General features: G+C 38.6%; 1 long non-coding RNA gene across 3 annotated transcripts; it reads right to left on the reverse strand.

Annotated features, from left to right (window-relative positions):
- Positions 1–3,965: 3,965 nt before the first annotated feature.
- LOC148022664 (uncharacterized) lies at positions 3,966–29,382 on the reverse strand. Of its 3 annotated transcripts, XR_015693519.1 has the most exons (4): positions 26,799–29,371; positions 23,297–23,350; positions 20,757–20,838; positions 14,896–19,000 (listed from the first exon to the last, which is right to left on the reverse strand). It is a non-coding gene; the product is annotated as an uncharacterized LOC148022664 (long non-coding RNA). The 3 variants fall into 3 exon arrangements; XR_015693518.1 differs by lacking the exons at positions 14,896–19,000; positions 23,297–23,350 and adding an exon at positions 3,966–4,132 and having other exon boundaries at positions 25,872–29,382; XR_015693517.1 differs by lacking the exon at positions 23,297–23,350 and having other exon boundaries at positions 25,872–29,382.
- Positions 29,383–72,089: the final 42,707 nt, after the last annotated feature.

Raw genomic sequence — 72,089 nt, forward strand, 5'->3', positions numbered from 1 at the left:
ACACACGTTGAAGAAGCTTGGCAATCAGCTGGATGGAATCCCAATGGATTTCTTCTGATCAAGCCTGTGTCCAAAGGGAAAAAAAAATGACCACGGATTGTTGATGAAGAAAATGAAGTGCTATTGAATCTTTTTGACGATGTTGATGCAGAAGAATAGACTATGATAACTCTCTTCCATACACGAATTTATCCTGTCGGGGCTGAAGCTGAAGCCATTGACAGGGTAATGGCCAATAACAATGGCTTCGGTATGGCTCGCCACAGTCCCTGTTTCCATTTACAGTGTTTCCACTGAAATGCACAAAAGCCTCATGCTCCAGGCATGCAATAAGGTCCGAAACTGATATTTCTGAAGCTGTTGCAGAAGGTTATTTCAAATTTTTGAGGTCAAAGAGGGCTGTCTTCTCAGGCGTAGGCGGAGCAGGTGCTGGCAGTCGTCATCCTAACTCGCCGTTTGTGGACTCCTTGGAGCAGGTCTACATTTTCTCTCTGGCCTCCCATGGCTACCTGAGAGCTCAAGGAGCTCTTGAATTCCTCATTATACTTTAGCATGGATTGCAGGCGCAGAATGCGGCAGGTTATACTGAAGTCCTATATGATGAAATAGTGGCCTATGAGCCATAAGGAGGCTCTAAAGAAAGCTTGGAGCAAGAAGACTCAAGCTTTCAGGTCCATTTTGATAGTAGAACTCATGGGACAAAGAGAGAATGGAGATTTTGGCTATGGAGGTTGAAAGAAGCTTGGGTAGGAGAGAGAAAGAAAGTCCGTTAACAAATGTAAACCCTACCTCCCAAAAGTAACCCAACCAAACTCATTTCCAAACCACAATTACCTGCATTTATTCCATCTCCCTTCATTTTTGGGACCACAATGGATCATGAGCTGTCAAATTCTTGGTAGGAACCCGCCATTGTCCACTGGATACTCTCATGGTCCACCATCTTTAGCATGGTTTGATGCAGTCACCATAGTTCTAACCATGATTTCCCTGTACTAGTTACCCCAGCTAACTAGGCACAAACAAACATGGTTCCAAACCAAGCCAAACATATTGTAACCAAAATTTTCATGACTGTGACCTCCCCAGCAAGATCTTAAATCATGAAAATGATGTGTTGCACAAGGATCAAAGACATGAGCTCTGATACCACTTGTCAGAGAGAGAACTAGGGAGAGAGAAAGAGGAGAGAGAATACTGCAGAAGAGAGAGAAAGACTGTAGGAAGAGAGAGAAGAAGAGTGACGAGGAGAGAGAAAGACTAGATTTAGAGAGAGAAAGAGAGGAAAGAAGGGGAAGCTATAGAAGCTGTGAGCAAGATGGGAGAGAAAGACTGTAATTGTATTATTGTGTCAAAAAGATATGTAAAATTACATATCCTCTCCTTTTATACCAATGTCAGTGTGACATGGCATAATATCAATGTTATTTACACTAATTCTTTATTCTCAGCTTCTTACATTGATGTATTTGAGTTCCATATGTGAATCTTACAGTAAGAACCCTATTTATGATGTAATGCCTTGAGCTACTGAAAATGAATTAAATAAAATATATTTCATTTCTCTTCAACCTATGAAAATTTTTAGTTCCAAAAGAAAAATTTAAGTTGAAATATGAGTTTCTTCCTAGCGTTTGTTTTTTGGGAAACCTCTCAGCTAACCGAGCACTGGATTTGTCGAGAATCCATCCACCCGCTTCCCTATATGGAAGTTCTTGGTTATCTAATTACCTACCACATTACGTGAAACATATAAAAATAGCTTCATTAATTAAAAATAATCCTTTTATGCACAATTGTTTGTTTGCATAATTTACTCAATCAGAATAAAACAAATTCATTGATTATGTCCCATAATGTATGTTCTCCCACCCATATAGGAGAAAAATTACAATTTCACATGATGCCTCACCCGGCGCATCTGCACGTCACCAAGATCGAATCCACCTATAGCTAGCATTTTTAGGTGTCCCAAGTAGAACTTGGGTCATACAAGGAACCAAGTAGTTCTAGGTGCATAAAGTATTTACTAGCCATAGCCCCCCTAGCACCCTATCCACCTCCTACTTAATACGATCCTTGTTGGGAGACCTCTCACCATCGGAGCCGATCCATGCTTCCATGGCAGTAAAACATCCCCTCTTGGTATGAGGGATTCAATACCTATCCTTGGGGGAGGTATAGCGCTCCTCAATTTTTATATGTTCCAATACTTAATTCAATCAGGATTTAATCTAGAAAATCACAAACAAGATTGATGTCTTCAAGCAATTATGACTTCAATCAATCATGCAACTTTCAAGTGATGATTAATCTAGTAGCAATTGACACTTGCATTTCTCATTATGAACTCTTACCCTTGGAATTTAACTAAGGCTATCTAGATTTTTGGGGTCTCTAACTTCCTAGTTTAAGGTTTATTCTTGTAACCAAGTTTCTTGGCCTTAAGTCGGTTTATTTAACTTAGAGTTATTTCTTCTTCTTTTTTAATCTTCTATCAGAGCTTCTTGATTAAAACTATATCCTTGGCTAGTTTCTTCAGGGTCTCATTCTTAGTAAATTCATCTTGAATTCACTAGTCTTCTTTTCTATGGGGTTAACATTAAAATTCCTCATTATTTCTCTTGAGTTCTAGGTTTTCATAGTTCCCCTAATAGTTTCTAGCCTATAAGATGTTCTAATAATTTATCAAATAAATACTCTAAGATTGTAGTATTTCTCAAGAGACTTATCTTATTTCTATTGAATTCGGATAGAGATTTTTAGAAAAAAAACTTGTGGTATCGCGATTGGTAAAGGGTTGTTATCCATGCTCATGACTCTGTTAGTGACTCCCCTGCTCACAACTCCAACTGTTTCTTCCACATTAGTAGCGTCATTCGTGATTTCTGCTTCTGAATTCTTTTTCTTCGAGGCCATGACAAAAATATGATTCGTAGAAGAAGAAGAACACGACAATAATACCGATTGGCAACGATGTAAGACTCTCGATGATGATGATGATGGTTATTGTAGTATTCAATGATGTCGCGGATGGTTCTTCTTGCCTCGTGGAGAGTAATACTTCTCTCTCTCTAGTAGATAGAATAGGAACGAGAGTAGAGGTATAACTTCTAACTGGATTGATAGAATAGGATAAAGTTCTTCAGTGTCTTCTCTTCTTGGATTAGAGTAGAAGAGAATGAGAGACCTTCTGTGTATCCCCTTCCTTGGGTTGAATGGAATGATGTCTCTTCATCTCACAAAATAGAGTCTCCTCCTTCTCGATCAGCGTCTCGTCCTCGTCAAGATTGATCTTGTTCCCCTTCTTGGTCATCCCCAAGCCCTCAATTTATAGTTTTGTAGGGGAGGTAAAAGAGAGGATGCTTGTTTTTTAGCATTTTTGGATGACATCATCGATGGCAAAGAGAGAATGCTTTCTTTTAGTGCTCTTGATGACATCATTAATGATGTTAGAGAGGGAGCTCCATTTTTGTAGTGAGAAGAAAAAAATTTACAAATCTATGCATAACGTGTGGCGCGTCATTGGGCGGCTGTCACTCTAAGGCTTACGACCAAGGGCACGACCAAGGCATAGACCTTGGCATCTTGGCCTTAGCATACTTGGCAACACGCTATGAAGGCTTCATTGGCGACGTTGACTATGCGCGAGAAGCTCCCACTAGCTTGTAGGAAAATCTTCCCGGGGGGTCACCCATCGTGGGAGTGTTGTCACCCAAGTGCACTTAACTACCAAAGTGACTATCCACTAGGCTAGTTCTTTTTGTTGTTCTATACTACAAACATAGTTTTAATAAGCTAGTCTTGGGAGGGTCTCCCAAGTCTTTCTTCCATGAACTAGCATATAATATCTAATTAATAATAATAACTTTCTTCATAATGAGAGTCAATTTCATAATAAGATCAATTTTTCTTTGGAATGTATATGCACATTAAAATAAACTAAGTAATGGGGACATTACAGCTTCACAATGGAAGCATCGGGTGGACAGAGCTAACTTTGTATCAGTTCATTTGAAATTAAAGCAATTTTTGTTCTTCTCATATTTTTTGTGTATTCTCTGTACTCCTTGCTTAGATTCTGTTGCACCACGTAATTTCCACATGTGGACCTTGCAAGATCCTCAACTACCTAGAGAACAATGCATATAAGTTATAACTTTCCAAGAACTTAAAGATCTACAATGTTTTCCATGTTAGTCTATTAAAGGCTTATGTGCCCAATTTTAATCTTGTATTAGATGATCAAAAATTTATAATGCTAAGCCAAGAAGTCCTTAAGCTTCAACTAGAGAGAATCCTTTATGTAAAAAATAGAGTCCTTAGCAACCCACCTATACTTTCTTCAAACTTATTCGCATACTTTGACAAATCTTGATTCAAGGCTACAATCCTAAAACACTAAAGAAGAAAAAAGTAAGGATCGTATCGACAAGATGACCCCTAAGTGGAGAAGCATTGAAGTTGGATGCGAAGTAGCATGCACAATTGACGCCCCCATTATGCAACCCCAAGCCTGAGTTGTTTCTTATTATTTCAAAGCAATTTCGTTAAAATAATGATAGAAAAAAAAAAACTAGTTAAGTAACATCAATAAAATCCAACTAATAGATAGACCGGGATCATTATGGGTACGCGAGATGTCGAGTATAAGGACAAAACACTACAAATCCTTATGGACGAAATTCAATTAGAATTGCCCTCCCATGATGGCACCTAGTTCTTGAATAGAAATGCTTTAAAAAATCAAATGTTTTCATATTAGTAATGAATTATGGATTTAGAGAATACATTATGAGATATTTAATATATAATCTAGCCACCTTCATAAAAGGAATCAGGGAATATATTAACTCAACTTCACTAGGGTAGAGTTAACAAGTACCTCTCTAGGGTTAAAAACATAAGGATTGATCATTCAAGAATAAATCATCAATGCTCGAATAGATACATCACTATCTCCTACAAGTGACTTAACCTAGCAAGAAACCCAAAAATCAAGGTTGAAACTACATGATCTATATTTGTGAACTCATGATCTATATGGGGACTTACGCATGAGTATTTGTCATACTACGTGTTGCATCAAAAAGGATGTTTGAAATGCTTGATTTCTAACAAGAATACTTAGAAACGTATGGTTGGGCATACTAGACCTCCCCCAAGGATAGTTGTAAGTTTACTTCAAATTATAAACAAAAAAAATTTAGTTAACAAATAAATTTTGACAAAAAAGGAATGTTAGAATGAGATAAGAAATATTAATTTGAGCTATTAAATTAGAAAAGAAATTATATAAAAAATTAACACTAGGTTTCCTTCCTAAAACAAATATTAGAGTAGAAAATGATGTAAATTTTAGGAAATATTCAAGGGTAGTTGCATTTAATCAAAGTGCATCAAATAGATCAACACTACATTTTGAAAAATCAATTAGGAAATCTACACAAAAATCCATTTTAGCAAGAAAGAGAGAACAAAGAAATGCATCAAAAAATATTTAGGCATCCTAAGTCATGTGGAAATAGAGAAAGAATGATCAATCTAGTTGAAAAAAATTATTATTTTATTATTAAATTAGGCTAATTGAATTAGAAAAGTCTTCTCTTTGATAGTATAAGTTACACTCGTTATTCAACATTAGTAATTAAAATAAAATTATTGATTTACATACTTTGTCCATTGAAAAACTTTAGAATAATTAGAATGGACCCAAATAGACCCACATAAACCCACTTAGGAAAGGAAGTAACTCCAAGGTTTTTGACTTAATTTTCACAAGCTAAGACAAGAACTAGTCATACCTCAAACATAGAAACCTAGTTGATCAACCAAGGCTCGCAATAATATAAATCATTCAACCTTCAACAAGGAGTTTAGACCAAAAGAGATTGTGAGCAAGACCTAAACAAACTAGGTAAATTAAATATATTCCAGGAGAGATTCAACAGGGGAAAACTATTTAGCATGAGATTTCGAAAACCCTACAAAAATTCCAAGGAGAAGAAAAAACAAGTTGGAAAATGGCCACTAGGTTAAATCGTACTTTTGATTGCCATCTTGTTTGTGATTGTAATCATGCTTGCAAAGGATTGCTTGTGATTTCAATGGTGCTTGCAAAAGATTTCTTGATACACTTGAAAAGATATGATTGTACAAGTTTAGAATCTTAATTGAACCTAATTTATAATAGGATAAAAGAGTCATGCTAAACCTCCCCCGAGGCAAGCTACGAAACCCTTCACCAAGGGGGTTGGTTTTCACCACCTTGGAAAGCTCAAACCAACTCCGATCATGAGAGGTCACTCCATAGATAACCCTTGGGTAGGAGGAGGTGAGGGTGCTAGGGGGGCTCTGGCTAGTAAACCCCTTATACTACTAAGAATCACCCAACCCATATGACTCAATATGAACTTCTTGAAAGCCCTGTTACTAAGTTAAGAGCAGAACCTTGGTGGAAATAAGTCCTTCGATTCATTCTTCCATATGGTTGGAATGTGAAATTTTGTATAAAACTCTTTAAGAATAAATAAAAGCTACTTTTCGAATGATTGTTTTCTTTGCTTGTGTGTCATGACCTAAGTTACATGAGCAAACACTATGATCTAAAAAGCTAATTAAAAGTTGGTTTTACATGTTCAAATATAAATGTGGTAGGATGGTCTCAATAAGCCAAATCTTTTTCACAATTTCACAATTTAGGGAATTATGTTAGATACAACATTGACTGAGTAAAAGTTACATAGAACCTTACTCCGTATTTTTCAAGGGAATTGGAGTGACACTTTGCCCTAGGGAAAAGGGATTGATGTACTTATACTCCTCCTTGTTTCTCACTCTCCTTGAACCAAGTGCGACACAAGTCAACTTCAGTTTTTTGGCACTGGTTCAAGTGATTTAGCAAAGCTATTTCTCAGAGACTAATGCTAGTTAAACTAATAGGTGACCTTAGCTTACTTTAGAAACTTGGAAATTCAGATCGATCCTTGTGGGAACTGTTGAAACCTTCTATTATGAACTAGACTCAAGAAAGCCTAAGCAAACAAATCTCATGTTATTCGTACAAGTACTGAGTGGCGTCACTTAGGAAAACATATTGATGGACTACTATAGTGTGCTACTGAGGGCATCTCAATTAGGCCTGTAACACATGGTATCAAAGTGTAAATGGAGTTAGGATTTTGTGGTAAAAATTAATGAACTAATTGTTAACCTAAGCTAGGGATTCAAGAAGATTTCTTGTACTAATGAGAATGTAATTTTAATAGAGTATGGAAGCTTGGGATCATTTTCTAGTATTGCGAGCCATGTTCATATCGATGATGCAATCCTTTGACTATGAATGGAGGAGAGATGTGGTGTGTATCCTAGACCCATTGTATGATCCATCCCCATTGTACCGAGAAAGAAGATGGGTTTGGGATAGGTGTTACTACTACATAGACACCGATCGTTTTCACTACATCAAGACAAACTTAAAAACAATCTAATGAATGGAGAATTTGAAGGTCATAATTGCTTTCATATTCACTCCATCAAGAAGAAATCCCACTTTGTACACCCAAAATCAACATGCCATTGGTCTAGACCACTATGTTTATGATGAAGTGACAAGAGTAATTTTGATGATAAAGTGTCATTATAAGGTCATGTAAACCACCATGGATTCTATATGGAGGTTTCTCCAAACCCTTCTCTGTAATACAGGCTTTTGGATATCCACCACAAACCCCCATGCTATTTTCCTATTGATCCAGCTAATTATTATCATTAGGATTCTACCTTGAGGTTTTAAGCCTTTGGGCTATAAATTAAAAAAACCAATCTCTTATTGTTATCCATCTATACAACAAGGCAACTTTTGTACTTAGAATTATTATTTGATGTAATAAAAAGTTCAGTTAGCATTATTACATCCATGAATAATGAATAAAAGTATGGAAATTTTTTTCAAGATTGTGTATTTTTATACTAGACTTATGCTATAAATTTAAAACCATAGATTCAATGATTAAAAACCTTAAGAGAGAGAGACAAAAGTGTAGTGTACAATATCTACATCTAATCTTATAAATGTTATCAATCCTAGGGTATCATACCTTCCATGCCTATGCTTACCCCAACTGAAGTATAAGAGAAGAAACTCCTTCTCAAGAAAATCAAGCCGCCTAGCTTTGATGATAAAGGAAAGAATGTTGAATCCGAAGTAAAAATTTGGATTGATTCCATGGAGGACTACTTTGCTGCTACAAGAGCTACTCCTCCTAATCAAGTAATGATAGCTAAGTTAAAGTTGACAAATGAAGTGGCTTTGGTAGAAACAATGATGCAAGGACCAAGGGGTTTCCAAAGCAACCATCAACTGGGAGAAGCTAAAGGAAGTTGTATGCAGTGGGCAATACCATCTGCCAACATACCACACTTTAAAGATGAATGAATTCTTTAATTTAAGCAATTTGGGCTAAGCTTAGAAGCCTACTATTCCAAATTTGGATCCCTTTTAAAGTATGCCCTACCCATGGACATCTCCTAGCATGTGTAAAGTTTTTGCCATGGAATAAACCCTCCACTAGATACTCATCTTAAAGCAATATGCCCATCTAATTTGCAAGACGCATTAATTTAAGCCAAACCAATTATCTAGGAGCTTCAAACAACACCCAAGAGTGGCAAATTTTGGAGACAAATTTCTCTGTACTACAACGGACCATGTTGATTTGTCACAAAAGGATCCAAGGACAATTTAGGCAATCAAATAAAGAAGGCTAAAACAAGTACATTTGGAAACTTTATGCCTAAAGTTAACAACAATGAAGCACCAAGGTATTTCCATTGCAATAAGCATGGCCACTTCAAAAGACAATGCCCAAAGCTACGATCTACCAAGGACAGCTTTGTGGCCAGAATCGAGAAGCTATAGCCAAGGAAAAAGTTGCTAGAGTAACCTTCAAGGAAATAGAAGAAGGTGAAGAGCCTACCTTGGAGGCGAACATGAAAAGAGCAACAATACATGCGGCCCTCAATAATAAGGATCCAAATTGCCAATTATCAATTATCTAGATCTTGAACACCTATCGAGGTAAAGTTTTCAAGATTTTGATGACTATGGAAGCACCCACTCAATTATCTCACCAAAATATGCAAAAAGATTAGGGATAGACATTACATCTACATCAAAGTTGTTAGTAGAATTAGCAAATAATAAAGAGGTAATTTTTGCTCAATGGACTAGAAAAGTGGAATTTAACTTAGGAGCAATCTTTCCAACATTTGGAGTTATGAACCTAGGACCTTATGCGTGTTTGCTAGGGATGGACTAGTCGATTCCCAATGGCACCCATATTCATTGCAAGAAAGGCTAAATCACCTTCCAGGATCAAAAAGGAGAGCTAGTAACTACTCAAGGTACAACCAAAAATCCTAGGATTCAATTGAAAAAAGCTTTTAAAATTGTGAAGGGGTTAAGAAAAGGATTGCATGTCTACTTAATCAAACTTAATAAGGTTGAGTTAAGGGAATGAAGCTGAAGAAGGGACATCCTAGCTAAACGAATACACAGATGTATTCCCGCTAACTAAACTTACTTTACAAAGAGAATTTGATCATGAAATCAAGTTAATACTAGGAGCTATTCCAATAGAAAAGTGACCCTATTGTATGTCTATTCCATAAGCCACTGAGCAGAAAGAGCAATTCAAGCAACTCTTGGATCAAGGATACATCAAGCCAAGTAACTCACCATCATGGGAAGCCCTAGTATTGTTACAAAAGAAGAAGGATCAAACGGCCTTTGCATCGACTACCATGGCCTAAACTAGGTGACATTCAAAAACAAGTATCCAATTTGAAGGATAGACAAACTACTTGACCATCTTCAAGGGGCAAAGATATTCTCAAAATTTGATCTAAGATTAGGCTATTACCAAGAAATCAAATAAGAAGACATTCCAAAGACTGTCTTCAACACAAGTTATGGCCATTACAATTTATCATAATGCCTTTTAGATTAACCAATGTGCATGCAACCTTCAATAGGTTAATGCAAGTATTTTTTGGCTCTATCTTGATGACTTTGTCCTTGTCTTCTTTGATGACATCCTAACCTACTCAAAGAAGAATGAAGATCATGAGAAACAACTTTGAGTTGTCCTTGAAATAATAAGGACACACAAGCTTTATGCCAAGAAGAAGAAATGCGCCTTCTTCAAGAGGCAAATTGAATACCTTGGATTCATAGTATATGATGAAGGGATTGTAGTAGACCACCCTATCAAATTCAAGGATGTGTAAGAGTGGGCATCTCCAACAATGATTAAGGAAATCTAAAGCTTTTTGGGATTAACAAGATGGTATATAATCTTTATTAAGGACTATGCCTTGATTGCTACACCCCTAATTGACTTACCCAAAAAACAAGTTGCTATTGTGTGGACTTTCATTGAACAATCTAGCTTTGAGAAGCTTAAACAAAGCCTAGTCATAGCCCCTACCTAACGTAAGCCAAGAATTTGAAGTTGTGATCGATGCAAGCTCCCTTTCGTTAGGTTTTATACTCATGTAAGAAGGTCATCTGATAGCCTCTAGTCTTCTAGGATTGAAGACTCATGAGAAGAATTATATTATCCATGAGATGGAGCTACTTGCTATGATTTATGCTCTCAAACTGTGGAGAGACTATTTGCTTGGCAACATGTTCACTTCAGTTCACTAACTAGAAGAGTCTCAAATGGCATTGAGGAACTCTTCCTCTTTAATTTACTTCAGTCCAGATTAGAAAAGCTTCAGCTCTTCATTCAGGGTAGCCATGGATTCTTCACCTTGAGGTATGCATTGAACTCTATCTTTTACTTGGCTTATTCTCCTCCTTTGAGGCTTGTTCCAAGGCATCACTTGGTCTACTAGAGCACCTTACAGTGTTTCTAGAGCTCCATTATCACTAGCAGTAGCAGCCACATCATCAAGGATAGTCAACGCTATTTATGCCTAGTCGTCTTGCTCTTTCTCCTACTTCATCCCACCTCTTTCAAGTTAGAGACATTGCTTCCGAAACTTGGCAACCTTATGGACTCTTCCTCTGAATTTTTTCTTATGATTCTAGGCATCATTTGAAGCTCTTGAGATCATCCATTAGCTCATTGTTTGTGAAGATTTGTTGTAATACAATTCAAGACAGTAGTTACCTCATTGTTTGGAGGTCACTTATGCTTCTCGAAATGTCTATTTGATGCTGAATCACTTGGGGGTGCTATGTTGATGTATTGGAATGCTGTTGGAATGATTTGAGTACTCATTTGCTTAGTTTTACAATGGTTTTTTACTGTTATAATAAGCAACGCTAAATGCTATTTTGTTAGAGAAACTTTATTCCTATTGCTTGTTGATGCTTATCAACTACCCATCATGCTACACTAATATCTATCATATGCTTTTGGGCCATCACCTATCTTTCATGATGTAGTTCACTAATGTATGTATCTTGGTTGGTTATGTAATTGAGCTTCCGTTACATTGCTCAATTAGTTGTGCCTTTGGTTGGCCTCTTTTGTTACCCATGAGACTACTCTATGCATGATGGTTATACTTATAGGATGTATCTTAATCTGACACATTGATCCTTTTATGGCTGGTGGTTCTAATGATAGTGATATCTTTAATATTGAAAATTTGAATGGCACCAATTACAACTATTGGAAGGCCCAAATTGGTTAAGTTTTTGTGCAAAAAATGTAGCTTAAGCCTTTGAAACATAAGGGTATCAAGCCCGAACATATTGATGCAAATGATTGGGCTAAACTAGATGAGCTATGTAAATCCACTATTACTTTGTCCCTCTTTAAGCAAGTTTCCTATAATGTTATCTCTAATGGGCAGTCCATATGGGACATGGGATAAGATTCGCAATGTCTATGACAAGTAGAGCCCTATTTCTCAAATATATTAGCTAAAGCAACTCATGGACCTTTACATGAAAGAGGGCACTTCCATATCATCCCAGATTCCATTCTCAACCATTTGTCTTCATCATCACATGGGATTGAATTCAACGGTAATCTTCCTCCCTTGTTCCTCTTAGTTACATTATCTAAATCATGGGATACATTTCATACTACTATGTGTATAAGCATGCCTACTGAAGGGCTAAAGTTGTAGGATGTAGAGAGTGCACTCTTGAATGAAGAGGTTAATAGAAATAATGTCAATGCTTCCCGCACCTCTTATGCTTTGATGGCTCAAGGGAGTGAGCTCTGAAGTGGAAGCACGGAGTGAAAGTAAGAGCTATAGTGGAAGGAGCAAGAGCACAAGAGAGACACAATATATGGGAACTCCAACCATCACAATGTGTGACTAGCCTTTCCTTTATTCAAATGTTATAAAACATTAAAAAAGGATGTGATAGATGAGTGTCCACCACCTATTGTGTAAAGGTGTGCATGTGACTAATACACGGTTTGGGTACTATCAATGTAACCATACATGGGCAGCTAAGCACATGCATCTTTATCCCTAACATGAAAATTTTGAAGCTTACTTGAAGTTGCACAAATACAATTGAGCTTGATGGAAAGTGTTGAGATGGCAAGCTCAACACATGTGGATATTGATGATGGACTACCTAGTTAGATGGGTCTGCACATCTACACTTAGCACATCGGGGTGGTCATTATGATCCTCTCATGGCCACTGACTTATCACTCATCATATTTGGTTTGTTGCACCTACCTACAACTAGCATAGTTATAGTGCAAATTGATTAGTATAGTCAATTATGCACTCGTTGACATAGCAGGCCACTTTTCTTTATGTTTTATCTTATCTATACTTTGTGTACTATTGTATTGTGTGTGAAGAAGAATAAACCAACAAGAAAAAATTTTGGCCTCCATCTCTCTTCTTATGTTCTTGAGTAAGCTTTCTCTTGCATGTATGGTGTGTGTTTGGCTCAACAGCAAGCAAAACCCCGCACCATGCTATTTGTGGTACTTTTCCGATAGTAAGAGAATGGAAAAGTGCCTAGACTATGTCAAGCATGTACAAAGCATCACATCCAAAGGTTTGGAGGCTATCCTTAAACTAAACAACAAGTGTAAGTATCCATTCATTCATACTATTCTGTTCCTTGGTTAATTTGAGTCCAGAGACTAGCCTTATGTATTTAAGATTTCAATCAAGGGTCTAGGGAGTGATCTAAACCTAGTAAATAGTATTCAACTAGGTGGGAACCTCGAGCATATGTGGGTGCATTTTGATTATATGCATAGGATTTGGAGTTAACAAACAATATTGGTCCATGTTTATGATCCATACGTCCGAGAGCTTCTCGCAATTGCAATTTTAAATTTCAACTTGAGGATAAATTTTCTTAAATAGCATTTTGGATTATGGTAAATGTCGTGGAAGAAAAAAGAGGTTTCTACAAGTATGAGTTTTGAGGATTTATGTTCAATAAGGCACAAACCAATTGGATCACCATTCGTATCATTTACATTGGAGGTGTAAAGAATACAGTTCCAAAGAAAGAGAGGAGTTATGTGTTCCATTGAGAGAGCAAAACATGATTATGCATACAAGGAGATAGTATCAAACCTTCTTCATAGGAAGATCATAAAAACTTGTATCAAAATGAAAAAATGCATCATATGATAATGTGCTTGCCATATGCAAGCAAGAGCTAACCATAGGGCATGCAATTGACAATGAAATCCCTACTCTTGAGAAATGGTTGGCATGGCTTGATATCAAAGCATTTCATTAGGGGTCAAGATTTTTTTCCCAAGATAATGTCGGTATTTTTGTGTTGCATATAAATCTTGCTAAGGGAAAGCACGCTAGCTTGAAGGCTTCTCTTGGATATAGAGAACCTTTTTGTTTAAAGAATCAAGTTGCATTGTTGCAAAGCACAAGGTATAATGCATACCTAAAGGAAAGTAGTTTTGGCACTAACTCGAGGATGCAAGACATGGTAAACAAACTCAACATGCTTATTCTACCTTTGGCAAGTGGTTGGTGGATTTGGCCATGCTTTAATGGAGGAAATGGGTGTGTTTTATACTAAGATGCAGGCATGGGATTGCATAGCATTAGCAAAAAGCATTCAAAATAGATGCATCCCTCGATCGTTTTGGATGCTTCATCACACATAAGTAAAGAGCTCACCATTAAAGAGACAAAACAGTGGGCAATTCATAGAAGCAAACCAAAAGGAAAATGACATGTTTTGGTAGACTACCCAATCAAACTAGGCAATCTAGACTACATATTTGCAATAACGATATGAAAGATAATTGTGGTGTACCTATCCCTTGCTTTCAGGGTCAACCAAAGTATCTTGGTGGTGTCATTGAGGGGTTCATTTGGTTTTGCAACATCTTAAACAATGCTCATGGGTGGTCAATGAGCATCATGTTGTGAGACTACCATGCCTAGTGTCAAGAGTATGGAAAATGGCTAAGGACACAAGTTTACTTTGATTAGAGATGACAATGCTTCAAAACAATGGGTTTGTCTTGCAAAATGCTAGCCATATTGCCAATTAGGCTCCTTTTGCATCTATTTCTACAAAGTGTTCCTAGTAAATATCAATCAAAATATGAAGATGGTAAGCTAATGGAGATCAAGGTTAACAAATGAATTTTGAGAAAATATTCAAATGGTCAAGACTCTAGTTGCAAATATTACTTGTGAGGCCATTGTGTTAAGCAATGAGCCACATGTGTTCTATGTTAGCACAAAAGGAAGTAAAGTTTTAGCATTTACTACTTTGGATCAATTATAAACTTTCCTAATTGCACATGCACTGATTTCTAGAAGAGAGAAAGCAAGCGTCAAGTTTACATTCCATGTAAGCATATGTACTATGTGTTCTTAAATATTCTCTAGGCTTAGAAGTCTGAGAAATGTACGTGTTTAGTGAGACATGTAGTGCAATGGTGATAGTTATACCTAATAGTGCATTTTTAGTTCAAAAAGTTTTTAATGCTTTTGAGCACTTGTATGGAGATGATGTGGTGCAACACGAAATCTTCTTAGATAGATGTGTAATGATGTGAAATTGTGCCACTATGATAAAGTTTTCTTGTTATGTATCTATTACATTCTAGCATGTAAACATTTTGAAGATCAATCCAACAAGCATGCTTCTTATATATGTCTCATTGTTGCATTGATTTTGACAATCAACCCTCAAAGCATACCTCTTTTTCATGAAGTTGTAATTTTGGAATTCTTATAGTTAGCATTCTTTCCTTAAACTAGTGTTTTCTAGTCATCAAGGCATTATTACATGTAGACATTTTGAAGATCAAATCTACATGCATGCTTCTCATACATATGCCTAATTGTTGCATTGATTTTGAAAATCAACCCTAAAATCATACCTCTTGTTCATATAGCTGTAAATTTGGCACTTTTTCCTTGAACTAATGCTTTCTAGTCATCAAAAATTGTGTACATGTCATCCCTACTATGGGATACTCCTCAAGGGAAGAAACTGGTTAGATTTTGATGGATCTTTGGTATGGCAAGGTTGTCTTGATTAGCAAAAAGGCTTTCATAGAAATTTGAACAGTAATTGTGTATTACTCCCATGAAGTTTATGACTTTTTTCTTGAATATTTAATAAAGTCATGATGACATTTTCCATGAACATATCCATCACAACTAGGTAAGATCAATTTTAGAGTCATGTCAAATTGTTATGGGGGTGAGAACAACTTGGCAAGGACAAGGATTGTTTCCTCACAACTTACAAGAGAATAACATGGAAAAGAATAAAAAGAAGAACTTATTTCTTCATTACAAGGAATGCACAATAATATATTTTGTGATACAAGATAAGGGTTTGATGCAAGACTAGATCAAAGACAAGACAACAACTGGAGATACATAGCTTTAACTAGAATTAGTACTTATTGTAAACAAACAAGAGGAGCCTCCTAGAATCCAATCTCAAATGAAATAGCAATGGACTTCGATGTATTTGGTCTGCAGATGATACACAAGATTCCTAACTAATTGAATGCTACTAAGGTTATCAAAGTAGATGATAATGTTTTTGTCCACCTATGCTTCCAAAGCACTAAGTAGCTTACACAACCAAGCTTGCTCACATGCTGCAACTATAGCACCCTTATACTCTGCCTTAATACTAGATAGTACACTATAGGTTGTTTCGTATTGCTCTAAGTAATAGCATCACTTTCAAAAGAAGAGATGAATCCACTAGTAGATCTCGTCCAAAATACTACCGGCCCAATCTGCATCCATATAATCATGCAAGTCTAGTGGTACATTTACAACATAAAAGAAGGAATAGTCAAGTATAGATCTCACATAGTGCAATGTATACCGCATTACATTCAAATTTGGCTTCCATGGGAAGTTGCATAAACTAACTCTCCAAACCAACTATGTAGTGTAGATCTAACCTAGTGTCTCACAATCTTTCTATACATTAATGACATCCTCAATCACATCACTCTCATATGCTCTAAGATTAGCATTGATATCTAGAGTATCGGGATTGGCTTACAATCATCCATACCATACCTTCTCAACATATCCAAAGCATACTATCTTTATGACAACCATATACCCTCTAGAGTCTTGATTATCTCTATACTAAGAAAATAGTACAATTCTACAAAATCCTTCATTTCAAACTTATCCTTGAGAAGACCCTTTACATATTCAATCTCTATCTCACGGTCACCCACAATAATCAAGTCATCTACATTTATAGTAATGACAACAATACCCACATGACTTTCACATGGTCAATCTCCATCTCGCTATCACCCACAATAATCAAGTTGTCTATATATATAGGTAATGACCACAATATCCACATCACTTTCATATACATAAAGTGAGTGATTAGCATATGCTCTGGAGAATCCAATGCTAACAAAACATAGTAATGTTCACAATACCTATATCACTTTCATATAGTGAGTGATCATCCTGTGCTCTATGGAATCCGATGCTAAAAAGATATTCTACAATCCTTTGATGCCATGCCCTAGGTGCTTGCTACCCACATGAGTTTGTTTACAAACCTTGCTTAAATAACCAAGATAACTATCATTCACACAACATAAACTTCTCCTTACAACTCCCTATGCAAGAAGACATTTTTAACATCCATTTGATGCATGATCTAACCCTTTGATGTAGCCAATACTATGAAAATCCTCAAAGTAATCATTTAGCTACTGAACTAAAAGCCTTCCCATAATCAATACCACAAGTCTACATATACCCTTTGGCAATAGCCTTGCATTATAAGGCTTAATTAATCCATCAAACTTATGCTTCACTTGATATATGCATTTGTAGGCAATAGCTTTCTTGCCATCTAGCAAATGCACCAAATCTCATGTGTCATTTTCCTTTAGAAAAACCATTTTTGATCCATACCGTTGTCCCAATGCTCGTTGCCCATTGCATCCGCAAAACTAGTGGGGGCTCTATATCCTGCACATAACCTTAGCCATGCATGCGTAATTGAAAACAAACAAGAGGAAAGAGAGGAGAAGCACCCAAGAGAAAACACATATAAAAGCAATGGAGACTTGAAAACACAAAGAGATATGGCTAAAATCTTCTTCTTCTCTCTTCTTCTTCCACGCAAAAGAACAAAGTCTACAACATGATAAAAGACTCATGTAAAAGTACCACAATGTATATACACATGATCATTATGTGTGAACCCCCTACATCCCCAAATCACCAAGTAGCTTGTGTAACCAAGCTACCTCACATACACAAATGCCATAATTGTAGTACCTCTGTACTCTACCTCTATACTAAACAAAGAAACAATCGATTGTTTCTTGCTACTCTAAGTAAAAGTGGCACTTCTCAAGGAAAATATAAAACCCTAGTAACTGTCATGTCTGAAACATTACCATTCTAATCTGCATCTGTGTAATTATGCAAATCCAATGGTACATTGGCTTTAACATAGCACAATGTGTCACACAGCATCCAAATGTGGCTTCTGTGAAAGCTGCATAAACTAACTCTCCAAACCAACTATGAAGTTTAGGTCTAGCCTACTAGTAATAGTCAAATAGATAAGATTGTCCATAATCTTCTAATACATAGTGACATCCTCAATCACATCACCCTCATGTGCACTAAGCTTAGCATTACCATCCAAAGGTATAGAAATAGGCTTGCAATCAGCCATACCATACTTCTTTAACATATCCAATGCATACTATCTTTGCAACAACCCTATACTCTCTAGAGTCTTGATTATCTCTATGCCGAGGAAATAGCATAACTCTCCCAGATCCTTCATCTCAATTTTAGCCTTGAGAAGACCCTTCACACTTAATATCAGCGATAATGATCAAATCATCCACATATATAGTAATGACCACAATACCTGCATCACTCTTACATACATAGAGTAAGTGATTATCCTAGGTTCTATAAAATCAAATATTGGCAATATATTTTGCAATTCTGCCAAACCATACCCTATGTGCTTGTTTTATCCCAATACAAGGCCTTATGAAGCCTATATACATAATTTGATTGATTCTCATTCACATAACCAAGTGGCTACTCTACATAAACTTCCTCTTACAACTCCCCCTCAAACATTCTTAACATCCATTTGATGCATGATTTAACCTATTGATGTAGCCACTACTATAATAATTCTTATAGTTGCCATTTTAGCCACTAGAGCAAATGTCTCCTCATATTTAATACCTTGCGTTCAAGCATACCCTTTGGCAACCATTCATGTCTTATAGTGCTCAATAGATCCATTTACATTGTAAACCCATTTGTAGCCAATAGCTTTCTTACATTTAGATAAGATAACTAGCTCCCATGTGTCGTTATCCATAAGTGTAGCCATTTTTTTATCCATAGCACGATGTCGAAGGGGTTTTTGTCGAAAGGTCGAATCCATCGGGGATCAAAAGTAGAAGGAAGTAGAGATAGGAGATGAAAGAGAAGACAGAGAATACCCAAGTGATAAACACTACAAAGACAAATCACAATGAATTAAATTAAATAAATATGTATTGAAAGAAACTTGAACTGTACGGATCTAGATCACTACCAAGTGCTTTAGCATCTTCTTATGTCGTTTGCATACCAAGTGTTTTAATAAATGAAATCTCAAACTTCTCATTCAAGCTTTGCATCAACATGAGAGAAACCTAATAATACATTTAACACAATAGATGAATCGCAACTTTTTCTTTGTATTTTCTTAATATATGTGATATACTTGGTGGAGTAACCTATGATCTCAATCTATCACTCTAAGATCTATCAACAAATCCATAACTAAGAGACTCATGTGGTCCACCTAACGTCTATGTTTCTACATTCTCTACTGACTTCTCCAAGGTTTATCAACAGAACCATGACCCCAATTGTATTTTGCACATTACTATACTAGCTACTCATTTCGAAAAAAAACATGTCCTAACTCTCAGCTCATGTGTAATAGGATTATATTATCTATATCCCTTCTGCTCAAGAGAATACCCAATAAATACACATTTTTCTACTTTGGGATTCAATTTATTATGCAACTCATCAAAAATATGCACATAAGCAATACATCTAAATACATAAGCAAATAAATATGCATGTCGCTTGCTTTTCAAATTGATACGCTTTGCATGCTTTATATATCCCATCAACCATAAACTTGGACAAAGCCATTAAGAATCTATTTTAATTACATATCATTTAACCTTGCTACACATTTACATATTCAATTCTCTTATGCTAAACTTTAATATTAACCGCAATATCTAAACCTTATGCAAACATGGCAACATTCATTTTAGATAGACTTACATTAAGAGTAAACAATTTGCTAACATGTTCTTTTATAATTAACTTTCAATCATTTTTTAAATACTACATAACCATGAGATATGAAACAAACCTACAAAAATAAAAATCAAGTTTTCTGTTATATTTAGTACATGCAACATATCAACCAAGTATTTAGTTTTACTATCTTACATACTCAAAGAAACAATTTTCAACATCAGTAATGGGATGAGCTATACGATCCCCTATCTCCACATAGCCCAAAAACTCTAATCTACACATCTCTCTAAACCACTCTCCATGAGAAGTCATATGGTTAGAGATACTTGAATCTACATACCATACCTTTTTCTTTAGTGAACCATCAACAATTATAATATTCATAAAGTATTGCATAATAAACATTATCTTACTTACTTTTTTCATTTCTAATTTGAACTTTCTTTTAGAAGTACTTTTTAGAAATTCTATCACCAGAATTCTATTACCTATTAGAATCTATAAATTTTTCTTTTCGACTCCTCCTTTCTCAAGACTATCCTCCTCTATTTAATTGTCCATGATAACTTTGACCACAACCACCAACTTGGCCTCTACCACGACCTTTACCTCTACTAATAAAGTAAAATACTTGTTTAGACTTGTCTTTGCTTTGATAAAAATTCAAAATATATATCATATATACTTGTAATTGACAGATTAAGCTGAAACTATAATATATCCAAAAAGATATAAGCCCACTTCTATGTCCAAATTGGAGGCCGAAATAACCTCAAATGCCAAAAATTATTGTGATAAACTCTTAAAGAAAAAATATTCATTATAAAAACTGTTCTTTCTGCTCATAAGTTTCACTCTAATCAAAGATTGTAACCATACTAGTTTCAAAAGTCTCTTACGACTATAACTAAAGAAAAATCGAGCCAAGTGAATGAGATTCTTACCCGTTGCTTGCTTTTTCGTGCTCCAATGTCTTCACCTCAACCTTTATTTGAGCTATGTGCCAGCATGGGATAGCTCTGATACCTTGAGAACACGCGAGGAAAGAGAGATAAAGTACCCAAGAGCATAAATATATATATATACAAAAGCAATAGAGACTTGAGAACATCGAGAGATAGGACTGAATCTTTTTCTTGTTTTATCTTCTTATTTCACATTTAAAAACTCATTAGAAAAAAAGAGATAGCACAATGATAACCAAGGATGGACTATGTGGATGTAGTTGAACTATAAAATCACTGGCATATGTGTGTATATAGTCAAACTATAAAATGATTGGCATATTCTCATGTCAATCACCTAACATGCTACTAAATAATATGCTATATAGCTATCATATATCAATTATTACATGAACTTTTTTACTCTAGTTGATTTGGGTAAATTGCATGGCCTATTTTACTCTAGTTGACTTGGGTGAACCTAGCTACCAAGGGCCTTAACATCCTCTTGCATCTTCCTCATATGAGCTGTCCACAGATGAAATCCCAAATTCTTCATCCAAGCTTTTGCCCAAAATCATCTAAATCCACATCAACATGAGAGAAACTTAATGATACATCAATCATAACCATCTTTTACTTACATTTTCTTGATACTTCTGATGTACTTGGTGGATTGATCTCTGGCTCATTTTCTACATAGCCACTCCCTCATATATATTAGCTCTAACTATATTCTGCATATTGTTTTATTAGCTACTCATTTCATGAAATCCCTTCTAACGCTCACATGTATAACAAGAGCTTCTTCTTATTAAGAAAATATTCCACAAATACACATTGTTTCACTTTAGCATCCACTATATTGTGTAAAAATATGCACATATATAACATATACAAATACTTTCTCGTGAAATAGACTTAGCTTTTTACATGTATACTTCTCAAGTATTATACCGTATGTAATAGCTCTAGTAGCTTTAATCCAATAGTAGTGAGAAAAGACTCTTTCAAACCTCAAAGCTTGAGTCACTTTGCAATATGCCAATTTTTTTCTTATCAACTCCATTTTGCTACATAGTATTTCTACGTGTAAACCACCTCTACGTATCGTTCAACTACTCATAGTTGTAATCTTTGTAGAATCTATAGATCCGAATGTATCAACTCAAGTGGCTTATTACATATATGGTTTTAATGTAAAAATGCAAAGCTTAATTGCTTTTTAAATTGATATGCTACATATACCTTATGCATTCCATACAAGGAAAGAGTCCAAGGGTGAGCTCTAATAAGAGAACATAGATGTTAGGTCCAGGTCCCAAAGACCCAAGAGAAAACACAAACAAAAGTAGAATCATATACAACCCATGCAAAGAGAGAAGCCTTGAATGAGCCTATCATAGTTGCCTTGATACCAAAAACATACAAAAAATCAACAAAGCATAAAGGGAAAATAATAAAGGTATTTTGAAGAGAGTATTCAAAGCAATTGTTTCTTTACCTTGGGAATGTGTATTCTCACTATTAAAATTCATATAGGAAATGTTTCCAAAAACAAAAACTCCTACTAATGGCATCTTATGGTACCTACCAAGTATATGACTCATATTTAAATTTCATGTAGGGATTTTTGTCACAAAAGTCTAGGTACTATAATCTTTCTATCATAAGAGATGTTGGAGTGTCAAGTATGGATCCCATAATCTTTTATTTCATAGGAAATGTTTCTAGGAACAAAGAGTCCAACAAATGGCTCCTTGTGGTACCTGCCAATTGTATGTCTCTCAGTCATAGGGTTTTTTGTCAAGTACTTACTTGAGACATGAGACACAAGAAAGAGACTAGATCCTTACATGCTAAATCACAATTCATAAGTCTAGTTACCATCTACCCATGGTTCATATCCTTCCTATCAAAAGAGATGTTGGAGTGTCTAGTATGGATCCCCTTCTAAATCTAGATTTAATGTTTGAGACAAAGGTCAAAAGCCTAGTTGTATGTGGCTCCTTGAAGTACTTGCCAATTGTATGTCCCTCATTTTTAAAATTCATAGGGATACTTTCTTGAGACACAAGAAAGAGATTGGATCCTTACATGCTAAATCACAATTCATAATAGTCTAGTTACCATCTACCCATGGTTCATATCCTTCCTATCAAAAGTGATATTGGAGTATCTAGTATGGATCCCCTTCTGAATCTAGATTTAATGTGCTCTCCCATCCAACACAAATGTGAAGAGTTAAGCCTACGTGAAGAGATAAGCCTACGTTCTATAAAATTAGAGGGTGGAACATCTAGACAATTTGGAGCTACATGGTGGGTAAGAGATTTAACATTCAATGTGATATTAAAATATTAAATTCTAATTCTTAACATGTATTATCAATACCACAAATATGGACATTCTGCAAGAGCTCATCTTGAGAAGCTATAGAAAAACATTAAGATTTTAGCCACTAAAGAATCTAAGGATCAATAAAAGAGTAATGCAATCACTACATAAACAACACCTCTAAAGAAAAATAAAATCCCTACCAATAAACTCAATTACTCTATCAAAGCTGCAACAATGTTAAAATGTATTTGGTCCTAAAGACACAGAAACAAATCCCATGAGCAAGAAGAACTTTATATATCCAAGCTAAAAACTATTAAAAAGATGTATCTACTCTACCATTCTTTCTTCCTAACTCTGTAATCTCCTATTTTGTTTTATGCTCTACAATGCTTTGTAACATGGTACCATCCATTGCTATGCACAAAGTGAAGAAGTTTATGGCTCAAGAATTTCAAACATGTGAAAGAGATCCTTTCTTCTTCCCTTTGTAATCTCCTGTTTTGTTTATGCTCAACAGTGCCTTGTAACATGGTGTCATCCATTGCTATGCACAATGTGAAGCAACTCATGGCTCACGAATTTACACCCTTGAAAATGACAATGTTTAATCCAATGGTAACAATTTACACCTTGGAATTTGAAAATTTCTCAAAGATTTTTGGGATTCTAATGAGCCAATATAAGAGAAAAAATACAAAGGTCTTAATATAAACAATTCAAGTTTTTTTTTATGTTCTACACCTTTAAATTTAAAAACAAAAAGAAGCAATGGATTTCTAATTAAGAGAACAATTTTAAAGCAAATATCTTTACACCAATTTATTATTATAAACCAATGAGCCATTTCTACCTTTAGAAAGTAAAGTTAAAAGTCCAAAGTAGCAATTATTTCAAGTGCTACTCAAGTATTTATGAATCTAACAAATAATTATGAGTAAATGGTAACAATGCTAAGAAAAGAACACAATGTAGTTAAACTCCCAAGGCTCTACACCAAACTTCCTAGTAATTATACTTCGCAACAAGGGTACTTCACATATTATGAGTTAGATGTAAAGGGAGAAATGGACTCAAATAGCAACTCTTGGAATAAGGGAAAGCCAAGGTGCAACAATAAGAAGTTACACACCAAAAAAAGATGTAAAACCAAAAGGCAAATAGTTTGCTACACCCCCTTTAACATTACATGAGCCAAAGGCCTTGCAAAAAATCAAATACAAAGAACCTACATTCTTAGTCACAATTATCGAAAGGGAAAGCTATCACCAAGATGGTGCTAGAGGCACATACAACATCCTATAAAAAAAAGAGAGCAATGTAGCATATCCAAGCAAAAAACCTATAATCAAATGTTATCAAATGATCTTCCCGTGCCACAATTCATCATTTTTTCTTTCCTCCTTAATCTCCTATTTTGCTTTGGGCTTTACTTTGTTTAATAAGATAATGGTGTTTCCCAACAAGATTAAAATCCTAATGAAGAACCTTTTTCTTTGGTGTGATAATCTTAAGAAAAGCAAGAATGGTTCAAAGAGAAAAAAATAAAATGATTAAGAAATAAGAAACCATAAGTGGGGAACACACAGATAACTTTTGGGCTATTTGGAATCAAATGAAGAAAATCTAGTCTTACATAAGAGGAATTTAATTTAAAGAGAGAAGAAGAGAGGAAAGTGAGGGGGGGAGGGAAAGTGGGGGAGAGGCATATATAAATCAAGGGAAAATGGTGCTAGAGGCACATACAACATCCTATAAAAAAAAGAGAGCAATGTAGCATATCCAAGCAAAAAACCTATAATCAAATGTTATCAAATGATCTTCCCGTGCCACAATTCATCATTTTTTCTTTCCTCCTTAATCTCCTATTTTGCTTTGGGCTTTACTTTGTTTAATAAAATAATGGTGTTTCCCAACAAGATTAAAATCCTAATGAAGAACCTTTTTCTTTGGTGTGATATTCTTAAGAAAAGCAAGAATGGTTCAAAGAGAAAAAAATAAAATGATTAAGAAATAAGAAACCATAAGTGGGGAACACACAGATAACTTTTGGGCTATTTGGAATCAAATGAAGAAAATCTAGTCTTACATAAGAGGAATTTAATTTAAAGAGAGAAGAAGAGAGGAAAGTGAGGGGGGGAGGGAAAGTGGGGGAGAGAGGCATATATTAATCAAGGGAAAGGGGGAGAGAAAGTAGAAAAGGAAGATAAAATTAAAAAAGAGAGACTACACAAGAGAAACAAGGGAAGGGAGGGGAGAGGAGGGGTTATGATTGAAAAAATACCATTTGGTAAAGGATGTGAGTTCAAGAAGCCCTCTAGAAGTTTAAGGGTATTCAAACCTACGACGAAAATAATACAAAACGAGATAGATACATATGCCTTGCATGGGTAGATAACATCTAATGTTCACTAGGGATATGATAGAAAAAAGGTCATTTGGTATAGGATTTAAGCTCAAGAAGCCCTCTAGAGGTTCAAGGCTATTCAAACCTACAATGAAAATAATACAAAACAAGATAGATGCATGTGCCTTGCATGAGTGATGACATCTAATGTCCACTATGAGGTTGTCTAAAAATCAAATTTCTCACTATTCCCTAATGACCTATGTAAACAGTAATCTATGAAGGGCTTGATGTTTAAATTATTTTTATTGTAGGTATAGTTCTGAATCTCAAAAAGGGCTCTCCTATCTCCTTACAATCTTTCAAAAGAGTAATCTATGATGAGTTTGGTGTTCAAATTATTTTTGTAGGTTTGAATAGTTTTGTACCTTCAAAGGGCTGAATGAACTTACCCCCTTTTCCAAAGGGCTTTTTTCAATCATAATCTTCTCCCCTCCCCTCCCCTCCCCTATTTCTCATGTGTAATGCTAATGAAAGAGCCTACATATTTAGTGTGACAATCTTTAAAAGAGCCAGAATTGGTTAAAAGAGAAAAAAGAGAAAATGATTGCAGAGGAATGGATAACACATGGATATATGAAACTATATATGCCATGGGTGATTTGGAACCAAATGAAGAAAGCCTAGTCTTATATAAGGAGGAAAATGGCCCCTTTCCACACACAGATATATGAAACTATATAACCCATGGGCTATTTGAAACGAAATGAAAAAAGCATAATCTTACGTAAAGAGGAAAATAAGCCTCTTTCCTCCCTCTTCATTTTTAACATTCTTCCTCTACTTCTCCTCTCCCTCTCAAAATGTGTCAAATTGAAAAGTTATAATTCAAAATGGTCAATTAAAAATATTTTAATTTAATTTGAGAGAGAGAACATTAGCGCTACACATTAAGAGATTTAATCTAAAGAGGAAAAAAGCAAGAGAAGTGAGAAGGTAAAAGTTTTAATTTGAAAAAGTGAAGTAAGAAGGTACAAGACGTGAGTTTCTATATTTATGAAGAGCTTCATGTTCAAATGATTTTGCTGTAGTTTTGAATAGTCCTAACCTCCAAAAAGCACCTTCAAATCACCCATTTTAACTTTTAAAAATGCAATGATGAGGTTTTCTAGGATATCATATCACATGAAGCACCTTCTAGGATGTGTCACAAGAGTTCTTGGGCTTCAAGAGAGGCTTCAAATTGTATGCCCAAGGTTGGACTTCAAGACAAAATCAATGATATCTATCCTTTATTGTGCACTTCATATTAACACCTTTCACTAAATTTAGGCATCAACTATTAAGACACTTACAAGCTCATTCTTAATTTCAAGATAACACCTCTTAATATAAGATTATATGGTTTCATGATATATGATACAAAAAATATAAACAAGTGTAAAAATCACAATAAAACTTTGGTTTCATTGTAATAAAGCATAAAATAAATGCCTTAGCCTAAGGTAAGTTAAGGTTAAATATAAAAGGCAAAGATGTGTATTTGAGGCCTCAACCTTCCACCATTTGAGAGGGTGAATATTCTTGACCACCATTGCTTGGGATAGATACCTTGCTGTAACCACTCACCATTTGATTCTCAACCAACATTGGTAATATGATTTCATACTTACCATTTGAGAGGGTGAATATTCTTGACCACCATTGCTTGGGATAGATACCTTGCTGTAACCACTCACCATTTGAGGCCTCAACCTTCCACCATTTGAGAGGATGGATATTCTTGACCACCATTGCTTGGAATAGATACCTTGCTGTAACCACTCACCATTTGATTCTCAACCAACATTGGTAATATGATTTCATACTTACCATTTGAGAGGGTAAATATTCTTGACCACCATTGCTGTGTATTTATTGAATTTTTCAATCAATGGCCTGCTGTGGGAATTAATTTCTTTACATTGGTATCAAAGCATGAACTTTGACCCATGAAAAGAGTCATTTTCATGGTAAATCCAATTATAGTTTAGGCATAATATAGACAAATTAGCCATTGGATTTGATTTTGTCATTATCAATATCATAACTATTGAAGGTCTCTGCCTGTGATTAAATTTGAAGGTCTAGAAAAATGTTTGAAGAAACAATGGCATATTTTAGTCACTTTAATATTTCATAGTCAATTTTGAGCTATTTTGAAGGATCATCAATAAAACTAAAGCTTAAACAAGGTTTGAAAAAAGTTAAACTATGGAACCCATCTGGAACATGCTTCCCGAGATTTCAATCCATCTGGCCAATTTTGTAAAAGGGTCGATCTAAGGAAAACTGCTAATCAAAGGTGCTTACCAATGTTCTTGAGGAGGTGCTCTACAGTTTGTGAGACGCTGCAGGCCGGGCTACGGGTTAATCTTCTTTAATGCGTGTTGTTTGCTTTAGTGGAGCCAACTATCACCGTTCCGAAGGTTGAGACCAGAAGGCCTCAAAGAGAGAGCTGTTGATGTTTCCAACATATCAAATCGTCAGACATTAGTTCAAGTGATTAATATATCTCTTAATTCTACAAAAAGTGACGGAAGGGAAATTCGAGTTAGACGGAAGGGAACGTCTTTGACTTAAACGTGGTTGGAACGATTAACCCACTTGGAACGATTCTACCTTCACAATGAGTTTGAAGAGGGAGATAAGGCAGAAAACGTTTCAGATATTACTCCCACCGGCAGGGAAAATTCCTCGCAGGTGCAGGGATGATGTAGGGATTTAGGGATGTAGGAAGGATGTAGGGATCACACACATTATAGACTTTGCGAATGTTCGTTTAAAGGAACGTTCATAGGGACATTTATGATCTTGCTCGATTAGGTTTGCTTGATACTGCAGTCGGTTCAGGTTCGCCCTAAACTAAGAAAAGAATGGTCATGTCCAAGAAGAAAGAGAATAGGCGATTGGACTACAAAGATTTCTCGCACGCCATTGCCACTACGTATACAGTGAGCTGCGTTTGTTCTCATCTGCTTGATGGGGTCCAAGGATGTTATAGGGCTTGAATCAGAGTACGAAGACTCCAGCAGAGAAATTCAGCGCACTGCGTGCAATTTATTGTTACAAAGTGCAGACAGGTCCGTCAGACACAGCAGGACTTACATAGAACACCCGTTATGCATGACTTCAGATACCTTTCAGAAGTCCAAGCCAACACATCTCTCACTACTCCGCAAATACCCAGGACGAAGGAGTGGCTTACCTTCTCCACATGAAACGACAAAGGAAGATGCATACCATGATCTTCGAAGCCTGCAGAAAGCTTCAAGCTGAGATATTGATCCGTGCACTATGTACAATTCTACTGGTCAGAGAGAATGGATTTGCATTTAGCCTCGTTAGTTGTGATCAAAGACGGCTAGCATCCTCACACATCTAATTCCCTCATCATCCCAGCTATGGCTTAAACTTCGCTAGCAACCTTAACTTAGCATTAGCATAAATAATCCGTACTGCAAAAATACTGACGTTCAAGCAGGCAGGCAGATTACGAAACAGATCCTACTGTTCCTGTCTCGCGTACCCTGGTAGCATTTGAATGAGCTCGCAGGGCATAGCGATGAGAGAGGAGGCTGTGTTCGATGTCGCTTCATTTGAACGGGCCCAATCGACAGAGATGTGAAAGCCGAGAGGCCAACTGGGATAAGAAGCTTTGCATTCGAAGCGCATGGATGGCAGACGGCACTACTGCAGGGAGGACCCCTCAGAGACTTAAATACGATGAAGGTAATCACATAAGGCTGATCATCTTGTTGCAGTATGTCTCTCGTCACAGGGAGGACGCTCGAGCTCGCAAGTAGGTTAGGGTTATTGGGTGTACATCGCTCAGGGTTGAGGATTTATAGAGAGACAGAAAGACAGACAGACAGACTTCATCTGGAAACCCTAGATCCTACGGTCGCCCGTCGAAACGTGGAAGGCGGCGGGCTCCAAGAGGCCGCCCGGCGCGCACTAGCACCAAACTATCATAATGTATGGACAACTTATCAGCCTGTATGGCACTCATGAGACAGAAGCCCATAGACAAATATTGTAAATATGTTTCTCTTTTACGTGTATTCTCCCCAAAAGCATCCACTTCCTCTTCTTTCCCATCCTTCTCTATTCAGCCAATTTTCATTCATTCTTCCCTTGGTGTTCACTTGCCTTCTTGGACTCCGGGGTTGAGATATTGACTGGTATTTTCGGGTTGGATGGCATTTGCTTGCTAATACAAAGCTGCTAACATGGGGCCTACATGGCTTTTCTAACCATACTTATGCTAATTGGTGACAAAAATCTCTACCATAAGTCGATTGAATATGGCAACATCCCAATTAGGAATGCTAACATTCTCGACCAGCCACAGCATACAAAATGTTTCCCTGCCAAAATCGAATGTGTCTTAATCAAACATTCCCTCTCCATAGACCATCTTATGACTGCTCCTTCCTACTAAGGTTGAGATTGCACAAGATATTGACATTCCTCAGCCCACTTGGCTCCCTAAACTCTTTGACCATCTCATCAACCTTGCATTTCCAAGCTTTAAGCTTGTTGTTGTGATTAAGACCTAAAATACCTATGGCACCAATGTGGCTGACAGTTTGACCTTGCTTGCAGTCTTTCCATTGGAATGGCGCAAGTGATCTAACTACATGTCTAGACGCCTATAGGTTGCCAATCTAATTTTGCTAGGGCAAGCATGCAAATGTCCAAAGACGTGTTTTCTATAGCCATGCCTTCACCTTGGCATCCTCTATCTAGGACAAGTTGTGAGTCCTAAAAGGGCATGCCTTTATTGGAAGGAAATGAGATGACAAATGTATCCACTAGCCTAACTTTCTACTCCACTAATAGGGAATCAGAATCTGCCTTTGTCTCCAAATCACTCAAGTTCTTCATCAAGTACCTTCTTACAATCAAGTTGTAAGAGTTTAGCCTTTCAAGCAAGGAGAATTTGTGAAAAGAAGAGCGACCGTCCACCATGTATAGTCCATCGAAAAGGCCTTTCACACCCTCCTTTACTTTGTCACTTCCATGATGTGATTGGTACGTGTTGACAATAACTTGCTCATCCCTTGGTAACACTACGACCAAGCCTGCTACCACCCATGGACTCACTTGCATCCTCTTTAACCTAAACTTGTTTATTATTGTCTTCAAAGGAACTCCCTATAGACCCTCCAATAGAAATCTTCATTGACCAATATCCTATGTGATATGGTATCGACCTACATACTTGAATTTCAACTTTCCTGGGTGCTTACCCATCTTGGAGTTGTATATCATCACCAAATCTCGTTTCTCCAACACCTTCTTCTTAATGTGCCTTTGCACCTTGGCCTTCCTCCTCTTATGAATGGCAAGTGAAATATATGAAGCCAAAATTTGATCCTCCTCTAGCTATATCAACTACTCCATTCAACATGGAAAAGAATAATGTAGAGATAGTTTATGCTCTGTTGCTACCCCATAAGTTGAGAACCACAAACTCCATTGGCACTACAACTTCCAATTCATACACCAACCTGAAAGGAGTTAATATTGTAGTGACCTTATATATAGTTCTAAATGTCCACAATGCCAAATCCAACTCAGTATCCCAATCCTCTTAGTTTTCCTACGCAATCTTCTTCAAAATTCTTAGTAGATTCTTATTGGAGCTCTTAGCCTGACCATCAGCTTGTGGGTGATATGGGGTTGATTTCTTATGTAGAACCATGTGTGTGTCAACTCCTCAATTATACAGTTCAAAAAATGTTTGCCATGATCACTTATGACCTCAATTGGGCAACCAAACCTAGGTATTATGGCTAAATATAAGAACATGGCTACACTCTTTGTTATGTTGTCCCACGATGCTTAGGCTTTGACCCATTTTGTACAATAATCTATACACACCAAGATGTACATATTTTGGGTATACTTTGTTACTAGTTTAATTGGCCCTACAAAATCTACCCCACTTTTGAAATGGTTCCAAAGGTAGCATTGGATGACCTTGCATTTGATCCCGTGCTTGTGGTTATCCGTCCTCAAGGCATGTAACACACTACTTGGCATGTTCATGTGCATTCTTTGGCACTATTGGCCACCATAATCCTACTTGTAGTATTTTCCTACCTATTATTTTTGTTGAAAAGCGACATCTACATGCACTTCTTGAAGTATTGTAGACTTTTCGAATTCAAATTCAGACCTCCATGAGAACCTAATCTATGTCTTTCTTATATAAGAAACCATAGATAACGTGGAAAGATCTGTTATGCAATGCTAACTTTTTCCACTGATGATGCCAGGAGGCATATTCCACGACGGATTCCGTGATTATATTTATTTTCTGGGGCTCATACACAAGGTGGATTCCTTATGCGAGAAGTTGAGGGGGATGCCTATCATTTTCGGACGTTAGATTAATTGAATGTGCACGTGGGTGATTCCAAGCAAGTGATTCCGTAAAATACATATTAAATTAATGGACGTTTATGAGTTTAGAGTGCGCACTCGAATTAAATTAAGGTTAAGACAGAGTTTCAACCTATTTTATTTTTTTATAGGTGAAGACTGCTAGGTATTCACTTTTGTTGGGTTTTATTTTATTATTTTCTAACAATTGTGAATGCTTCAGTTGATATATAGAGCAGGCGGCGATGGTGTTGGGTAGCACTGGGCGATGACGTGAATCCAAATGCCTAGAAGAATTACTATTTTTGCTGGGCCCGCGCCTTATCACCAAAGATGTGACATCAATATTTATTTAGGCACACTTATTTATTAAAGCGCTTGACAAAATATTTATTATCTTATATGTGCATAGGCACTCGGTTAAATATTTCATTATTTGACATTTGTATTTGGGTATAGTTTGGACACCCAAACGCCTTACTCTATATTTGGGCAAAAGCAAACACAAAAGCCAAAAGCATGCTACTTGTAAAGTGGGCTATTTTTTAGCTTAAATATAAATAAATCTATAAATACATGCCTTGTGAAGCGCTCACTCAAGGCATGGGGGGGAGATTGCACCCAATTTGTCTTTTTGTCTCATATCGTGCAAACTCTTTTTTTCTTTTTATGAAGGTTTGTAGAGTTCTTTGTTCTTGGGACCTTCTGGCATTCGCTACGCATGCATATAGCATCCGATCTGCGCACTAGTGGTATCAAAGCGAAGCTGAGATCAAGAGCTTTGAATTGCTTACCATCTCACACGAAGGCGAAGCTCCTAGAATTAACGGGCTCTACAGGCTGTCTCACAATGAACTAACAACACAAACATGTTCTTAGCGGTAAAGAACCTCCTGTTGTACCCTCGAATTGCGAAGGACCTCTCCCAAGAGGCAGAGGACCACTTGGGAAGTCTTCTCTTCAAGGCATTTTTATCACACATAAAGCAATTCATGATTGGTGCAATGTTAAGCTTAATGCTTAAGCTTATAAAGCTTAAACTCTAAACGGTTCAATTTTGTAATTCGACATAAACTCGTTGATGACGATTCCATCCAGAACATGCCGATGTCCTGCGCACTGCCAACTATTTGCTTAAGCTTTTCTTTTATGTTTTCCAAGCTTAATCTCTAGCTTGAAGTTTCAATTATCAATCTCTTCCATAACAGGTGTTCACACTATGGTATTCTCGAACCAGTTTCAAAGTTCCAGTAAGCCTCTATTCCCACATGTAGCTTGGCTGAGCGGATCCACAGCAAGTAGGCTGTCATGCGCAGTCTATGATGCGGAAGACTTTCTCACTTGGAAGAAGACCGTTTTCAATTACCGTACCCGAGAAAAGTAAGATCATAAAAGCAAAAGCCTTTTAAAAAAAAACAAGCCTTGTAAACCCAAATTTGAGCAACACTCATTCTTCTAACGAGATTTTGAGTGTGTGAGGTTATTTGAGATTCTTGCAGGATGTCAGATCATCAATGGATGATTTTATGGGCGAAGGCGATTTGCCAAAGCAGACTATGAAGCAGAAATTGGATCTAATCATGATGTAACTTCAAGAAGAGCGAAGAGCACGTCAAAACTTACAAGCACAGTTGGCTACACTTCAACAATCCACTATCGATCAAGACGAAGTGCAACTTGAAGATGTTATTCGACGTACTATTGATGCGACACTCGATGCATATGCTCTTAGGAAAGAGGCCAATATAAGTTTTAAACAAATTAATCTGCACTTTTAATGGGCAACGTGATGGCAAAATTGTTATTGCTTTCATCAGTCAATTTGATAAGCATGAAGAGCAAAATGTTGAAAAAGATAAACTTAAATGTGTCACTAACCATCTAGCAGACAGAGCATCATTATGGTGGACTGTTGTCCGCAAGAGTGTTGATTGTCCCTCTACTTGGGAAGCCTTTCAAAAGAAATTTTTGAATAATTTCCTTCTACCTTAATTCCATGAGAAAGCTATCAAGCAGTAGGATCTCCTACAACAAAGAGATCGTGAATCCATCCCGCAATACACTAAGCATTATTGGAGTGTCTTACTTTAACTTCAAATGCTTGAAGATGTTCTTAAAGCGACCCACAAACGCAAGTATATGTCCGATTTGCTTAGTCACTTCTATGCAGAAGTGAATATATTCAAGCCGAAGACTTTGGAGGATGCGATTTCTTTAGCGCATGATGTGGAGGATAAAATTCGTGGACGAGAAAAGTGATCGCAACAATTTTCGATTAATGGTAACTTTGGTACAAAACAATTCAATTTTAACTTCCGACGATTCAATCAAAATCACTTTGCTCCTTCTTCTTTTCGTAAACCCTGGAATTGACCTCCTGCTTTACCATCAAATATAAATTCAAACCCTAAGCCTTCCCTCCAGCCAAATCCCAATATACCTACACTTTGAGCTCTTACCAATAATGTCGTGTCATCAACCTGGATACTTAGCAGCAAATTGTTAGTCCAAGAAGCAAGCTGTTTAAATCAATCAATTGGGAGCAACTGATGACGAGGACCATGAAGATATGCTAGACTTCACTAAAGATGATGATGATATTGGTGATACTTTAGATACTTTACCAGGTATGCCAAATCCTCATTCATTACTAACAATGAAATGTTTTGTGCATGGTCAAGAAAAGATTGTTTTGCATGATGATGAAAGCACACCTGATTTTATTTCCACAAAGTTGGTAAAAGAATTGAATTTACCTATTATTCCAAATCATTATCGCATAAAGGTTGCATTCTTAGGCACTAGATACAATGGTATACAAGAAGTGTGTGATTTAGATATTAAAATCGATGGTCATGTTGAGCGTAGAAACTTATTGGTTGTGCCTTTGCAAGCTAGTGATATTATTTTAGGAATGCCTTGGCATCACAAATATAATCCTGACATAGATTATTCCACACATTCCATGAAAATTCATCTTAACGGAAACCAAATCACATTACATGGATTGTACACCTTTGATAAATTTCCATTGCTTAGTCACACACATGCTAAACTGCATTGAGAAAAGGTAGTAAATCATATTTAATATGGGTGAATAAAATTGAAGCTAAGGAAAATCAGATGCATCCTAGGTATGCACAATTTCTTTCACAATTTAAAGATTGTTTTGATGCTGATTTACCACTTGGTTTACCACCTACACGTCCTGAAGACCATAAAATAGATTTAATCCCAGGTTCTCAACAACCATGTAAAGTACCTTATAGACACAATCAGATTGAACAAAAAGAAATCCAAACACAAGTTGAGGAACTATTGAACCGAGGACTCATTAGACCTAATAGTTCTCCTTTTGGTGCACCTATCCTATTAGTTAAGAAGAAAAATAATACCTATAGGATGTGCATTGACTATTGTACCTTAAACAAAATCACTGTTAAGAATTTATATCTGATCCCTAGGGTAGACGACCTCATGGATAAACTACAAGGGGCCACTGTTTTTAGCAAGATAGATCTCAAATCTGAATATCATCAAGTATGTTTGGATACACTTGACATTTTTAAGATTGCATTTAGAACTTAGTTTGGTCATTATGAATTTCTTGTTATGCTTTTCGGTTTGACTAATGCACTAGCTACATTCAATCGTATATTTTTGTAGTATCAAAATTGTGTGATTGTTTTCTTTGATGATATATTGGTTTTCAGTAACAATGAGAATGAGCATTGTGAACGTCTATCTTTGGTTTTCAAATTGTTGAAAGAGAATCAATTGTATACTAATCTTGACAAGAGTAATTTTTTCTAAACTCAGATTGAATACTTAGGCCACATTGTTTCTTCTGATGGTATTTGTGTTGATCCTAAAAAGATAGAGGCAATTTTGAATTTACCAATCTCTAAACATGTGCATGAGTTATGTTTTTTCTTAGGCCTTATCAGCTTTTATAGAAAATTTGTGAGAAAATTTTCATTGCTTGCATTGCCTTTGACAAAATTGTTAAAGAAAGATGTTGTGTATCATTGGTTTGACAACCAACAAAAGTCTTTTAATTTGTTGAAACATGCTTTAACACATGCACATGTCTTGCAATTATCTAATTTTAATCGACCATTCTTTCTAGTAGTCATTGATGCTAGTGGATCAGGAATAGGAGTTATCCTCATGCAAGATTTACATCCCATAGCCTATTCCAGTTGCAAACTTAAACCTTCTGAGTTGAAGTATTCCACTTATGATAAAGAATTGTTAGCTGAAATTCAAGCCTTACGTCAATGGAAAGATTATTTGATGGGATTTGAATTTATGATTAAAACTGATCAGCAAAGTATCAAACATCTCCTTAGTCAGCCACAAATTTCTAACCGTCATATTAAATGGGATGCTTTCATTCAAAGTTTTCATCCACTTATCCAATATCAACAAGGAAAAGAAAATGTTGTTGCCGATGCCTTTTGTAGAAGACCAAGTATCCATAATATTTCTATTCTATCTTTTGATTCCCTTGCTCCTATTATGAATGATACCTATGACCATGATCCCAGTTTTCAAGTTGATTGGAACAAATTAATTGCTAATAACTGGATTCCAATTGATTCTTTGTCTTATTCTGATGGATTTATATTTTATGAGAAAAGATTGTGTGTCACTGTCCAATTTAGATCATTTGTGTTGCAGAAATTCATTGTCCTCCATATCAAGGTCACAGAGGTATTATTTTTACTTTAAGAACATTTGTTGAAGATTTTTACTGGCCGCAAATGGAATCTGATGTTTCTAACTTTGTTTTTGAGTGTCTAATTTGCTAAAGAGTCAAGTGACACCATGGTAAGCAATATGGTTTGTTAATGCCTTTACAAATTCTTGACCATCCATGGGAATATATTTCAATGGATTTTATAACTGGTTTGCCTAATACACAAGCTAATCATGATATGATTTGGACTATAGTAGATCGATTTAGTAAACAAGCATATTTTCTACCATGCAATAAAACATTAACTGTATCTCAAGCTGCACAATTATTTTTGAAGATTGTTTTCACTAATCATGGTATGCCAAAAGTTATTATTTCTAATCATGATTCTAGTTTTTGTAATAATTTTTCGACTACTTTGTTTGCTAATTTGGGTACTAAAATTGATTTCTCATTTGCATTCCATCCTGAAACCAATGGACAAATGGAAACTACTAATAGTACAATTCTAGATCTTTTGCGTGTATACACAATTTCAAAACCACAAACATGGGATACGCACTTGTATTTACTTCAATTTGCATATAATAATACACCACACATAGCTACACAAAAATGACATTTTGAAATCATTTATGGACATAGATTGTCTACACCTGTTACATAATTGTTAAACAAAGTTAAGCAACTAATGATATTGCCAATATGCATGCTACTATTTTTGTTGAAGTTAAAGATATGATTGCGAAAGCCCAACAATCATACACTAAATAAGCTAACAAGAATAGAAAAGCTAATGAGTTTCAAAGTTGATGATTATGTTTGGTCATGCATTGAAAAGAGAAGATTGCAAAGTGTTGACAAACACCCTGTTGTTAAGTTAGCTCCTAGATTTTATGGACCTTTCAAGATCATTCACAAAATCAATGACAATGCATTTAAATTAGAACTACCACAAGACTGGAAAATCTAAAATAAATTTCATATCATTTTGTTACGACCTTTTAGAGGCCAATTACTTATTCACCCTGTCTACGAAAACCCTCCTTTGTTAGAATAAGAAACTAAAATCCTTGAACCTGAAACTATTCTAGACACTCAGTTTATGACCACTAGAATTGGCCGTAGATACTCTAGATATTTGGTTAACTTTAAAAATCATCGTGTTGAAGAGGCCCAATGGATGCATGCTCGTGACCTAAGTGCTTATCCCTCACTGTTGGCTCCACATTGAGCTAATAGCAATTGAGGACAATTGCTATCCCACCTCGTGGGTATCATGCCAAGAGGCATATTCCACGGTGGATTTCGTGAGTTTTTTATTCCACGGTGGATTTCGTGAGGTTTTGCCGTGGATTCCATAAAACTATATTTATTTGTCGGGGCTAGTACACAAGGTGGATTCCTTGTGCGAGAAGTTGACGGGACGCCTATCCTTTTCAAGCGTCATATTAATTTAATGTGTATGTGGGCAATTCTACAGTGGATGATTTCACAAAATACATATTTAAATTAATGAACGTTTGTGAGTTTAGAGTACACTCTTATTAAATTAAGGTTAGGACAGAGTTCCAACCTATTTATTTATTTTGTAGTTGAAGACTGCTAGGTATTCAATTTTTTCGATTTAATTTTATTATTTTCTAACAATTGTGAATGCTTTAGTTGATGTGTAGAGCAGGCAGTAGTGACATTGGGAAGCACTAGGTGATAGCATGTATCCAGATTACCTAGAAGAAATTATCATTTTTGATAGGTGCACGCCTTATCATTAAAGGCGTGGTGCTAATATTTATTTAGGTGCATTTATTTATTGAAGCACTTGATAAATATTTATTATTTTGTATGTGCATGGACACTCGGTTTAAATATCTCATTATTGGACATTGTATTTGTTATATTTGGGCATAGCCCGACTTTTGTTGGTGCCCAACCGCTTTATTCTTTATTTGGACAAAAGCAAACACAAAAGCCAAAGCATGCTAATTGTAAAATTGGGCTATTTTTAAGCTTTGAGATGAATAAATTTATAAATACATGCCTTGTGAAGTGCTCACATAAGGCATGGGGGGAGATTGTACCCAATTTGTCTCTTTTCTTCATGTCGTGCAAATCTTCTTTCTTGCTTTTGAGCTTAAGTAGAATTCTTTTGTTCTTGGGGACCTTTCGGCGCTCACTATGTATGCATCCAGCATCCGATTTGTACACCAGTTCCCCTCTAGGATAGTCAGAGCCTTGTGGTGCAGTTGCATAACCAATTCTAAGTGCAATCAAAACGGTATAGTAACTATCAAGAGCCAATAAAGAACTAACAAGTGTAATAGAATAAAATGAGATACGAACATAAACAATGATGCATTTGCATGAAGACATCCGAACTATTGAATGATAACTAGCATGACTTGCATTTAAATCATTTTTGAGAACATGAAACTCTTCATGAACTTCATTAACAACTTCTTGAACTACATCATTATCATAAGCTATATGAAAATTCTTCTACTGCAATAAAGTGGCTACATAATCTTCACTATGCCTCTTTGCTTCCAAAGCATTCTGCAACTTTAATTCCAACAGTTGACACTTAACCTCCAACATAAACACCTTATGAGCCAATACTTATTTCTCATGACAATCAAGATCTTGCTCCTCTAACACAAAGGCATCTTTAAACATAGTATAAGGTCTAGAAACCAACATATCCAAATTTTGTGCTACCTTTTGCTATGCATGTTTCACCTCCAAGAGCAAAGCATCATGAATATCGTGATATTCAGGAGGTGGACCAAGGTGCATGATTCGAACTTGATGTACAATTGGGCCTTAGTCTCATCGATGAGAAAGAAATGGAGCATCAAGGCTTAGGAGATGATGCACAGTCGGATGAGAACAGTTTAGACGATGAGTATGAAAACTACTATCCCACAAACAAAGACAGTGAAGAGGAGATTGATGCAATAGAATAAGACACGAATGGTTAGATAATTGAGCACATCAAGGCAGAGTCAAAGCTGTAGAGCACCAACACATTTAAAATCAAAAGAGGAGCTTTCAGAACCGAATGTGATCGCACTTGGTGCTAGACCATTTAGGGGTGATAGACTATGAGCAAGCAAGGTTAGTTCAGCCATGTGCCATGCCTCTATTGAGAACGAAATCATTGTTAGAGCCATAACCAATAGGAGAGACTCCCTCTTCTAGCAATGATGGAGAGTTCGATTCTGAGTCAGAAGTGAGCTCAGACAGGGACATCCTGAGATACCTCAACCTCCCGATACAAAACGCACCAAGGGAGACCTACTGGTCCACCTAAGGCGTCGACGGTTGAAGGAGGAAAGGAAAATATAGTCTAGGGAGTCTGAAGCTAGAGACCAGAAAAATCACAAGACCTACCAAAATGATTCACTAAGTTCAAGAAAGGCGATAGGATAGTGATCTTGCTAGGATCCAAACGACAAGGGCAAGCGAGCGAGCCTACAGAAGGACCTACCAAAGTGAAAGAGGTTAATTTGGCTAAGGAAGGGGAGATGCCCTAACCTATCTTTATAGCTGACGACTTGAGCAAGCAAGAAGAAGCAAGTCTCATTGCTCTCTTACAAGAGTATATAGACGTCTTTGCTTGGTCACTTGGCGAGTTGAAAGGAGTGGATCCGAGTATAGTGATTCATAACATCCCCATGACACCTGATGCAACGCCGATCAACAAGTAGTGACCATATCCAATGAATCCCAAGCATGCTCATGAGGTCAAGGAAGAGGAGATAGACAAACTCTTAAGAGCAGGATTCATCTATGAAATTGAGCACATGGATTGGGTTTCACCCATTGTAATCATCGTCAAGAAGAACGAAAAAATTAGAGTGTGTGTTAATTATAAGAAAGTCGACGCTACTATGAAGAGAGACAACAATCCATTGCCGTACATTGAGCACATGCTCGAGAGAGTGGCTGCAAAGAATCTTACATTTTCCTAGATGGTTTCTCAAGTTACAATTAGGTGCAAGTGCATCCTAATGACAAGCATAAGACTACATAGTCATGCCCTTTGGGCTAACAAATACACCAGCCACATTTCAATGGCTCATGTGTACCATGTTTGAGGACATGATTTGGTAGGATTTAGAATTGTTTGTTGATGACCTATGTGTTCACTAGAGTTGGAAAGAATACCTAAACAAGCTCAGCGCAGTCTTTGAATGATGGAGATAGTATTGTCTCTTGTTGAACCCCCTTAAGTGCCAGTTTTGGGTGAAGCATGGATACATCCTAGGGCACGTGGTGTCCAAATAAGGCATTGCCACCGACTTCTCAAAAGCTAGGGTTATTGTCGACCTTCCACCACCAACCAATTACAAGGGAGTTCAGCATGGACTGTTTGAAGGAAAATTCCCTTTTTGTATTTAAGCATTTTAGTTTTCCATAAGCACACAACCATTTCCTATGTGTCTTTCTGCAAAAAGTTATTTGAAGAATACTAATGGTGAGCCATGGCTTCATGACAGGCACCTACAGTGGTTGGACATGAGAAAACCAGCAAGTTGCCATTATCAGAGGAAGAGCAAGCAAAGTATGGCCTTAGTGGAGATGAGAGCCTACAACCAATTCAAGTTCAAGCACTTCCTGAATTTGGAAGATGTAGTCATGGAAGAGTAGCCATAAAGTAGATTGTGAATCAATACAATTTGCAAAAGTACCTGGAGAAAGTCAAGCAAGCCATGGATTATGAAAAGTGTGTAGAGTTTCTCCATACTTTCAATGGGAACCGCAGCACCGTGACTATGTGGCAAAGAGAGGCCACCCGCCAAAGTAGAAGTTGAGTTGACCTCAAAGCTGGTGGAGAGAGCGTTGGGCATGGCCAACAAAGTTAAAAGACCATCGAAAAGGGACATGTATAACATGCTGAGAATGGACAAAGTGATGGTCCATACTAATGATGGCATTAGCTTAACTGGTATCCCTAACCCAGAAGTCCAGCTACAACCCAAGATGGTGCATGCCTTGTTTTCCAGTCAAAGGTATAACACGCTAATGGATAGGATCAATGAGCCGATGCTAGAAAGCATTGCATCCAAATCTTTAGATGAAGTGAACTTAAACAATTGTGTGGAAGAAAATTGAGACCTCAACAAGCATACTAGCTACAGGTGGAAGACTGGCAGGTGGAGAGTCCTCAACCTCCAAGGCAAGAAAGAAGTCGTCATCTAAGGCCTCCACCATAGGATTTGGTGGGTTCTTGACTGCCATCATCAAGGAGGAATTGGGGGAAGCACAAGGCAATGAAGGAGTTGATGAGACACCAGACAGGTCACCTCCCCACCAAGAGCAGGAATAGTCCAGTGAGAGAACTGTAAGTGACAAAGAAGGAGAACATGAAACACAGTCTAAGGGGCCAAAAAGTCCAAGAAAAAAACCCCCCAAAGGAAGGCGAAAGAAGAGAGAAGGAAGTAAGAAAAAGCTGACTACCTCAAGGCACAAAGGGAATCCAAGAAGGTCAAAGAAGAGAGAAAGAGATAGGCAGGATGAAGAGGCTAAGAAGCTTAGAAGGAGAGAAGAAGAGGACATAGCCAGGGCCATCCACATGTCAGTGGAGCAACCCTCCAGAGAGGAGGAGTTGGATGCCATGAGCCCGCATAGAGAAGAAGAAATGGGGACAAGTTTCCAAGTGCCAAAAATCACACCACCCCCTAGTAATAGAAGGCAAGAGAAAGGGTTTGATTGATCCTATTCCACTTATCCTAGTGCCTACCACCCAGTCTCTACACCCACCCAAGGCACTTCAACTACAATAGATGCTAGTAACCTTATGGCCTCGGTGCAGTTCCTGGTCAATAAAGAGATAGCTCAGGATGCAAGTGGAGGAACCCCAGTGACAGAAATAAAGAGATCGACAGCTCTGCAGATGTGGAGTCAAGACAAGATCCCAATAGATAGAAGATAGAAGCATCCACAACAACTATCCCTACATCACTATCGTCATCTACTAATTATGATGATTATCTCAAAGAACTACTTTCATAGTTGTAGAGAGCGAATGAGGAAAAAAAAATGGCTGTTGCTGAGTTAGAAGCTGAGAAAGACACACTAGCAGCCTTCTAGCTTGAGAGAACCCGCCAAGTGGCCAGTTATCAAAGAGAAATAAGTGAGCTAAAGGTGTAGCTCTCAGGGATAAGGAAGAGCAAGGAAATTTGGCAAAAAAGGCTTGAAGATGAGAATTAGGAGCTAAGGGGACTTCAAAGGGAGTATAAGCTCTTGATTCTGCAACAAGAAGAATTGCAAGGACAGATGAAAAGAGTCTAGAATGCCATGGAGAAGTTCACAGTTGGAGAAGAAGAGAGGGCCCAAAGATATCAAGAAAACATGGAAAATTTGGAGAAGAGGGTGGTTTTAGAACTAGAAGAGCAAAAGAGACTAGAAAGAGAAATTGAGGAACAAGAGAAAGAATAAGGGCCTTAGCTCAAAGGCATGGTGAAAGCTTAGAATAGATGAAAAGAAGAGTAGATGAATGGGTGGGCAGGAGTGAAAGAATAGTAAGAGACCTAGCGAGCCGACTAACCCTTGTAGAAGGTGACAAGGTATTAGAAGAAACCATGGCAGAGTCCGCACAAATAAGCTTGGAAGCCCAACAACATGCCTTCCTCAATACTCTGTTGGATGCCACACAATCGGAAGATGAGGAGGCCGTTGAGTCACTAAGGAGAAAGATGGAGATCGCCCGCAGGGTTCTAAGACACAGGCTGCACATCCAGCCACAAGCAATAGGAACCAACCACTAGAGCCTACAGGATCAAAGAAGCTACATGTTAAGGGCAGGCTTGGTGGTCCAAGAAGTGGACTCTCATAGGAGAGAGGAGGTGCAAATGCCGATTGAAGAAGCAAAACCAAGCTTTGAAATGGGGGAGAAAAAAGACAAGGAGTTAGACCCATAGTCTCCCTCTCCAAGGCCAAAAGTACAGCAGGAGGTAGTCACCATTGTTGAAATAAAAATAGAGATAAAAAAGAGGAGAACAAACATGCTAGACTAGGCATGGAGTAGATTGGAATGCAGAGCTCATAGTGTGGGAGTAGAAGGAGAATTGCCGTGAACCCTTCAACTTTAATTTCCAATTCCCCACTACATTGAGCAGAGTGCTATCAACCAAGGAAGAGGTGATTAATGTAGGAAGAAGGCTGGGAGACAGGTGGGTTGCTAAAAGAGAGAAGAGTCCTACTTTATGGGGGACTGAGGCTCCTGACTACTGGGAGAACAAGGTCATGGAAGTATCCAAAATGGTAAAGGGCTACGAGTGCCAGCCAAGGTGGAGAAGGCTTGGATGCCATTTTGTAACACCCTACCCTTCAAGAGGAATAACCCCACTTACATGCCATATCCTAGAAGGGTAGGAGTGGACTTTAATCTAGACATCCATGGCCGATTATCACTTTCCAAAATTTATAATGTCAATGCCACTAAGCCCAAGGAAGCACTTAAATTTTCTGAGCATGACTTATATGCCTCAATTGACCATTTCCTTAATGAGTTCAGTTCTTGCCTAGACCCTGCTTTTCTCACAACTTGTAATTACCTTAGACCCCTTAGAGTATTATTAAGGCAATAGCCTACTCCTCTAGAGTATTGCCTCCCACCACTATTTTTTTATCTCAATGCCAGCATAGATACTTGTGCAATGGCTAGGCTAATGATGTGTGCTACCCTCTTGCCATATTTCTGTGTGGCCCTCTTAGAGGACATGAGCGACAGCTGCTTCACTAGAGCTACAACTACCCCTTTTTGTCCACAACCCCTCGCAACGTTCGAATGGGCCTAAAAGGATATATGCAAGGGAAAAGCTTCCTTAGTAAGTCTCTTAAACCCCCAACTTCTCCCTCTCATGACCATGATAATGAAGATTAGTTTCTCGTTATAATATAAAAAAATAAGAGACAAAGACAACAAAAGAAAAATAAAAGAGAAAAAGGAAAGAAAAGAATAAGAGAATAGATAAGAAAACCGCAAGAAAGGGCAAGAAACTCATGAGTGCCACAGTCACTACACCTAGGGGTCCTCAAGTTAGGTGCGTTTGGTGGCTTCGGTCAGTCTAACCCCTAGCCCATTTTGATTCCCCACTTCACGCTTAGGACACATCAAGGACATGACATACCTAGGGAGGTCACCCTCGCCTATGGTTAGACCTGTCTCCCTGACCTGCACCCACCGCACCTCCCTTCCGCACAAACTGGGTCCTCAACAAGTGTGGGACAACACCATGCTTCCTGTGGTTCAACCCAACTGCCAATTCCACTAGCATGAGCACAATGCACCACACGGTAAGGGGGTAGATACACCCCCTAGGCAGCAGTGCACTTTTTGTCTCTTTGCAAATACATACCAGCAATATCGAAGGCCTCGCCATCCACTCAACATATCCTTGGTCTCCACCATTGCAATCAATTGACAAGCTTCTCTCCCATGACCAATACCCACGCGTCTCATCATCAGCTCACATGACTACCCTTCAAATCACAAAGTCCTCATCAACAAAGACCAACAATTGCCATGGGACTAGTACTCGACTAGGAGGGGGTAATGTTAATCCGATGTGAGATGGAAAAAGAAAATTCAAAAATACGGAATAATGTGAAAAAAGGCAGCCCGTCAAATGAATAAGAGAGGAAAGGCCAAAAGTGCAAAAGGTAAAGTCAAAGGTAAGGTGGATTTTAAAATGCAAAGGTATCACCAAAATTTTGTAAAAGAGCACCAGGCTCCCTCATGCGCAAATTGTAAAATCTGGACAAGCATAGGGGAAGGGATAAGGCAACTAGAAGGGAATAGGGAAAGAGAACCTTGGCAAGATGCCCGATCATGTAAAAAAGGGGATAAGTGCCCAAGGGATTTAGGGCTTGTATATAAACTCAAAAAGTGAATGAGAAGGTCATTCTTTGGTGTGTGACTAAAATGGCTTCTTCTTCTTCTCTTCTCTTCTCTCCTTCTTGCTTGTGTATGTGCTTGTGTTGAGAGAGGGAGTGTGAGAGTGTGAGGGAGTAAGCGTGTGAGGGTGAGGGTGAGGGGAAGAGAAGCTCTCCATATTCTCCTCTCTTCTTTTCTTTTCTTCTCTTCTCTTGTGCACGGCGATGGAGGATGGAGCTCGAAGGAGGAGGCTTGAGGTTGCTTGAGTTCACAACTAGGATCGTGGAGCTACCGGAGTGCTCAATGGAGGAGGCCACTCATTCGGGTAAGCATCGAGGTAAGCCCACTACACCCATAGGACCGGAAGCGCGTCGCCTAGGTGAGAGATAGCCACACACTTTGACCTAAGCTTTTCAGTCCATTTTTCAAACAAAAGCATAGAAATCTTATTATGCTCTATAATCTACTACAACTTTGCAATCTTAGCATAATGTTGTGACAATAATGCATCATAATCAACATGTTTCTGCTGCATGTTGGGGGTAAAGGCACCTAGCCGCCTAGCCACCCGTGTATTACTACACTGATAGTCACCGCCACTGCACACTGCAGGTGGCGGGCACCCGTAACCGTCACTTTATTCTTTATTCTTTTAGTGACAGTTTGAATAAAGGAAGGCGGGTCACACATTGTGACTATTGGAGTTCCCATTTCTTGTCTCTCTCTTTCTTCCTCTTGCTCTCCTGCCATAGCTTTCGAGTGCAAGCTTCGATCCTTCTCACCTTTCAACTGGTATCAGAGCTTGGCTTCCGGACTCTTGAGCTTGGTTCATGGCATTCTCAGCTTCCCATCGACTTCCCACTCGCATTGGGTCTCCTTCTCGGCAGCCATATCCGACTCCTTTGAGCTCCCATCACTCCGCAGCTTCCCGAGCACCTTCCCGACCCCTTTGGGCATCCTCAAGGCATTCACACAAAGGTATTGCTTCACTCTTTACAGGGTTTACCTCAGTTTTCATGTCTCTTGAAATAGGGGCAGCCATAGCCCAAAACCCTTGAAGCTTCTTTGCTTCATATCTTGGCATAGACCTCTTGTGGCTACTTGAGGCTTCTTGTGTGCCTTCCATAGGCCCTCCTTGAGCTCTCTTTGGCCTCAATCTACAAAACATTGATCAGCATGAAGCCCTTTTAACATCAACAAATTTGCACCTGTTTTGGCCTGTTTTGGACTGCATACGCACCAGTTTTGGCCTTTTCACTCCTCACTAGGGCAGATTCGCCTTTAAGTGGGAGGTTGTTGGGGGTAAAGGCGCCTCCGCCTAGCCGCCCATGTATTACTACACTGATAGTCATTGCCACTGCACATTGCAGGTGGCGGGCGCCCATCACCATCACTTTATTCTTTATTCTTTTAGTGAGACAGTTTGAATAAAGAAAGGCCCTGTCACACATTGTGACTGTTGGAGTTCCCATTTTTTGTCTATCTCTTTCTTGCTCTTGCTCTCCTGCCATAGCTCTCGAGTGCAAGCTTCGATCCTTCTCACCTTTCATTGCAACTGTTGGGATAATACTTCATACTTCATCTTCTTAGCCTACAATAATTGATCCTACAATTTTATAGCTTCTGCTACAATTCCTGCATTGGCCTGCTCATATGGCTTAAAGTACATCACAACCTTTTGCATCACAATTGTAGCATCTACCATATTACTAACCACAAACCCATGTGCCCTTGACTGAACCAAAGCAAATGGAACATTAGACATAAGAGTTGTCCCAAGGTCTTTCCTCAATGAACTCTTCATAGAAACATAAGCATCATTAGAAACATGTGGTGGTTTATCCTCAGACTGAGACCTACCATGAAGCTAAATTCTTCCAAACTTTTGCTTCTTCTTCATTGGAGTTACATGATCCAAAGACTGAAAAGCATCAGTTTTATCCTTCTTTTACACATCCACCACATGATCAAAACCCACATGCTTCCCATGCTCTTTAACAAATTTCAAAGTGACTTGCTTAGCATAGGCCTCTTGATACCTTGCTTGAATCAAGTCCTTATAGATTGCATACTTCTCTTTATCACCCCCAAGAAGATAATTAATATCCTCACTATCTTTACCATGGTTATCATCCTCAGTCATAATATTTGCATCACCTGCATCGGTTGACATTGAATTAGGAGTCCATTTAAGCAAGCTCTCTATAGTCAAATAAGGAAACATCAATCTAGCGTACTCACAGCTAAAAAACATCCCACATATGAGACTTGTGAAACACCTTCTTTGTTTTTAGCACTTTAATCTCAATCACAAGCCTATCACGCATTATATCAGCCCGATTATGTATACCCATATTTTTAGCGTAGTATATAAGACCATATGTATACCCATATCATGCATTATATCAGCCCGATTATGTATACCCATATTTTTAGCATAGTATATAAGACCATATGTCTCCCGTCGAGCAATGCAATCAATTTCAATAAACATCATGAAGCATTCCATGAACCATTTGAGCTGCATCTTCCTAGCTGTATCAATCCTCTTCAAAACATAGACATTATGTGTGTGGACCTATAGAATCCCCGAAAGCTTGAAATATTTGATCTTTAGAACAATGCCACAATGTGGGATTCACATTCATCGGTAATGCAAACACACAACTCACTATTGCTATAGTAAGCTCAATTCGACTTGCTATTCTGCCTTGAGATTGCCTCAAAATATCCAACTAAACTGAGGCATGCACCTTGGCTACCCACTTAGCCCAGGGCAAGCATGCAAAATCATATAGACCAATCTTATCCAGCCATGATTTATTGGCATCATGCTCAACATTAAGCACCAATGTTGAATCAAAAAATGGCGTTTGAACAACACTAGGGCTGTTTACCTAAGGTGGAACTTGCAATGCTACATCGACGTCATGCTATTGCTTGAGCCACTCCTCTTCAGTTGAGTCAAAATCCTCATCATTTTCATCATCCGGTCTAGCACGCTTTTGCATAGATAGCCATTAGGCGGAGCTGTGACATGTATGAGTCATAGCATGGACAATCAACATGTTCATAAAACACAACGGTGAAAAAGAAGAAGAAATAAATGAAGCAGTCATCTTCTCCATTTGAACCCACAAGTAGAAGTCTTCTTTGTGTTGAGGTGTAATATTTCCACACAATAAAAGTTAGTTGGTTAGTTCAGAAGTTAGTTAGTCAATTAATAAGTTAGTAAGGTTACTAACTAAAGACTAACTAAGGTAAAAACTAATTACCATTAATAATTAAGGATTTTTATTTAATTAAAAATATTTTATATAGAAAACTTGAGAGTCGTAAATCTGATATTTTTCTCAGATTGACAAGGACCATAGCCACCCTTCACGTAAGTTACAACGTGAACGAGACTTATGAGCTATATTAATCACTAATATTAATATGTATAGTTTGGATGGTCCAAAAATATTAGATTTTGGGCAAAACTAGTTTATTTTAGATATTATCCAAAAAAAAGGAGATATAGAAATTTCTAGAACTGGATGTCATTTAAAAGAAAAGACAAGTGACGTTTTAGTTAGTTTTGGAGATTTTATAAAAAGAAAAATAAAGAAAAGTGACCGGCGAAGTCGCGCGCGCTGCGATCACAGTCCACAGACAGAAAACAACACTTCGAATAGAGAAAAGAAGGAGTGAACTAAGAGCTTTCTAATCAAGTGTCTTGGGGTTTTACCCCCCTTTCAAAGCCAATGGAACCATCAGATTTATGATCTGACCATCAGATTATTGATCTTTCCAAGATCCCCCTCCACAAAGAGCTCCACTTCTCAGCCACAAGCCCTCTTCTCTCATTCACTATAAATATGAGGCATGGGGAGGCACAAGGGAGAATAAGGAGACCCCGAGAGGCTGCGAGAGAGAGGTAGAGAGAAGGATACCCTCCAAAATATTGAGAGAGAGAGAGAGAGAGAGAGAGAGAGAGAGAGAGAGAGAGAGAGAGAGAGAGAGAGAGAGAGAGGCTGCACAATTCCCTCTATCTCGATCCTCGACTTAACCATCTTGTCTTACGCTCTCCCATCTTGAATCTATTCCACCTTCTTAATCTCTTGAGTCTACTTGCGGACGATGGCCCCCAAGCGAAGAATGCCACGTGTGGATGGCAATCCCATAACCAACAACGAAGCTTCGGGCGACAGCATCACTGTCAATCCAACTGTGGTACCAATCGTAAGTAATGTATTTTCAAATTGATAGATGCCTATTTTGATTCTCGTATGAGATACGTTAAGCCCCATACTATGATGCACGAGTATAGGCCCTCGAAAAGGATAAATTTCATCTCACCTACTCGAAAGATGGAGTTTGTGAAGTGCATATATCGAGGGAAGTTAATTGCACCTAGTTGCATATGGCTTATTTACTGGTAGAGCAATTACAAGGAAGAATTAGTCAAGGGTTATGAATGGTATAGTCATCAAAAGAATGTCACTAAAAATTGTGCATACAAGTGCTAGGTTAAAACATAGTCAAGGGTTATAAATAGCATAATTGCTAAAAGAATATGACACTAAGAATCATGAATAGAGAGTACTAGTTTAAAGTTTAGATACTTCAAAAATACTTAGCTTAAGAGCCCAAATATTAAGAAGAACTAGATTCTAGCTCAAGGCAAGGCATGTTGGAGTCTAATTACTTGAGATCATCTTGCACTTATCTTATCAAGTATTTACACGTTATGCCTATAACATGTTTTGATATATGATAATAATTTCCTGTTTGCCTCATGACTTGACTAAGAGCTAGTACAAGAAATTAATCATAAGGATTAAAACTAAGATGTTTTGAGATCCGTTGGATAACTATAATCCAATTCAGGGTTGGGTCATCGATCAATGTAAGTGACCTATGGAACTTACGCATGAATAGTGTTTGAACCCTTAACATGTGCCTTAGCCAAAGGAAGGAAGTGTTAAGTAACATTTTGCATAGTATTGCTCTTAGATCCCAAGGGGAAGAGCAAATATGCAATAGAAATTTTATATCGTCTATTCTTGCATTGTTTGGAAAAAATACAATTGGTTTTTTTTGTTGGTTGATCAAACAACATCCAAAATGCTTTTACATTCAACTGGTTGTTGGTTTGTTGTTTGGATGATTATTCCAAGTGCCTGTGATTTATGGTAAATGCATGGCAAGGGTCTCTGATGATAAGTTACCATGGGAATAAATGAATGTTTTCTTGGAAAAGGATATTAGGGTTGAATGCCTTGTTTGTGCTTGATTCTTAAAAATTTTAATTAAGGAAGGATCGCACTAGGCTACTCCCAAGCTAGCGGCGAGACCATACTTCAAGGGGGTCATGATTATCGCTACGAGAGGCTTGGACCGGCTCCATAGACGAAAGGTTTGTCAGTAGGGATAGCCTCGGGCAGTAGGAAATGTGGGTGCCAGAGGGGGCTTTGGCTGTAAATCCTGCATTGTTCCTAGAATGTGACGAGCCCCTTCGTGACCCAGGATGGGATCCTGGAATCCTAAATACTAGTTACAAGGGTGGAATCTTGGTGGGCAGAATACCCTTGTGGAATTTTGTGTATCTTCCGCTCAGTCAGAAATATATGGAATTTGTGGTGCCATGTGATTTGGACCAGTTACTTCTGTTGGACAGAAGGGATACATAATTTCTCCTGTATGGGTGGGAGACAAAGATTAACTTGAAGATAAGTTAAGGAACTTGTTTGAACTTGTTCGCCAAAGGATTGCTTGCTCTGTTTTCCTGTATGTGGTATAAGTTATGCGAATAAACCCTATTTCTAAAAGGCTTAATTAATGAAGCTGATTTTAAATATCGCACATAAATGTGGTAGGACCTAATTAGAAAACTAAAGCTATCAAGGGAAGCGGGTGGGCACGAGTCTGTCCTATGGCAGGGTGGTCCCAGAGAACTGGGAGGCTTCTCACAAGGTTTTACTGACGTCCAACGACCCTTAGGAATTGTTAGATTAGAACACAGATTCATGTTGTTTTAGGGGGCAGGAATGGGACAATGCCCTACGGCAGGAGGTTGAGTAGTGCATCCCTCTCGTTTCCCATTCTCTTTGAACCAAATGCAACATGGGTCTGCTTCGGCTTGGGTATCTTTGCATAAAGTAGGATACCCAGGATTCAATGCTAGAATGATGTTAGGAGACCTTGGCCATTAAGAGCCCAAATTTCAGGTCGATCCTAATGGGTTTGGCCGTGAACGTTCCGATTCGGGAAACCCTAGGTGACAAAACTCTAAACATTCTATGGGAGTGCCAGGCAATGACGCTTAGATTCATTTCTCAATAGACCGCTAAAAGCGTGCCTAGATAGCTGATGGGTGGGCACCTTACATGATGACTTTTTTTGCCACTTGTCCCATCACCATGAGAAATAGAAAACCACTCCTCGTCATCACCACTTGTCACTAATAAGTTTGTACATCAAGGTACAATTAAATTAATATCTAAGTAATAAGGTTGCACGAGCCTTTTCATCCTAAACCCATTCACTCCAAGCTTCAACAAATGCCCATGTAGATCCTTTAATAAAAATGTGCCCTAATAACCAAGATCCTTAAAGATTACAAATGGGGCCGCATACTGAAGCTTTAATTTGCCAAGAAAATTTCCAAGTCAAGAATTATATACAACAATCCAATCTCCTTCCTGAAATTTTTTATTCTTAATATGTCTAATTAACCAAGCATATCTCCGTTGCTGTGTGACTCTTGAAATGTAGGTAGCTACCACCCTATCCTCCTCTAACTTCAGGAGTTGTTCCAATTTATGCTGCACTGACTTCTCAAGATCTAAGTTATGTATAATAGCAACTCTCAAGCTTGGTACCACAAATTCCATGGGCACCACAGCCTCTAATCCATACACCAGTTTGAAGGGTGTAAGCCATGTTGTAACCTTATATGCCGTCCTAAAAGCCCACAATGTTGAATGAAGTTTAGCATCCCAATCTTTCCTATTATCCTAAACAATATTCTTTAAAATTTGAAGTAAAATCTTATTAGAGCTCTTGATCTCTCTATTAGCTTGAGGATAATATGAGGTAGACTTCTTATGTAAAATCATATGCTTAATAGTACCTGATTTAAGAAATACTTTCCTCGATCTCGCTGACCAAATTTATAGGGCATCCAAACCTGGTCATAATGTTAGAATACAAAAATTTGGCCACACCAGCTACTTTATTATCCTTCAATGCTTGAGCCTCTACCCATTTGGTACAATAATCCATACAAACCAATATATATTTCTTAGCTGTCCTTTTAGCTATTGGTTTGATTGGCTCAACAAAATCAATCCTTCACTTCTAAAATGGCTCAAGTGGAAGCACACAATGATCCTACATCTTGTCCTTGTCAAGAGGTTGACCTTCTTTCAAGCATTGCAAGCACTCCTTAGCATAATGATGTGCATCTTTCAATGTAGCAGACCACCATAGACTTGCCTGCAATATTTTCCTACCTATAATCTCACAAAAAAATGACCACTTGACAATCTAGAATGAGCTTCACGAAGAACTATTGGCTGCTTATATTCAAGAACACACCTTCTTAAGACATCATCTACTCCTCTTCTATAGAAAGTATTCATAATAACCTGAAATGATATGCTCTTCAATGCCAATGTCCGTCTTTGGTGCAAGGTATGCTGACATAATCCCTTCCTTCAAGAAATGCAACAACTAATCATAATATGAATAATGATTAAGAGCCTTAACTTCAAAGAGCTCAGCATCAAGAAGTTGATCCAAAACTCCTACTTTAACTTCATCATTCTCTAATCTACTTAAATAATCAACCCCTACATGTTCTTTACCAAGAGTGTGAATAACCTTGAAATCAAACTCTTGCAACAACAACATCCATCTAGCCAACCCACTTGTTAACTAAGGTTTGTTAATTAGAAACAAAAGTGCTTGATGATCCACATGAAAGATTACTTGATTACCCAACAAATAATGCCTAAATTTGTGCATAGAGAAAACCATCCCAAGTGCTTCTCTTTCTATGACTAAATAATTCTTTTCAGCAGCACTCAATCTCCTACTTGCATAATAGATCAGTCTATACCAGTTGGGGACCTTATCCTGCATAAGTACATCCCCCACAACTTTGTTAGAAGCATCAAACAAGACATGGAAATGTAAATCCCATGCTAGAGGTTGCAATATATTGTAGCTACAACTAACATCTTCTTGAGAATATTGAAGGTTCTCTCCTAATCTTCCCTCCAAATAAACTGCATCCCTTTCTTATTTAAAATTGTAAGAGGAGAACAAATATGTGATAGATACCTTAAATACATGCTATGCCACTTCACTTGCTCCACAAACCTTATAACTTCCTGCACATTAACTAGAGCCTTAGTTTTTTGAACAACAACTACAATCTTTCTTGGATCTATATGCATGCCTTCTTCAGACAATATGTGGCTTAAAAGCACACCCCTCTTTGCTGCAAACACTGATATGAAAGGGTTCAAGGACATGCCAAATCTTTTGCATCTCTCAAAACATAACCTGAGATGTTTTAAATGCTCTCTCCTGTTACCAAAAACATAGAAATCATCAATAAATATCCTAATAAAAGTTGTTAGATATGGCTCAAATGCCTTACGAGCAGCTCCCTGAAACTCAGGAGGTCCATTCTTTAGTCCAAAGTTCATGACTGTGCTAACATATGCTCCCCATTCAGTGATAAAGGATGTCTTATCCATATCTTATGGATTCATCCTAATTTGATTGTATCCTAAAAACCCATCCAGGAAACTGTACATTTTGTGTCCTACCACATCATCAAGGAGAGAGTCGATAAAAGGAATCGGGAAAGGATCAATAATAGTAGCTACATTTAATTTTGTGTAATCCACAAAGACTCTAATCGTCCCATTCTTATTGTGCATCACCGCTATAGGGGATAACTTAGTAGCTTCATTAACTAGTTCGATGAACCCAACCCTCAAAAGCTTGTCATCAATTTCTTCCTTGACCTGTTTGGCATAGTTAGGGCTCATTCTATACCTTTTTTGAATGATTGGCTTAGCATCTTTCTTTAAATTTATAATGTGCTAACACACAGCTGGATTAAATCCTTTCATGTCCATATAATCCCAAGCAAAGATATCCTAAAACTCTTTGCACAACTTAATGAGTATATGCTTGAAGTTTTCTTCCACAAAAATATTGACCTTAATGGGTTTGGCCTCCCCTTCCATATTCAAATTAACCTCTTGAACCTCATCTTCAACTACCCTTGCAGATCTTCTCATTGTATGCTCATATCTCAGCTCAACTTGGATAATGGCTTTTTGTCCTTCTGCATCCAATTCATCAGAACTGTCCATAGAATTGTCCACACCAATTTGTTGAATTTCATGTGTTTCTTACTGAGCAATTTCAAGATGACCAATTCTCTGGTCCTAAACCATTTTATAATGCTCATTCCCTAACATGTCCTTTAAATTTAGACTGATCCTAACCTTTAGGGAAGCTTTTAGAATTCTATCCTGACTAGTTTTGGACTGTAGTTTGAACAGCTTGGTATTCCAGAACTTCATTTCCTACACTCATAGGATGATCTTGGTAATCCTTGAATAATACTGTCAACATCTATTTTAAAGACTAGAACCACATAAGGATTTTCCTGAATAAATAATTTCTCCTTATCATCTTCCACTTCATCCACTAGGTTAATAGTCTAAGTTACTATAGGTCTAGAGGAAGTCTTTAATATTACCTTACTAACTGTTGACAATCTAATTTCCTTGAGTCCTCTAGGGATACATATAAATCATTTCCTAGTCCTACTTCAATTTGGCCAATTTAAACCATGGTCTACCCACGAGCATTATATAAGAATCCCTAGTCTTCGACATTCTTAATGCAACAAGACTCACCTTGAATTTTAGGCATGCCACTCGAATTTATTGATTTCTAAGGATACCCAAGGGCTGTAACCTCCTTTGATTTGCCATTCTGACCTGAAATGGGGCTAGTAGTAGATCCTCCTGCTTGATTGCCAAATATGTGTGTTCAGGAAGTATATTAAGTCTTGAACCCCCATCCAATGGGATATCATCATGCTTTCTTCCTGCATACTCAACTTGAATGGTAGGCACTTGATAATCCACAACTTCTTGTTGGGTTGGTATAACAGCTTGATAGTCAAGAACTACTTGATCCTGAACTACTGTACATTCAAGAGCTTCTTGCTGCTTTTGCCTGATCTTTAGGAGCAACTTTTCCTTAAATCTTGGTATCAAGTCTAAGATTTGTTCTCCAAGGTTAACTATAGAGAGCACTTTGTGAGAGTTGAAATAGCCATTTTGAACCTCCTTGTTATAACTTTCCACAAACTGCACTATTAAGAAACAGTCCCTATTGATCAAATAATTGATCCTATTTTCTAGGAAGATGCTCATGCAGTTCAGGCTTCTGGATACATGAATCGCCTATGTCATCAAATTGATCAAATTCTAGTTTTTTAGCAAGTTTTTGCAACTTCCTAACTTGCTTTGTTGCCTTTTTCCTTATCTTCTATTGTCCTTGCCAATTAAACTTCAAACTTGCTTAACTTTTGGTAATAGCTAATACCATAGGCTCGTACAAACAATCCTCAACTTTAATACAATTAGAACAATCACATTCAACATGCATACTTACAATATTCAAATTACTTGACACCTCCTCACTATGTTCTTGAAACTATTCTTGCTGAATTTGTTCATAACCAGTAGCACCTGTACCACCAGGATTGCCATTGATCATTTTGGTAAGGTAATTCAATAAGAACTGTTGCAATTGGGGCAGGTGGATGCTATGAATGAGGTGCTCCGTAGGTCTTCTATCATTGTGGGTCCTTGTTACTGGTATTCCTCTCTTAGTCCTATGCCTTGCCTAAAGTTCATAGTTTGGTCCAACAAAATGTCATTGACCTCCACAATAAAGGCATGCTCCCATTTGGGTATTTTGCTATTGTGAATGAACATTTCCCCAAGGCTATCTTACTTGCATTCTTTTAGGTTCCCTAAAGGGACTCTAAGGCATTGTATAAAAAATAACATGATTGACTGCAGTTGGTGATTGAATAGATATTGGTCTAGGCTGCATCACTAGCATTTGCTATGCCATCCTAACATTAGGATTGTACCAACAATTCTTGGTTTCATGGCCATTTCTTGGTTTCATGGCCATACTTCCTCTTAGCATTAGAAAGACCTAATTCTTCAACTTTTGTTTAATCTTCTTATCTAGTTTGCTCTCATGTACCCTCTTCTTTGACTTATCTTTTGATCACTTCTTCTTAGATTAGTTTGAAACCGATTTCTTTTTCTTTCTCCTATCCTTCCCTCTACTAGACTCATCATTTGAATAAGTGAATTATCGTCTGAATCTAAACTATAATCACTATTCTAATCATTAGTATCACTTTTTGATTTGGTATCTACATCTGTATTAGAATCTAACCTTGAAGAATCATCATCCTTATAAATCCTTGATCATGAAGTACCCAACCTTCTCTCAACCCTCATAGTAGCCCTGATCATAGTATCCAATGTACCATTTGGACCTAACTCCACATTAGCAATGGGGCTCTTGATCTTACCCCTCAAGCCCTTAATAAAATAAGTTATTTGCATCTCCATCGAAGGTGCTTTAGTAGCATTCAACCTATTCAGCAGGTTCTTGAACTTCTGGGCATAATCTTCAACCAATATACTCTTCTACTTTATATTCTTGATCTTTCTCAATATATCTCCAAGGGTTTTATCCTTCCAAAACCTACCCAAACATGCAATCCTTAAGTCATCATACGTATTAAATGATGCCATGCCGTAGCTAGAAAACCAATCCATTGCTTTTCCTTGTAAAGTGGCTACAAATTGCTACAACTTAACTTGATCGCCATTCATCTAATTAAATACACTAGTGGTTGTTCATCTAGTTTCAAGCTGAGCAACATGACAGTTGGGATTCTCTTTCTTCTTGCCTGAAAATTTAGATGCTCACATGTTTGGATTAACTAAGTGATTTGGATTCATGACATTTTACTTTTTAAACTTCCTCTGACATGGTAAGGGATTAGATGTCAAACATTTTCTGGATGGAATCCTTAGATTATGCAAAAAGAATGTTCTCCCTAACGCTATATGTTTCAATCTTTCAAATGCTTGAGTAGGAGGAATATTATGATAGTTAGAGGGTAATGCAATTTCATCATCGTACAGGGTACAAATCATGCAAAAAATGGCAAAAAGATTGCTTGGGATGCTTAATGTCAGCAACAAGTGAGTGATTGGGAGCGTCCAAACCTTACCCGGGAAGGGGTTTAAGAGCCAAGAGGCCAAGGGAGAGCTCATTTGCAACCCTTGCAGAAAGAGGGAGAGAGAGAGAGAGAGAGAGAGAGAGAGAGAGAGAGAGAGAGAGAGAGAGAGAGAGAGAGAGAGAGAGAGAGAGAGAGAGAGAGAGAGAGAGAGAGAGAGCCTACAGAGAATCGATTCGATCTTGTTGTCGGAGAGCCTACCAATCACTTTAGGTATATCAATCACTTTCCCTTGCACCCTAGTTGTGAAATCATCAGTTTCGATCAAAATCGCCTCGGCGCTGCCTCGTCGCGCGCAACTCGGCATGTCCGAGCGGCCGGTTTCTAGGCCGAGTCCCAGAATCGGCCCTCGACGTTTTGTCTTTCGGCTGACTCGGCCCAAAACCCTACTCGGCCCGTCCGAGTAACATCACTCGGCCCGTCCGAGTAACATCACTCGGCCCCACTTACAAACTCGGCCCTCCATCCCACCTTGGCTCGTCCGAGCGACCCGATTCGGCCCTTGCCCTGTGCAAAACTCGGCCCTCGGACAAACCCGATTTGGCCCTCGACCCGTGTGCCTCGGCCCTCCGAGTAGACTCCCTCGGCCCGTCCGAGTGACCCGTCCGAGTGGACCTTTTTGGCCCGTCCGAGTCAGCACCTCGGCCCGTCCGAGTCCACCTTGTCCAAGTCGTCCATTCGGCCCTCGGCCCATGTGCCTTAGCCTATCCGAGTCACCCACTTGGCCCCTGCAATTCAGACAAGTTGGGCAGAGTGTGGACTTTTCCAAATTTTCCAAAAATTTGACCAGACCGAGCTATAGCTCAGCTGCACAACTTGTCACGAGTCTTCCTGATTCTCAGAACTCAATTCTGGCACAAGGAATAGGCAAAATCGTAAGGCGCAGCCACTTAGCAGCTTGCGTAGGTTGTCGCGAAACCTAGAGTCCTAGAGACAACGCGCTGAGCCATAGACCCCCCGGACCCCCATAGAGGGGGCTCTGCCCCCTCTGCACCTCTCCCAAGTAGGTTGGAGAGAAAACACATGCTGTGATAGGTTCTCCAAATTAGACCCTAGTGTAGTAATGGCTCTACACAAGCATGGATTCTCACTTGGAAAAGAGCAACCAAAAGCCCATACCCGAACAAAGACAAACATAGACCCTAGAACCTCAATGGGCCAATCTAGCCAAGAAGGGCAAAAAGGCCACACTGCAAAAACACGTACGTGTTGCATTCGGACTGCATCTAGTCAAAACAAAAAGCAACAACAGCGAGAATGACTAGATATGACAGTCCTGACGATAGATGCTCCTTGAATAGCACTGCACAGACGATCCAAGACATCAGTGGAGAATCCACATGTGGTCATGCAGTTGGGGACTCAAGGGCATTTGTTAGAAGGCTTAAATTTACAAGCCAAGACTTGGAAGATGAAAACATAGTACCATATGCTTATCTTAGGGTCAAACTCACCACGAAAAGAGAGCACACTGTCGATGCTCTGATTGATGAAGGAGCAGATTTTAATATCTTGACCTATGAAGCATGGACCCTACTAGGCCAACCAGAGCTCACATCGACTAATGCAACTCTTAGCCCTTACAGGGGACACCCACAAGCACTCATAGGAAAGTGCAAAATCCTTGCGACAATTGAAACTGAAAGCTTGCCTATCCTATTTCATGTCCCTCCAAATAGTGCTAATTGCAAGAAGGAAACCCTCCTAGGAAGACCCTTCAAAAGGGCGACCAAGTATGAGGCTGATTATATAGCACAGAGGATACACTTGACACTACCAGGTGTGAGGATTGTCACAACCTTTAGCAAGGGTGACCTCATCAAACCTCGAGGAAAAGGCAAGGAAGGTGTTGACATAATAGTCAAGCTTGCTAACAAGAGCAAGGACTTGTTGGAAGAGTTGATACAAGCACAGGTCAAACAATGAGAACCAGTGAGTGAGGCCATGCTTGAAACAAGGAGATCGGGAACCAATGCCAAGGACAGGCTTTGGACTTATAAATATCATAGAAGACCCAAAAAGAAGCCTAAGCCTTATAGACGAAGGCATCGATGGAGAGCCAATACAACGCCGAGATGGATATCCAAAGCATTGCTACGTGCTCAAGGGTATTATGCAGGTATCAAAACCCCTTGCTAAACCACCTTTATCAGTTGAAGGCTAGATTGCATCAAAAGCAACGAAGAATAGGAGGAAATCTAAGAGAAACTCTAGGTCTCGGGGCAAGAAACCAAACATGAGTGTTGGAAAGAAAGAGCCTCAGCCTAGCATGCTTAATAAGTAGATGTCAGATGTAACCATTGAGCATGCGCAAAGACCACTAGTGCTCAAGGAGCTTTTGACTTTCCAAGAGGATAATGAGCACCAGAGGCACAACGTTGCTCGTAAGAAGGCTGATTGCTCAACAAAGCAAATGGCACAATCGTCTAGCAGCCTCGAGCAAATCGTTCAGCCAATGCCAAGTCCACCTAAGAGTCCCAGATCTCCTACACCCTCTTTTCCCAAACGAACACAGGAAGCACAACAACAGTCGTCAAGGGTAGCTGCTCAATCCCAATCTCTATCTCCATCTAAGCTTCCAAATGTCCAAGAGGTGGGACATGGCACCATCCGTAGCTCTTGGCCCAAGGGTATACCTGTGCAATCTATTGTGACTAGAACAGTTGAGGTTCGATCTGCACAAGTGAATGCTCAAAGGGCAACAAAAGACACGACCACTTTTAATCGGTCTAGGGACTTGACACTACAATCCACCAATAGTAGCCAGTCCACTGAACTAGCTACTACTACTTTCAATCAAGGATCACAGCAGTCACAGCCCTTGGCCATGACAATGCCCCTTGCGAAACATATCCTTAGTAGTTCACTTGTGGAGGAGGTGTTGCAACCAACTTCCTTGACAACTCCAGCACTTCCAAAGCGCTTAAAGCCTAGGCTGGAGGAGTTAAACAGAAGGGAATTGGTTGAAGAGATAGACTCTCCAAAAAGAGAGGCAGTTGTATCCTCACAACCTAGCGAGGATATTCAGCAGGACACGGCTATGTCCCATTAGGACACACTAGAGAAAGAGAATGCTGAGGCCCAGCAAAGCACATCAACAACTGGCCTAGTTCAAGGTCTCGAGTCTTCAAGGGATACACCTCGATTGCCTAAGAAAAAGAAGAGAAAAGAATGAAAACAACAACGGTAGTTGCAAGTGGTTGTAGACCCCAAGAAGATTGAAATCAAGAGTGTCGAAGAGCTGAGGAATAAAGCATCGAGTCCATCCACCAATGAACCCATTGATGTCTCTCCTAATAGCAGTGAAACCTTAGACACATCCGTGTGTTCTGAAAAATCAAAGCAGTCGTTACCATCAACGGTTGCTTGCAACACTCAATCCACCGACAACAGAACTCACATTGACCAATCAAGAGTGGATACAACACTATCACAACAGGGTGACAAATTTATACCAGTCACATCCAAGGAGAACCATGACACAATAACAAAGCCTCAGGAGAAACATGGAAACCCCGAGAGCATAAGCAATCCTAGCATTGACCAATCTTGCTCATCTAGGCCTGAGCCCTCGGCTATGCTAAAGCCTATGCAAACTCCTAGAACCTTGCATGAGATAGCAACCGAGCAAGCCCTCGTTAAACATAGAAGTGTCGTAGAATGCTTAACCGAGTTGGATGCTAAACTTAGGGTATTTGCACATGTCTACATCCTTGTAGACATGGGCACATTCCCTAGGGAGTAGCTTGAAGAATACTTGCCATTTCCCCTATCCTGGGAAGAGCAAGAACATCTTGATTAGCACTATGATAGGCTCCTGCATGAACGCATGTGAGTCACCTCTGACGAGGAAGCCGACGAACTACACTTAACTGTAACATTCAATGATGTGCTCTGCCAACCAAATCTCTTAGAGATAGAGAAACTAAAGCGACAATCAGAGGGTCGAAGTCAATTCGAAAAACATTGGTTTGAAAACCGTGTTGCAATGGTCGAACTAGGAGCCCAAATTATGACAGTCTCAGAGAAGCGATTGGCCAAATGGCAATCTCAAAGAGACCCAACCTATGTGGCACCAACTTCCTTTCGAGTGCTGACTACCATTTGGGGTATGGGCTTAGCTGGAACTAGCCAAGAGAACTCTCTGGCTGATAAGGTTCTCACTGAGGAGGAGTTACATGTTGCCAGTAGACTCGAACAAGGCGCCATGCTACTCGATGTTGTAAAATATAAATCGTTATTGAGTAAGCTGCTACAAGTACTGGATGCGTGTGCCACACTCCAATACAATCCGGAGTTCTACAATTGGTTTTTATCCTCGTGAAGTGACATGGATTCGTAAACATGTACATAAATACACAATGAATTTTGTGACCCTGTATAGATAATATCAACACACACAAGCAATGATAGTCAAGCACATGGAGAAGAGTTGGGTTTGAAAGGCTGACCTCCTTAGGTCCTCCTCTCACCACACATTTAGAAGTCATGTGACCATTCCTATCTCCAGGAGGAGGGCATGCAACCCTCATTACTGCCATACGAAGCTCTGACCAACATCTCTGATGGTGTAGATGGGGTACCGTCCCTTTCTATACAGCTTTCCCCTTTTTCGGTCTATCCTTCTAGGGATGAGCCTTGCTCCACTCCATGACAACCACTCCGTGCAACTTGGCATAAGCCAGGATCTGCTAATGACTGGAGGGAAAATGAACATCAACAAGGGGTTGTCCCTCTACAACAAACGTTGCATGCCTCACCTCACCCCTCCTCATCATATGCACCAGATAACCCATTGTATAATCCCTTCCATGCGAATAGTTTTATCTTGTCTCAGGGCCTAATCCTTGGTTCGGAATTTGCAGGCCCCCCTGCAGTAATTGACATGGAACACCCAGTGCAGCTGGCTTGCAAGGACGCTATCCCCGCTGTCGAAGGGAGCATGCAGCACAAGCTCCTCTGTCGGAATGCTACGTACCTACCCTTAAAAGGTATGCAAAGAAACGAGGCCCCAAGCGACACTGCCCCGGACATAGGCCAAAAAATCCCCAGGTTAGGGGAATAGAAGCTCAAGGGAGCACATGGGGCGTGGCAACATTGGTCGTGCGGGCCCCCACCAGACGCTCGGACACTAGGTGCTTGAAAGAGGAGAGGGCAGCTCGAGACAAGCAGGAATTTGATGCATTGTTCAAAAGCATTCTGGAAATAGTTGCGGCCAGGGACTATACCATTCAGGTCCTAGCTGATATCTTCCCCGCCCAGCCTCACAGGAGCCCCTCACCAGTAGAGCCTCAGTTGCCCGACCACCCGAAGTCGCCCCGCCTCATACAAATAGAGTAGCCCCATGTTGTATAAAAGGCTTATCAAATGCTACCTAGCCATGACTTTTTGTCTCTAAATGGTTAAGTGCTGACAGGTTTCCCAATTGTGCAAACTTTTCATATCTGCATTTAATATATTTCACGGCTTTAGCAAAAGAAAAAGATAATCAAGCACAGGTGATAAGTATCTAAGTCAACACCATGGAATTCAAATTAAGTGATGTCTCCTTGCGTTGCACTGGTTTATTATAGTTGTGGCATGTGCCGTGCATGTACTCTCATGAAGTGACAAGTGGATGCACGATGACGCAAGTCTTTGTGCAAAAGTATTCAATACCCAAGACACCGCAAGACCACCAACCCCACGAAGAGCCATGACAAAGCCATGCTGTCGAAAGTGAAAATCACCCTTGCCGATCACCCACATCGCATGGCCCAAAGCATGATCATAACCACTTTCTCTTTCTGGGTTACACTCTACACCGAGCACTCACAGCAGCTCTTACCTCAATTGTACCAACATCGCACGTTCTAAAGAGGGTTGCAAAATCTCAAGTGTATCTCCCCATCTCAACAACTGCTTCTCCAACAACGAGGCTAAGACACACTCATCGCTGTAATATCCATTTCCTGAACCTTCGAAGCTTGATATTTCCCAACCCATTGAAAGGCTGATAGCCTCAACATATTGCAATGGTTGTACTCAGGCAAGTCCAAAAATGAAAAAGAAAAAAAGAAAAGAAAAGAAAAGAAAATAAAAAAATATAAGAAGCACCCACGATCATAGCACATCACCTAGGGGTCCTCAAATTAGGTAAGTCCAGTGACCTTGGTCGACTGGCTCCGTCCCTAGTCCCCTAGCCCTTTAACATCACCCACAATTGTTCAGGGCACATCAAGGGCAGGACATAGCTAGGGAGCTTGTCTCGCCTATGGTTAGACCTGTCACCCTGACCCATTCGCACGATTTCCTCTTGCACTCTCCCTTAATACCATTGCAATCAATCGTGGTAAGCACCGCACGAATGGCCATGAAAAGTACACTGTCCTCATCACACAGGTCCAATAGCTACCAGCTACCAAAAGTGCAGTGCCCCTATGTTCAATTATGCTACGTAGTGTAGTCACAACATAAAGAATATCTCATACACCTTCACATGTACTTCTCAACATGGCAACTTTGTTTCACCCACACATTGTTACGAGAAACTAGCCTGCGGTCTTCTAACTACGTAATATCTAAGTATGCACGAGCACTCACATAATATCTGCACAGAAATATATACACAGTTTGGGTCCTCTCAGCTTACTTAGAGTTCGACCCGACTCCCAAACTAATTGAACTATGTCTTGTGCACGATAAAGAAGACTAGCACTACCCCTAGGGAGAGACCACATATGAGAGGTTTTCAATTGCAGGTATTGAAGATTCCAATGAAAGTGTTATTCACTGTTCATCAACACTCACCTCTGAATTCTTATCCTTTATCATCCTGCAAGCCCGCCAAGAATCGTCATGTGTAGAATCCCCAACAAACCAACACTTGTGCTGGCCATCAGTGAAATCCCCAGCAGAGAACAGCCCTACCACCAACTCCAACAACCCTACCACCAGCCACCTAGGCTACCAATGTGCCCCCAATGACCTTCCTCCACACCACCACCAGCACTTCTCCATGGCAATCACCGATGTCCCTTCCACCCACATCTTCAGTGCACATGCCAAAGCCTGCTACCTAGGACGGTGAGTGCCATGGGATTGGCACTCGTCTAGGAGGAGGTAATGTTAACTGTTAGACGAACAAGGTGGAAAATATGGAAAATCTAAAGCAGAAGACAAAGGCCAAGGCAAAAGTAAACGGAAGACAAAGGCACGACATGAAAAATATGGAAACACAAGAAGTGCAGAAAAGTCCTAAATAAAGGAAAAATGCGCACAAGAAAAAGCGCAAGTTAATACTTTTGTAAAAGAGCGCAAGCGCATCATGATTTAATTTAAAGAGCACCGGGCTCTCACACGTGCAATTTGTAAAGGTAGATGGGCGGTAGGAAGGAAGCTAGGAAGATAGGAGGACAATGGGAAAAATGGCTTAGACCACGGTCGGCCATGTAAAAAATGGGATAAGGGGATGACCGCCCAAAAGAGATTTAGGGTTTTGTATATAAAGTTGAAAAGTGAATGAGAAGCTTATTCTTGTGTGTGGCCAAAAGTGGTTTTCCTCTTCTTCTTCTTCTTCTTCTTGCTTGCTTGAGCTTGTGCTTGAGAGAGGGAGTGTGAGAGTGTGAGAGAGTGAGTATGTGAGGGTGAGGGGCCGGGGAGGAGAAGCTCTCCATCTTCCCCTCTCTTCTTCTCTTCTCTTCTCTTCTCTTCTTTTCTCTTCTCTTCTCTTCTCTTCTCTTCTCTTCTCTTCTCTTGCTCGTGGCAATGGAGTTTGGAGCGTGGAGCTTGAGGATGGAACTTCTTGAAGCTTGCACTTGGATCATGGAGCTACCAGAGTGCGCAGGAGAGGAGGTAACTCATTTCGGCATCAAGGTAAGCTCACTACACTTGTAGGATCAACGGCACGTCGGCTAGGTGAGAGATAGCCATTAGAGCTTGCTTGAAATGCTTGAAATAATAAGCGGTCCGTGGGTCTTGGTGGTTGAGCGTGAGCTCCCTCTATAGCTGGAGTGGCTAAATTACCTCAAGGTTCTTGACTATGATCAAGTTGATGAGCCTCAGTCTCACAATGCAAGTCTTGAATTAGAGATCTTGCTAGCTGACCACGATCAGGTCTTGACTCTATGACTAGTTCTAACTTTGAGGAAGATAATGACAAAGATTTTGATCCCAAAATATCTCCACCATCCCTATCTAAAAGTGCCAAAGCTAAACTTCCAATCCATTTATGGAGGAGGTACTTACGGAAAGATCTGCTCAAGGATGCATCGGATATTTGAAGTCAAAAGAAACCATGGGATATCCCACCTTGCTTTACCAAGTTTAAGAAAAGTGATAGAGTAGTGGTGCTACTTGAACCCAAGGTAGAGGGCACATTCGATGAGCCTATTGAGGGGCTAGCAAGGGTAAAAGAGGCAGACATTGCCGAGGCAAGAGAAACACGTAAGCCTGTGTACATTGCTAAGGACCTCAGTAAGGAGGATGAAGCACAACTTATCAAGCTGCTCAAGGAATATTGAGATGTGTTTGCATGGAACTACTTGGACCTAAAGGGAGTTCCATTGCAAGTCCTTACTCACACAATTCCACTCAAATCAAATCCCAAACCTGTGAAAGTAGAGGGCATATCCTATGAATCTTGCTACACACATCACATGAAGGAGGAAATTGACAAACTCCAGAAAGCACGATTCATTTATAATATTGAACATATATACTGGGTCTCTCCAATTGTTGTTGTGCTCAAGAAAAATGGTAAGATTTAGGTATGCATTAACTATAAAAAGGTGAATGTAGCAACAATGCAAGATCACTATCCCCTTCCATACACTAATCATATGATCAAGAGGGTAGCAGGGCATGCATATTATAGCTTCTTAGATGGATTTTCAAGGTCCAATAAGGTCTAGGTTCATCCTGACAATAGACCAAAAACTTCTTTTGCAATAGAATGGGGAGTCTTTGCCTACATAGTTATGCCATTTGGGCTGACTAATGCACCAACTACATTCCAAAGGCTCATGTGTACTATCTTCAAGGATATGCTTTGGAAGTGACTTGAGGTGTTTGTGGATGATTTATGCATTCATTCTAGATGGGAAAAGCACCTTGAGAAACTTTGGCTTGTTTTCAAAGATGTGGAGTGTACCAATCATCCCTAAATCTCCTTAATAAATGCCAATTTTGGGTTAAGCAATGCATCATTCTGGGCCACATTTATCCAAGAATGGTATTGCAACAAAAAATGCAAAGATAGACATTATTATGAACTTGCCACTACCCTCAAATGCTAAAGCAGTACAATGTTTCCTCGAACACACTTGGTACTATCACTATTTCACGCTAAACTATACAGCTATCTCTCAATCCTTGTACAAGTTATTAGTGGTTTGGGAGTGGACTAACGAGTGCCACGCTTCCTATGAGGCACTAAAATAGGCTTTGATCATCACTACACCCATTTTGTGAGCCCTAGACTGCTCAATCACTTTTCATGTGCATATAGATGCCTCCCAAATTATGATTGGAGTGGTACTATGCTAGCTTAGTGAACACAATATGGAATTCCCCTTGAGTTTCACTAGCCACCAACTCATTGAGACATAAATGAATTATTTCACTATGGAAAAGGAAGGCTTAGCTATGGTATACACTATTAGAGAATTTTGCCATTATTTACTGGCTATGCCTTTCGCATTTTTTGTAGACCATCAAGCTTTGTTATATCTTGTAAACAAGCCTTGTGCAACAGGACACATTGCTAGATGGTTGCTTCTGTTATTAGAATTTGAATTTTCAGTCGTGGTGAGGAAAGGGAAACAACACTTCATTGCTGATCATCTTTCATGAGTAACCAGTGGAGAGAAACCCATAGGAATTGATGATCAACTTTTTGACACTCATATATTTTGATTAGAGAAAGAAGCCCAGCTCTTTAAGGTTGATATCACACCCCATTGGGCCAATGACATTGTGCACATACTTGAAAAAGGTCTACTAGATCAACCAATTGAGAAGGCTTGGCTTACTCACCTCTTAATTGAGACTAGGCGATACCAGTTGATTACCGGTCAACTTTATCGATTAGATAGGTTAGTTTCTTAGACAATGTGTGTGTGAGCATGAAATCAAAGATGTCTTGTAAGAGGTAAACAGTGGTATTTTCAGAGGTCATTTTGATGCCATCGCCACTACTATCAAAGTGCCTTTAAGCCTAGTTATGGTGGCCAGCCCTATTCAAGGATACTACTCACTTTGTCAAACATTATGACGAGTGCTAGCGCACTAAAATACCTATTTTAAAGGCAAAATCGAGCTCAAAGAAACCCACAAGAATGATGCAAAGACCACCTCACAATTTCTTTGGGAGCAAGTGATTTCATGATTTGCTTGCCCCACCAAAATTGTTAGTGATCAAGGACTCACTTCCTCAACAAAGTGATACAACATATGTTATCCACTTTCATGGTCATCCATTACAAATTAAGCCCCTACTATCCTCAAGCAAATGGCTAACCTAAAGCCACCTATGAGGGTTGCTTGAGCTACTTTCTCGTCAGCACGTTCTTAGTAATCCATCAAGAGATATCCTAGACAACACTATCTGAGACTCCATGGAATACCTCGAAGTTGCTATCGAGGCTCACTTGAGCCCACCTCATAGTAGAAGTCTTCAGCCATTCCCATGAGGGTCGACCTGAGTTTTGGGCTCCTAATATTGGTCAAGTCACATATCAATTAGCTAGCATCAATATTTTGAAGAGTTCCCACATCTCACAGGATTACTCAAACTGAAGTAGACTTACATTGCACTTGGTTCAAGGAGAATGGGAGATGAAGGGGACTGTAGCACACTGACCCTTATGCTCGTAAGGCAAAATCCCATTCCAATCCCCTAAAACCATGCAAGTGATTTTGTATCTAATATCTACTTGGCCATTCATTTACCTATTTACTAACATAATTTTTGAGAAAGCTCTCTGTTAGCTGAGACCACCCAATCGTAGTGTGGACATCCACCCGCTTCCCTTGATAGAGTCTTTTTAATTACCTAATTAGCTACCACTTTAGGTTTAATATATAAAAATAACTTCTTTGGTTATCTTCAAGCACAGATTTCTTTCACATCTTCGTTTTATGACACAAAAACATAGTAAAGAAATTCTTTCTCAAATATTTTCTTTAAGAAAAAATATCTTTTTACAATGCTTCCTGTCCTGATTGAATATAATATCAAGTCAAAGGTTTTAATTCCACCAAGTTTAGTCCCTAGACTAGTATCAAGACTTCTAGAATACTATATGGACTCGAAGGGTAGTTGGCTGTTCATAAGAGTCTAAGGAATTTGGGAGACCAGAGCCCCCTTGTATCCTCATCTCCTCTTGCCAAACTAAAATTCCCTACCACAAGATCTTTTGCATCATGGCTGGTCCATCTTGTTGACACAAAAACAAAAATCCCTCTTGGATTAGATTTTATTCACACTAACCTTGGGGAGGTCTAGTGTCATCATGGAACAATGCCTCAGTTGGTGTTTTGTGCCCATTTGAATACTGCCTTAGTTGGTGGTTTGTGCTTAGAAACACTACCTCAACAAGTAATTTGTGCCCTATTATCCATTCTTTGTCCTAATAAATTTAATAAAAATCAAAATCTAATTTACAACCGCAAACAACTTACTTCGAGTGTATTAGATACGATAGTCTCAATGATTTTTTCTTTCTCAAGACAAAATCCTTTTCCTAGGATGATAATATCAAGGCTAACTTAGGTTAAGTGGCTATATTTTTCAATAATCCTCTCAGATTACTCTTCCCCTTGGGATTTTGCACAAGGTAAGTCTTAAAAAGGATTTTATTTTTTAAAGCTTTGCTCCTCTATGGTTTAGACAATCCATCAATCCTTCCAAGATTTCTAAAGGACTTCTATAAGTAAAAACTTTTGTGATGATCTTTTTTAATAGAATTTTGTCGGTCCTTTGTCTAGTGATAACTCACTAGATTCAAAACCCTTGGATATTTTATTACGAAAAGTATTCTAATAATTATCTCTCAAGATTTTTCAAAGAGTTATGTTCATAGCTATTGTTCCATCAATTTAGTATAGATTTGGATTTAAAATTTAAATACTTAAATATTTCTTATTGCAAAAATCATAGTCCTTGAATGTAATTCTTTGTAATCCCTAGTTGATGCAATAAAAATCATAAATTCTTTTCATGTAGTGTAGTATTTTCCATGCAACCTATTCCTAATAAATCTCATGCAATCTAAATTAATTCTTTTGAATTGCAATTATCAATGTAAAAATTCTCTTTAGTAATTTTTCTACGCATGAGATTATATGCAAAATTTTACTTTCACTAGTATCATGGATGCAAATTTTCTTTATGAGTTCATGAGATGATGATCTATTATTTTTATTTTATATTTAAAATATTAATCGAATATGGCACCTGGGGATTGACGATGAGCACTTGGTTGTTGTTGGTATTCGTAGGTTCATTTGTAATTTTGGTACTTGCCATTCCATTTGTAGTGGCCATACCCATAGCATTATTAGCAACTCCTACTCCCACGGCTCTTGCAATTTTTCTCTTGGAAGGCCATGGTCTTTGATTAATGAATTGTAGAGAAGACTATGGTAATAGAGCTATGGGTCATCTTGATTTGATTAATAGAGATGGCGACAATAGGAATTTGAGAAGAAATCGAGTAGAGTCTCAATTTTACAAGGAAATGAAGGTGGAAGAGATGGGATTTGGCTTAGAAATGCGATAGATTATCTCCATTGTCTTCGCAATAATAATTATTTATCTCACTCTCCTTTTACATTCTCTCTCTTGCTCATCTCTCATGATTCTAGTAGAGTCTCCTCTATTGACTCAAAGCTAATGTCCTGTAGAGCTCATATTTATAGTTTAATTAAAGGGGGGAGGGGAATTCTCATGAGTCATGACCAAGAAGAGTTCTTTGTGGAGGGTATCTTGATAATCTAGCTAACTGGGAGCTTTTGAGATGCAATTTGATAATGGCAATCAATTTTTGAGATCTAAAGAGGATGCCAAAGATACCATGACTGATTCTTTGCTTGGCTTTTGGGTGATCTTCCTTTAAGTTGGGCCTCTTGCTGAATTGAGAAAAGGGGGAGATAGCTTGAGTCTTTTACTAAGACACATAAAGAATATTTTATCTCTTTATTTGGTCTCTTTAATTTCCAAAAAAATGGGATGATGATGGTGATAAAAATTCATGAAGAGAAGGGGGGGCAGGATGGTGCATCCTATCGACATCTCATTCTCTTCTTTAAACTTTTAAAATCTTATAGCTTTTTAATCTTTCTTTTAGTCTTATTCAAATCAAATTTTGATTTGCTTGACTTGCCTAAGTCATAAGCATGCCTAGTCTGAACTTGACTTACCTAGCCACAATGGCCATTCACATGACATTTCTCGTGATGAGGTATTTGCAGTCATATTGATCTTGGAAGGTGTTGGGGTACGGGGTGTGGATTATTTTATTCGAGACACTACTTTTGATAGTAGTCCAAGCTTTTCAAATTTAATGTCCCCATCTTCCCCTTAGAGGAATCGAGATCAATATTTAATATTTTATTCCTCTTCCCCTTAAAGGAATCGAGATGTCCCCATCTTGAATGAAAGTGAGGATATTAGTTACATATTGATTTTTCATCAACCCAAGTGGCATCCTCTTTGAGATAGTCTTTCCACTGGATGAGGTGCTCCCTAGAGGTTTACTCCTTAGAACTTTCTCTCGCATGTCAAGTATTCTATTTGGTTGAAGTTCAAGGACTCCTTGACTTGGCATCGTAAGTTTTTGATCATTAAGTACATGATCAAGGATAGGAATATAGGATTTCAATAGACTGACATGGAATACATTATGCACTTTCAAGTTGTCATCAAGAAGTTGTAGCTTATAAGCATTAGGTCTTAGACATTTTTGCACCTTATATGGTCCGCAATATCTAGGATTTAGCTTCTTGAATTCCCCCCAGAGATAAGGAACTTTTCTTTGGGTGAACTTGAATAAAAACCATGTCACCTTCTTTGGAAATGTGTCCTTTTCTTCGACGATCAGCATATGCTTTCTATTGCCAATCCTTGGTAGTTTGAATATCTTGCATTATAGCTTTTATTTTACTGATCCATTTCTTCTAGCATTTGCTTAGATGCTTCTACTTATAGGATCACAAAAACTTAGTGACATAAGATAATCTTGCCCATACAATGCCTGGAAAGGAGTCATCTAAATACTTTGATGATATGA

The sequence above is a fragment of the Lygodium microphyllum genome, chromosome 16 (assembly GCF_053477565.2).
Source record: "Lygodium microphyllum isolate KBCC chromosome 16, Lygodium_microphyllum_v1.1.10, whole genome shotgun sequence".
In the NCBI taxonomy this organism is placed as follows: domain Eukaryota; kingdom Viridiplantae; phylum Streptophyta; class Polypodiopsida; order Schizaeales; family Lygodiaceae; genus Lygodium; species Lygodium microphyllum.